Source organism: Schistocerca americana, chromosome 10 (genome assembly GCF_021461395.2).
Source record: "Schistocerca americana isolate TAMUIC-IGC-003095 chromosome 10, iqSchAmer2.1, whole genome shotgun sequence".
In the NCBI taxonomy this organism is placed as follows: domain Eukaryota; kingdom Metazoa; phylum Arthropoda; class Insecta; order Orthoptera; family Acrididae; genus Schistocerca; species Schistocerca americana.
In genome coordinates this window covers 6192963-6265051 of record NC_060128.1, presented here as the reverse complement: position 1 = coordinate 6265051, position 72089 = coordinate 6192963, and positions in this window count along the sequence as shown.

The following is a 72089-nucleotide window of genomic DNA, read 5'->3' as shown; positions in this document are numbered from 1 at the left end:
GGTCCAGGGGATACAGTAAACCTGACGTGAAGCATCGGAATCTAAAACTGGACTCACAGGAGAGGTTCAAATCGTTGAAAATTTGAGTGTCAGTCCTCTTGTACTTAAGTCAGCATTGTGCCTTTTGTATTAAATTCGGATGCAATATCTGTGTTTCATCGTCAATAAGAAGGTCCAAGGGATACATTAAACCTGAAGTGAAGCATCGGAATCTAAAACTGGACTCACAGGAGAGGTTCAAATCATCGAAAGTTAGGGTGTCAGTCCTCTTGTACTTAATACGGCATTGTGCCTTCTGTTTTAAATTCGGATGCAATTTCTGTCTTTCATCGTCAATAGGAAGGTCCAAGGGATACAGTAAACCTGAAGTGAAGCATCGGAATCAAAAATTGGACTCACAGGAGAGGTTCAAATCATCGAAAGTTAGTGTCAGTCCTCTTGTACTTAAGGCGGCATTGTGCCTTTTGTATTAATTTCGGATGCAATTTCTGTGTTTCATCGTCAATAAGAAGGTCCTAGGGATACAGTAAACCTGAATTGAAGCATCGGAATCTAACACTGGACTCACAGGAGAGGTTCAAATCAAAGAGAGTTAGAGTGTCAGTCCGCTAGTACCTAAGTCGGAATTGTGCCTTTTGTATTATATTCGGATGCAATTGCTGAGTTTCATCATCAATAAGAAGGTACAAGGTATACAGTAAACCTTAAGTGAAGCATCGGAATCAAAAACTGGACTCACAGGACAGGTTCAAATCATAGAGAGTTAGAGTGTCAGTCCTCTTGTACTTAAGTCGGTATTCTGCCTTTTGTATTAAATTCGGATGCAATTTCTGTGTTTCATCGTCAATAAGAAGGTCAAAGGGATACAGTGAACCTGAAGTGAAGCATCGGAAGATAAAACTGGACTCACAGGAGAGGATCAAATCATAGAGTGTTAGAGTGTCAGTCTTCTTGTGCTTAAGTCAGCATTGTGCCTTTTGTATTAAATTCAAATGCAATTTCTCTGTTTCATCGTCAATAAGAATGTCCAAGGGATACAGTAAACCTTAAGTGAAGCACCGGAATCTAAAACTGGACTCACAGGAGACGTTCAAATCATAGAAAGTTAGAGTGTCAGTCCTCTTGTACTTAAGTCGGCATTGTGCCTTTTGTATTAAATTCGGATGCAATTTCTGTGTTTCATCGTCAATAAGAAGGTCCAAGGGATACAGTAAACCTGAAGTGAAGCATCGGAATCTAAAACTGGACTCACAGGAGCGGTTCAAATCATAGAAAGTTAGAGTGTCAGTTCTCTTGTACTTAAGTCGGCATTGTGCCTTTTGTATTAAATTCGGATGCAATTTCTGTGTTTCATCGTCAATTAGAAGGTCCAAGGGATACAGTAAACATGAAGTGAAGCATCGGAATCTAAAACTGGACTCACAGGAGTGGTTCAAATCATAGAAAATTAGAGTGTCAGTCCGCTTGTACTTAAGTCGGCATTGTGCCTATTGTATTAAATTCGGATACAATTTCTGTGTTTCATCGTCAATAAGAAGGTCCAAGGGATACAGTAAACATGTAGTGAAGCATCGGAATCTAAAACTGCGCTCACAGTAGAGGTTCAAATCATAGAGAGTTAGAGTGTCAGTCCTCTTGTACTTAAGTCGGCATTGTGCTTTTTGTATTAAATTCGGATGCAATTTCTGTTTTTCATCGTCAATAAGAACGTCCAAGGGATGCAGTAAACCTGAAGTGAAGCATCGGAATCTAAAACTGGACTCACGGGAGAGTTTCAAATCATAGAAAGTTAGAGTGTCATTCCTCATGTACTTAAGTAGGCATTGTGCCTTTCGTATTAAATTCGGATGCAATTTCTGTGTTTCATCGTCAATAAGAAGGTCCAAGGGATACAGTAAACCTGAAGTGAAGCATCAGAATCTAAAACTGGACTCACAGAAGAGGTTCCAATCATCGAAAGTTAGAGTGTCAGTCCTATTGTACCTAAGTCAGCATTGTGCTTTTTGTATTAAATTCGGATGCAATATCTGTGTTTCATCGTCAATAAGAAGGTCCAAGGGATACAGTAAACCTGACGTGAAGCATCGGAATCTCAAACTGGACTCACAGGGGAGGTTCAAATCATATGAAGTTAGAGTGTCAGTCCTCTTGTAGTTAAGTCGGCTTTGTGCCTTTTGTATTAAATTCGGATGCAATTTCTGTGTTTCATCGTCAATAAGAGGGTCCAAGGGTTACAGTAAACCTGAAGTCAAGCATCGAAATCTAAAACTGCACTCACAGGAGAGGTTCAAATCGTAGAAATTTAGAGTGTCAGTCCTCTTGTACTTAAGTCGGCATTGTGCCTTTTGTATAAAATTCGGATGCAATTTCTGTGTTTCATCGTCAATAAGAAGGTAAAGGGATACAGTAAACCTGAAGTGAAGCCTCAGAATCTAAAACTGGACTCACAGAAGAGGTTCAAACCATAGAAAGTTAGAGTGTCAGTCCTCTTGTACTTAAGTCAGCATTGTGCCTTTTGTATTAAATTCGGATGCAATTTCTGTGTTTCATCGTCAATAAGAAGGTCCAAGGGATACATTAAACCTGAAGTGAAGCATCGGAATCTAAAACTGGACTCACAGGAGAGGTTCAAATCATCGAAAGTTAGGGTGTCAGTCCTCTTGTACTTAATACGGCATTGTGCCTTCTGTTTTAAATTCGGATGCAATTTCTGTCTTTCATCGTCAATAGGAAGGTCCAAGGGATACAGTAAACCTGAAGTGAAGCATCGGAATCAAAAATTGGACTCACAGGAGAGGTTCAAATCATCGAAAGTTAGTGTCAGTCCTCTTGTACTTAAGGCGGCATTGTGCCTTTTGTATTAATTTCGGATGCAATTTCTGTGTTCCATCGTCAATAAGAAGGTCCTAGGGATACAGTAAACCTGAATTGAAGCATCGGAATCTAACACTGGACTCACAGGAGAGGTTCAAATCAAAGAGAGTTAGAGTGTCAGTCCGCTTGTACCTAAGTCGGAATTGTGCCTTTTGTATTATATTCGGATGCAATTGCTGAGTTTCATCATCAATAAGAAGGTACAAGGTATACAGTAAACCTTAAGTGAAGCATCGGAATCAAAAACTGGACTCACAGGACAGGTTCAAATCATAGAGAGTTAGAGTGTCAGTCCTCTTGTACTTAAGTCGGTATTCTGCCTTTTGTATTAAATTCGGATGCAATTTCTGTGTTTCATCGTCAATAAGAAGGTCCAAGGAATACAGTGAACCTGAAGTGAAGCATCGGAAGATAAAACCGGACTCACAGGAGAGGTTCAAATCATAGAGTGTTAGAGTGTCAGTCTTCTTGTGCTTAAGTCAGCATTGTGCCTTTTGTATTAAATTCAAATGCAATTTCTCTGTTTCATCGTCAATAAGAATGTCCAAGGGATACAGTAAACCTTAAGTGAAGCATCGGAATCTAAAACTGGACTCACAGGAGACGTTCAAATCATAGAAAGTTAGAGTGTCAGTCCTCTTGTACTTAAGTCGGCATTGTGCCTTTTGTATTAAATTCGGATGCAATTTCTGTGTTTCATCGTCAATAAGAAGGTCCAAGGGATACAGTAAACCTGAAGTGAAGCATCGGAATCTAAAACTGGACTCACAGGAGCGGTTCAAATCATAGAAAGTTAGAGTGTCAGTTCTCTTGTACTTAAGTCGGCATTGTGCCTTTTGTATTAAATTCGGATGCAATTTCTGTGTTTCATCGTCAATTAGAAGGTCCAAGGGATACAGTAAACATGAAGTGAAGCATCGGAATCTAAAACTGGACTCACAGGAGTGGTTCAAATCATAGAAAATTAGAGTGTCAGTCCGCTTGTACTTAAGTCGGCATTGTGCCTATTGTATTAAATTCGGATACAATTTCTGTGTTTCATCGTCAATAAGAAGGTCCAAGGGATACAGTAAACATGTAGTGAAGCATCGGAATCTAAAACTGCGCTCACAGTAGAGGTTCAAATCATAGAGAGTTAGAGTGTCAGTCCTCTTGTACTTAAGTCGGCATTGTGCTTTTTGTATTAAATTCGGATGCAATTTCTGTTTTTCATCGTCAATAAGAACGTCCAAGGGATACAGTAAACCTGAAGTGAAGCATCGGAATCTAAAACTGGACTCACGGGAGAGTTTCAAATCATAGAAAGTTAGAGTGTCATTCCTCATGTACTTACGTAGGCATTGTGCCTTTCGTATTAAATTCGGATGCAATTTCTGTGTTTCATCGTCAATAAGAAGGTCCAAGGGATACAGTAAACCTGAAGTGAAGCACCAGAATCTAAAACTGGACTCACAGAAGAGGTTCCAATCATCGAAAGTTAGAGTGTCAGTCCTATTGTACCTAAGTCGGCATTGTGCTTTTTGTATTAAATTCGGATGCAATATCTGTGTTTCATCGTCAATAAGAAGGTCCAAGGGATACAGTAAACCTGACGTGAAGCATCGGAATCTCAAACTGTACTCACAGGGGAGGTTCAAATCATATAAAGTTAGAGTGTCAGTCCTCTTGTAGTTAAGTCGGCATTGTGCCTTTTGTATTAAATTCGGATGCAATTTCTGTGTTTCATCGTCAATAAGAGGGTCCAAGGGTTACAGTAAACCTGAAGTCAAGCATCGAAATCTAAAACTGCACTCACAGGAGAGGTTCAAATCGTAGAAATTTAGAGTGTCAGTCCTCTTGTACTTAAGTCGGCATTGTGCCTTTTGTATTAAATTCGGATGCAATTTCTGTGTTTCATCGTCAATAAGAAGGTAAAGGGATACAGTTAACCTGAAGTGAAGCCTCAGAATCTAAAACTGGACTCACAGAAGAGGTTCAAATCATAGAAAGTTAGAGTGTCAGTCCTCTTGTACTTAAGTCAGCATTGTGCCTTTTGTATTAAATTCGGATGCAATTTCTGTGTTTGATCGTCAATAAGAAGGTCCTAGGGATACATTAAACCTGAAGTGAAGCATCGGAATCTAAAACTGGACTCACAGGAGAGGTTCAAATCATCGAAAGTTAGGGTGTCAGTAGTCTTGTACTTAATACGGCATTGTGCCTTCTGTTTTAAATTCCGATGAAATTTCTGTCTTTCATCGTCAATAGGAAGGTCCAAGGGATACAGTAAACCTGAAGTAAAGCATCGGAATCAAAAATTGGACTCACAGGAGAGGTTCAAATCATCGAAAGTTAGTGTCAGTCCTCTTGTACTTAAGGCATCATTGTGCCTTTTGTATTAATTTCGGATGCAATTTCTGTGTTTCATCGTCAATAAGAAGGTCCTAGGGATACAGTAAACCTGAATTAAAGCATCGGAATCTAACACTGGACTCACAGGAGAGGTTCAAATCAAAGAGAGTTAGAGTGTCAGTCCGCTTGTACTTAAGTCGGCATTGTGCCTTTTGTATTAAATTCGGATGCAATTGCTGAGTTTCATCATCAATAAGAAGGTCCAAGGTATACAGTAAACCTTAAGTGAAGCATCGGAATCAAAAACTGGACTCACAGGACAGGTTCAAATCATAGAGAGTTAGAGTGTCAGTCCTCTTGTACTTAAGTCGGTATTCTGCCTTTTGTATTAAATTCGGATGCAATTTCTGTGTTCCATCGTCAATAAGAAGGTCCAAGGGATACAGTGAACCTGAAGTGAAGCATCGGAAGATAAAACTGGACTCACAGGAGAGGTTCAAATCATAGAAAGTTAGGGTGTCATTCCTCATGTACTTAAGTAGGCATTGTGCCTTTCGTATTAAATTCGGATGCAATTTATGTGTTTCATCGTCAATAAGAAGGTCCAAGGGATACAGTAAACCTGAAGTGAAGCATCAGAATCTAAAACTGGACTCACAGAAGTGGTTCCAATCATAGAAAGTTAGAGTGTCAGTCCTATTTTACCTAAGTCGGCATTGTGCTTTTTGTATTAAATTCGGATGCATTTTCTGTGTTTCATCGTCAATAAGAAGGTCCAAGGGATACAGTAAACCTGACGTGAAGCATCGGAATCTCAAACTGGACTCACAGGGGAGTTTCAAATCATATAAAGTTAGAGTGTCAGTCCTCTTGTAGTTAAGTCGGCATTGTGCCTTTTGTATTAAATTCGGATGCAATTTCTGTGTTTCATCGTCAATAAGAAGGTCCAAGGGTTACAGTAAACCTGAAGTCAAGCATCGAAATCTAAAACTGCCCTCACAGGAGAGGTTCAAATCGTAGAAAGTTAGAGTGTCAGTCCTCTTGTACTTAAGTCGGCATTGTGCCTTTTGTATTAAATTCGGATGCAATTTCTGTGTTTCATCGTCAATAAGAAGGTAAAGGGATACAGTAAACCTTAAGTGAAGCCTCAGAATCTAAAACTGGACTCACAGAAGAGGTTCAAATCATAGAAAGTTAGAGTGTCAGTCCTCTTGTACTTAAGTCGGCATTGTGCCTTTTGTATTAAATTCGGATGCAATTTCTGTGTTTCATCGTCAACAAGAAGGTCCAAGGGATACAGAAAACCTGAAGTGAAGCATCGGAATCTCAAACTGGACTCACAGGGGAGGTTCAAATCATATAAAGTTAGAGTGTCAGTCCTCTTGTACTTAAGTCGGCATTGTGCCTTTTGTATTAAATTCGGATGCAATTTCTGTGTTTCATCGTCAATAAGAAGGTCCAAGGGATACAGTAAACCGGAAGTGAAGCATCGGAATCTAAAACTGGACTCACAGGAGAGGTTCTAATAATCGAAATTTAGAGTGTCAGTCCTCTCGTACATAAGTCGGCATTGTGCCTTTTGTATTGAATTTGGATGCAATTTCTGTGTTTCATTGTCAATATGAACGTCCAAGGGATACAGTAAACCTAAAGTGAAGCATCGGAATCTAAAACTGGACTCACAGGAGAGGTTCAAATCATAGAAAGTGAGAGTGTCAGTCCTCTTGTACTTAAGTCGGCATTTTGCCTTTTGTATTAAATTCGGATGCAATTTCTGTGTTTCATCGTCATTAAGAAGGTCCAAGGGATACAGTAAACCTGAAGTGAAGCATCGGAATCTAAAACTGGACTCACAGGAGAGGTTCAAATCATAGAAAGTTAGAGTGTCAGTTCTCTTGTATTTAAGTCGGCATTGTGCCTTTTGTATTAAATTCGGATGCAATTTCTGTGTTTCATCGTCAATTAGAAGGTCCAAGGGATACAGTAAACATGAAGTGAAGCATCGGAATCTAAAACTGGACTCACAGGAGTGGTTCAAATCATAGAAAATTAGAGTGTCAGTCCGCTTGTACTTAAGTCGGCATTGTGCCTTTTGTATTAAATTCGGATGCAATTTCTGTTTTTCATCGTCAATAAGAACGTCCAAGGGATACAGTAAACCTGAAGTGAAGCATCGGAATCTAAAACTGGACTCACGGGAGAGTTTCAAATCATAGAAAGTTAGAGTGTCATTCCTCATGTACTTAAGTAGGCATTGTGCCTTTCGTATTAAATTCGGATGCAATTTCTGTGTTTCATCGTCAATAAGAAGGTCCAAGGGATACAGTAAACCTGAAGTGAAGCATCAGAATCTAAAACTGGACTCACAGAAGAGGTTCAAATCATATAAAGTTAGAGTGTCTGTCCTCTTGTACTTAAGTCGGCATTGTGCCTTCTGTATTAAATTCGGATACAATTTCTGTGTTTCATCGTCAATAAGATGGTCCATGGGATACAGTAAACCTGAAGTGAAGCATCGGAATCTAAAACTGGACTCACAGGAGAGGTTTAAATCATTGAAAGTTAGAGTGTCAGTCCTCTTGTACTTAAGTCGGCATTGTGCCATTTTCATTAAATTCGGATGCAATTTCTGTGTTTCATCGTCAATAAGATGGTCCATGGGATACAGTAAACCTGAAGTGAAGCATCGGAATCTAAAACTGGACTCACAGGAGAGGTTTAAATCATTGAAAGTTAGAGTGTCAGTCCTCTTGTACTTAAGTCGGCATTGTGCCATTTTCATTAAATTCGGATGCAATTTCTGTGTTTCATCGTCAATAAGAAGGTCTAAGGAATACAGTAAACCTGAAGTGAGGCATCGGAATCTAACACTGGACTCACAGGAGAGGTTCAAATCAAAGAGAGTTAGAGTGTCAGTCCGCTTGAACTTAAGTCGGCATTGTGCCTTTTGTATTAAATTCGGATGCAATTGCTGAGTTTCATCATCAATAAGAAGGTACAAGGGATACAGTAAACCTTAAGTGAAGCATCGGAATCAAAAACTGGACTCACAAGACAGGTTCAAATCATAGAGAGTTAGAGTGAAGTCCTCTTGTACTTAAGTCGGAATTCTGCCTTTTGTATTAAATTCGGGTGCAATTTCTGTGTTTCATCGTCAATAAGAAGGTCAAAGGGATACAGTGAACCTGAAGTGAAGCATCGGAAGATAAAACTGGACTCACAGGAGAGGTTCAAATCATAGAGTTTTAGAGTGTCAGTCCTCTTGTACTTAAGTCGGCATTGTGCCTTTTGTATTAAATTCAAATGCAATTTCTGTGCTTCATCGTCAATAAGAAGGTCGAAGGGATACAGTAAACGTAAAGTGAAGCATCGGAATCTAAAAGTGGACTCACAGGAGAGGTTCAAATCATAAAAAGTTAGAGTGTCAGACTTCTGGTACTTAAGTCGGCATTGTGCCTTTTATATTAAATTAGGATGCAATTTCTGTGTTTCATTGTCAATAAGAAGGTCCAAGGGATACAGTAAACCTGAAGTGAAGCATCGGAATCTAAAACTGATCTCACAGGAGAGGTTCAAATCATAGAAAGTTAGAGTGTCAGTTCTCTTGTACTTAAGTCGGCATTGTGCGTTTTGTATTTTATTCGGATGCAATTTCTGTGTTTTATCGTCAATAAGAAAGTCTAAGGGATACAGTAAACCTGAAGTGAAGTATCGGAAACTAAAACTGGGCTCACGGGAGAGTTTCAAATCATATAAAGTTAGAGTGTCAGTCCTCTTGTACTTAAGGCGGCATTGTGCCTTTTGAATTAAATTCGAATGCAATTTCAGTGTTTCATCGTCAATAAGCACGTCCAAGGGATACAGTAAACCTGAAGTGAAGCATCGGAATCTAAAACTGGATTCACAGGAGAGAATCAAATCATAGAAAGTTAGAGTGTCATTCCTCTTGTACTTAAGTCGGCGTTGTGCCTTTCGTATTAAATTCGGATGCAATTTCTGTGTTTCATCGTCAATAAGAAGGTCCAAGGGATACAGTAAACCTGAAGTGAAGACTCAGAATCTAAAACTGGACTCACAGAAGAAGTCCAAATCATAGAAAGTTAGAGTGTCAGTCCTCTTGTACTTAAGTCGGCATTGTGCCTTTTGTATTAAATTCGGATGCAATTTCTGTGTTTCATCGTCAATAAGAAGGTCCAAGGGATACAGTAAACCTGAAGTGAAGCATCAGAGTCTAAAACTGGACTCACAGGAGAGGTTCAAATCATCGAAAGGTAGGGTGTCAGTCCTCTTGTACTTAAGTCGGCATTGTGCCTTTTGTATTATATTCGAATGCAATTTCTGTGTTTCATCGTCAATAAGAAGGTCCAAGGGATACAGTAAACCTGAAGTGAAGCATCGGAATCTAAAACTGGCCACACAGGAGAGGTTCAAATCATAGAGAGTTAGAGTGTCAGTCCACTTGTACGTAAGTCAGCATTCTGCCTTTTGTATTAAATTCGGATGCAATTGCTGTGTTTCATCACCAATAAGAAGGTCCAAGGGATACAGTAAACCTGAAGTGAAGCATCGGAATCTAAAACTGGACTCACAGGAGAGGTTCAAATCATAGAGAATTAGAGTGTCAGTCCACTTGTACGTAAGTCAGCATTCTGCCTTTTGTATTAAATTCGGATGCAATTGCTGTGTTTCATCACCAATAAGAAGGTCCAAGGGATACAGTTAACCTGAAGTGAAGCATCGGAATCTCAAACTGGACTCACAGGGGAGGTTCAAATCATATATAGTAAGGGTGTCTGTCCTCTTGTACTTAAGTAGGCATTGTGCCTTTTATATTAAATTCGGATGCAATTTCTGTGTTTCATCGTCAATAAGAAGGTCCAAGGGTTACAGTAAACCTGAAGTCAAGCATCGAAATCTAAAGCTGCACTCAAAGGAGAGGTTCAAATCGTAGAAAGTTAGAGTGTCAGTCCTCTTGTACTTAAGTCGGCATTGTGCCTTTTGTATTAAATTCGGATGCAATTTCTTTGTTTCACCGTCAATAAGAAGGTCCAAGGGTTACAGTAAACCTGACGTGAAGCATCGGAATCTAAAACTGGACTCACAGGAGAGGTTCAAATCATACAAAGTTAGAGTGTCAGACCTCTTGTACTCAAGTCGGCATTGTGCCTTTTATATTAAATTAGGATGCAATTTCTGTGTTTCATCGTCAATAAGAAGGTCCAAGGGATACAGTAAACCTGAAGTGAAGCATCGGAATCTAAAACTGAACTCACAGGAGAGGTTCAAATCATAGAAAGTTAGAGTGTTAGTTCTCTTGTACTTAAGTCTGCATTGTGCGTTTTGTGTTTTATTCGGATGCAATTTCTGTGTTTTATCGTCAATAAGAACGTCTAAGGGATACAGTAAACTTGAAGTGAAGCATCGGAATCTGAAACTGGACTCACGGGAGAGTTTCAAATCATAGAAAGTTAGAGTGTCATTCCACATGTACTTAAGTAGGCATTGTGCCTTTCGTATTACATTCGGATGCAATTTCTGTGTTTCATCGTCAATAAGAAGCTCCAAGGCATACAGTAAACCTGAGATGAAGCATCAGAATCTAAAACTGGACTCACAGAAGAAGTTCAAATCATAGAAAGTTAGAGTGTCAGTCCTCTTGTACTTAAGTCAGCATTGTGCTTTTTGTATTAAATTCGGATGCAATTTCTGTGTTTCATCGTCAATAAGAAGGTCCAAGGGATACAGTAAACCTGAAGTGAAGCATCGGAATCTCAAACTGGACTCACAGGGGAGGTTCAAATCACATAAAGTTAGAGTGTCAGTCCTCTTGTACTTAAGTCGGCATTGTGCCTTTTGTATTAAATTGGGATGCAATTTCTGTGTTTCATCGTCAATAAGAAGGTCCAAGGGTTACAGTAAACCTGAAGTCAAGCATCGAAACCTAAAGCTGCACTCAAAGGAGAGGTTCAAATCGTAGAAAGTTAGAGTGTCAGTCCTCTTGTACTTAAGTCGGCATTGTGCCTTTTGTATTAAATTCGGATGCAATTTCTTTGTTTCACCGTCAATAAGAAGGTCCAAAGGTTACAGTAAACCTGAAGTGAAGCATCGGAATCTAAAACTGGACTCACAGGAGAGGTTCAAATCATAGAAAGTTAGAGTGTCAGTCCTCTTGTACTTAAGTCGGCATTGTGCCTTTTGTATTAAATTTGGATGCAATTTCTGTGTTTCATCGTCAATAAGAAGGTCCAAGTTTACAGTAAACCTGAAGTGAAGCATCGGAATCTAAAACTGAACTCACAGGAGAGGTTCAAATCATAGAAAGTTAGAGTGTCAGTCCTCTTGTACTTAAGTCGGCATTGTACCTTTTGTATTTTATTCGGATGCAATTTCTGTGTTTCATCGTCAATAAGGACGTCCAAGGGATACAGTAAACCTGAAGTGAAGCATCGGAATCTAAAACTGGACTCACAGGAGAGGTTCAAATCATAGAGAGTTAGAGTGTCAGTCCACTTGTACGTAAGTCAGCATTCTGCCTTTTGTATTAAATTCGTATGCAATTGCTGTGTTTCATCACCAATAAGAAGGTCCAAGGGATACAGTAAATCTGAAGTGAAGCATTGGAATCTAAAACTGGACTCACAGGAGTGGTTCAAATCATCGATAGTTAGAGTGTCAGTCCTCTCTCACTTAAGTCGGTATTGTGCCTTTTGTATTAAATTCGGATGCAGTTTCTGTGTTTCATCGTCAATAAGAAGGACCAAGGGATACAGTAAACCTGAAGTGAAGCATCGGAATCTAAAACTGGACTCACAGGAGAGGTTCAAATAATCGAAATTTAGAGGGTCAGTCCTCTCGTACTTTAGTCGGCATTGTGCCTTTTGTATTGAATTTGGATGCAATTTCTGTGTTTCATCGTCAATAAGAAGGTCCAAGGGATACTGTAAACCTGACGTGAAGCATCGGAATCTAAAACTGGACTCACAGGAGAGGTTCAAATCATAGAAAATTTGAATGTCAGTCCTCTTGTACTTAAGTCAGCATTGTGCCTTTTGTATTGAATTTGGATGCAATTTCTGTGTTTCATCGTCAATAAGAAGGTCCAAGGGATACAGTAAACCTGAAGTGAAGCATCAGAACCTAAAACTGAACTCACAGGAGAGGTTCAAATCATAGAAAGTTAAAGTGTCAGTTCTCTTGTACTTAAGTCGGCATTGTGCCTTTTGTATTTTATTCGGATGCAATTTCTGTGTTTTATCGTCAATAAGAACGTCTAAGGGATACAGTAAACCTGAAGTGAAGCATCGGAATCTAAAACTGGACTCACGGGAGAGTTTCAAATCATAGAAGGTTAGAGTGTCATTCCTCATGTACTTAAGTAGGCATTGTCCTTTCGTAATAAATTCGGATGCAATTTCTGTGTTTCATCGTCAATAAGAAGGTCCAAGGGATACAGTAAACCTGAAGTGAAGCATCAGAATCTAAAACTGGACTCACAGAAGAGGTTCAAATCATAGAAAGTTAGAGTGTAAGTCCTCTTGTACTTAAGTCGGCATTGTGCTTTTTGTATTAAATTCGGATGCAATTTCTGTGTTTCATCGTCAATAAGAAGGTCCAAGGGATACAGTTAACCTGAAGTGAAGCATCGGAATCTCAAACTGGACTCACAGGGGAGGTTCAAATCATATAAAGTAAGGGAGTCTGTCCTCTTGTACTTAAGTCGGCATTGTGCCTTTTATATTAAATTCGGATGCAATTTCTGTGTTTCATCGTCAATAAGAAGGTCCAAGGGTTACAGTAAACCTGAAGTCAAGCATCGAAATCTAAAGCTGCACTCAAAGGAGAGGTTCAAATCGTAGAGAGTGTCAGTCCTCTTGTACTTAAGTCGGCATTGTGCCTTTTGTATTAAATTCGGATGCAATTTCTTTGTTTCACCGTCAATAAGAATGTCCAAGGGTTACAGTAAACCTGAAGTGAAGCATCGGAATCTAAAACTGGACTCACAGGAGTGGTTCAAATCATAGAAAGTTAGAGTGTCAGACCTCTTGTACTTATGTCGGCATTGTGCCTTTTATATTAAATTAGGATGCAATTTCTGTGTTTCATCGTCAATAAGAAGGTCCAAGGGATACAGTAAACCTGAAGTGAAGCATCGGAATCTAAAACTGAACTCACAGGAGACGTTCAAATCATAGAAAGTTAGAGTGTTAGTTCTCTTGTACTTAAGTCTGCATTGTGCCTTTTATGTTTTATTCGGATGAAATTTCTGTGTTTTATCGTCAATAAGAACGTCTAAGGGATACAGTAAACTTGAAGTGAAGCATCGGAATCTAAAACTGGACTCACGGGAGAGTTTCAAATGATAGAAAGTTAGAGTGTCATTCCACATGTACTTAAGTAGGCATTGTGCCTTTCGTATTAAATTCGGATGCAATTTCTGTGTTTCATCGTCAATAAGAAGGTCCAAGGGATACAGTAAACCTGAGATGAAGCATCAGAATCTAAAACTGGACTCACAGAAGAAGTTCAAATCATAGAAAGGTAGAGTGTCAGTCCTCTTGTACGTAAGTCAGCATTGTGCTTTTTGTATTAAATTCGGATGCAATTTCTGTGTTTCATCGTCAATAAGAAGGTCCAAGGGATACAGTAAACCTGAAGTGAAGCATCGGAATCTCAAACTGGACTCACAGGGGAGGTTCAAATGACATAAAGTTAGAGTGTCAGTCCTCTTGTACTTAAGTCGGCATTGTGCCTTTTGTATTAAATTCGGATGCAATTTCTGTGTTTCATCGTCAATAAGAAGGTCCAAGGGTTACAGTAAACCTGAAGTCAAGCATCGAAATCTAAAGCTGCACTCAAAGGAGAGGTTCAAATCGTAGAAAGTTAGAGTGTCAGTCCTCTTGTACTTAAGTCGGCATTGTGCCTTTTGTATTAAATTCGGATGCAATTTCTTTGTTTCACCGTCAATAAGAAGGTCCAAAGGTTACAGTAAACCTGAAGTGAAGCATCGGAATCTAAAACTAGACTCACAGGAGAGGTTCAAATCATAGAAAGTTAGAGTGTCAGTCCTCTTGTACTTAAGGCGGCATTGTGCCTTTTGTATTAAATTCGGATGCAATTTCTGTGTTTCATCGTCAATAAGAAGGTCCAAGGGATACAGTAAACCTGAAGTGAAGCATCGGAATCTAAAACTGAACTCACAGGAGAGGTTCAAATCATAGAAAGTTAGAGTGTCAGTCCTCTTGTACTTAAGTCGGCATTGTGCCTTTTGTATTAAATTCGAATGCAATTTCTGTGTTTCATCGTCAATAAGAACGTCCAAGGGATACAGTAAACCTGAAGTGAAGCATCGGAATCTAAAACTAGAATCACAGGAGAGGTTCAAATCATAGAAAGTTAGAGTGTCATTCCACTTGTACTTAAGTCGGCATTGTGCCTTTCGTATTAAATTCGGATGCAATTTCTGTGTTTCATCGTCAATAAGAAAGGCCAAGGGATACAGTAAACCTGAAGTGAAGCCTCAGAATCTAAAACTGGACTCACAGAAGAGGTTCAAATCATAGAAAGTTAGAGTGTCAGTCCTCTTGTACTTAAGTCGGCTTGGTGCCTTTTGTATTAAATTTGGATGCAATATCTGTGTTTCATCGTTAATAACAAGGTCCAAGGGATACAGTAAACCTGAAGTGAAGCATCGGAATCTCAAACTGGACTCACAGGGGAGGTTCAAATCATATAAAGTTAGAGTGTCATTCCTCTTGTACTTAAGTCGGAATTGTGCCTTTTGTATTAAATTCAGATGCAATTTCTGTGTTTCATCGTCAATAAGAAGGACCAAGCGATACAGTAAACCTGAAGTGAAGCATCGGAATCTAAAACTGGACTTACAGGAGAGGTTCAAATCACAGAAAGTTAGAGTGTCAGTCCACTTGTACTTAAGTTGCCATTGTGCCTTTTGTATTAAATTTGTATGCAATTTCTGTGTTTCATCGTCAATAAGAAGGTCCAAGTGATACAGTAAACCTGAAGTGAAGCATCGGAATCTAAAACTGGACTTACAGGAGAGGTTCAAATCATCGAGAGTTACGGTGTCAGTCCTCTTGTACTTAAGTCGGCATTGTGCCATTTGTATTAAATTCGGATGCAATTTCTGTGTTTCATCGTCAATAAGAAGGTCCAAGGGATACAGTAAACCTGAAGCGAAGCATCGGAATCTAAAACTGGACTCACAGGAGAGGTTCAAATCATATAAAGTTAGTGTGTCAGTCCTCTTGTACTTAAGTCGGCATTGTGCCTTTTGTATTAAATTTGGATGCAATTTCTGTGTTTCATCGCCAATAAGATGGTCCAAGCGATACAGTAAACCTGAAGTGAAGCATCGGAATCTAAAACTGGACTTACAGGAGAGGTTGAGATCTTAGAAAGTTAGAGTGTCAGTCCACTTGTACTTAAGTCGGCATTGTGCCTTTTGTATTAAATTTGGATGCAATTTCTGTGTTTCATCGTCAATAAGAAGGTCCAAGGCATACAGTAAACCTGAAGTGAAGCATCGGAATCTAAAACTGGACTCACAGCAGAGGTTCAAATCATCGAAAGTTAGGGTGTCAGTCCTCTTGTACTTAAGTCGGCATTGTACCTTTTGTATTAAATTCGGGAGCAATATCTGTGTTTCATCGTCAATAAGAATGTCCAAGGGTTACAGTAAACCTGAAGTGAAGCATCGGAATCTAAAACTGGACTCACAGGAGTGGTTCAAATCATAGAAAGTTAGAGTGTCAGACCTCTTGTACTTATGTCGGCATTGTGCCTTTTATATTAAATTAGGATGCAATTTCTGTGTTTCATCGTCAATAAGAAGGTCCAAGGGATACAGTAAACCTGAAGTGAAGCATCGGAATCTAAAACTGAACTCACAGGAGAGGTTCAAATCATAGAAAGTTAGAGTGTTAGTTCTCTTGTACTTAAGTCTGCATTGTGCCTTTTATGTTTTATTCGGATGAAATTTCTGTGTTTTATCGTCAATAAGAACGTCTAAGGGATACAGTAAACTTGAAGTGAAGCATCGGAATCTAAAACTGGACTCACGGGAGAGTTTCAAATCATAGAAAGTTAGAGTGTCATTCCACATGTACTTAAGTAGGCATTGTGCCTTTCGTATTAAATTCGGATGCAATTTCTGTGTTTCATCGTCAATAAGAAGGTCCAAGGGATACAGTAAACCTGAGATGAAGCATCAGAATCTAAAACTGGACTCACAGAAGAAGTTCAAATCATAGAAAGTTAGAGTGTCAGTCCTCTTGTACTTAAGTCAGCATTGTGCTTTTTGTATTAAATTCGGATGCAATTTCTGTGTTTCATCGTCAATAAGAAGGTCCAAGGGATACAGTAAACCTGAAGTGAAGCATCGGAATCTCAAACTGGACTCACAGGGGAGGTTCAAATGACATAAAGTTAGAGTGTCAGTCCTCTTGTACTTAAGTCGGCATTGTGCCTTTTGTATTAAATTCGGATGCAATTTCTGTGTTTCATCGTCAATAAGAAGGTCCAAGGGTTACAGTAAACCTGAAGTCAAGCATCGAAATCTAAAGCTGCACTCAAAGGAGAGGTTCAAATCGTAGAAAGTTAGAGTGTCAGTCCTCTTGTACTTAAGTCGGCATTGTGCCTTTTGTATTAAATTCGGATGCAATTTCTTTGTTTCACCGTCAATAAGAAGGTCCAAAGGTTACAGTAAACCTGAAGTGAAGCATCGGAATCTAAAACTAGACTCACAGGAGAGGTTCAAATCATAGAAAGTTAGAGTGTCAGTCCTCTTGTACTTAAGGCGGCATTGTGCCTTTTGTATTAAATTCGGATGCAATTTCTGTGTTTCATCGTCAATAAGAAGGTCCAAGGGATACAGTAAACCTGAAGTGAAGCATCGGAATCTAAAACTGAACTCACAGGAGAGGTTCAAATCATAGAAAGTTAGAGTGTCAGTCCTCTTGTACTTAAGTCGGCATTGTGCCTTTTGTATTAAATTCGGATGCAATTTCTGTGTTTCATCGTCAATAAGAACGTCCAAGGGATACAGTAAACCTGAAGTGAAGCATCGGAATCTAAAACTAGAATCACAGGAGAGGTTCAAATCATAGAAAGTTAGAGTGACATTCCACTTGTACTTAAGTCGGCATTGTGCCTTTCGTATTAAATTCGGATGCAATTTCTGTGTTTCATCGTCAATAAGAAAGGCCAAGGGATACAGTAAACCTGAAGTGAAGCATCAGAATCTAAAACTGGACTCACAGAAGAGGTTCAAATCATAGAAAGTTAGAGTGTCAGTCCTCTTGTACTTAAGTCGGCTTGGTGCCTTTTGTATTAAATTTGGATGCAATATCTGTGTTTCATCGTTAATAACAAGGTCCAAGGGATACAGTAAACCTGAAGTGAAGCATCGGAATCTCAAACTGGACTCACAGGGGAGGTTCAAATCATATAAAGTTAGAGTGTCATTCCTCTTGTACTTAAGTCGGAATTGTGCCTTTTGTATTAAATTCAGATGCAATTTCTGTGTTTCATCGTCAATAAGAAGGACCAAGCGATACAGTAAACCTGAAGTGAAGCATCGGAATCTAAAACTGGACTTACAGGAGAGGTTCAAATCACAGAAAGTTAGAGTGTCAGTCCACTTGTACTTAAGTTGCCATTGTGCCTTTTGTATTAAATTTGTATGCAATTTCTGTGTTTCATCGTCAATAAGAAGGTCCAAGTGATACAGTAAACCTGAAGTGAAGCATCGGAATCTAAAACTGGACTTACAGGAGAGGTTCAAATCATCGAGAGTTACGGTGTCAGTCCTCTTGTACTTAAGTCGGCATTGTGCCATTTGTATTAAATTCGGATGCAATTTCTGTGTTTCATCGTCAATAAGAAGGTCCAAGGGATACAGTAAACCTGAAGCGAAGCATCGGAATCTAAAACTGGACTCACAGGAGAGGTTCAAATCATATAAAGTTAGTGTGTCAGTCCTCTTGTACTTAAGTCGGCATTGTGCCTTTTGTATTAAATTTGGATGCAATTTCTGTGTTTCATCGCCAATAAGAAGGTCCAAGCGATACAGTAAACCTGAAGTGAAGCATCGGAATCTAAAACTGGACTTACAGGAGAGGTTGAGATCTTAGAAAGTTAGAGTGTCAGTCCACTTGTACTTAAGTCGGCATTGTGCCTTTTGTATTAAATTTGGATGCAATTTCTGTGTTTCATCGTCAATAAGAAGGTCCAAGGCATACAGTAAACCTGAAGTGAAGCATCGGAATCTAAAACTGGACTCACAGCAGAGGTTCAAATCATCGAAAGTTAGGGTGTCAGTCCTCTTGTACTTAAGTCGGCATTGTACCTTTTGTATTAAATTCGGGAGCAATATCTGTGTTTCATCGTCAATAAGAAGGTCCAAGGGATACAGTAAACCTGAAGTGAAGCATCGGAATCTAAAACTGGACTCACAGGAGAGGTTTAAATCATCGAAAGTTGGAGTGTCAGTCCTCTTGTACTTAAGTCGGCATTGTGCCATTTTCATTAAATTCGGATGCAATTTCTGTGTTTCATCGTCAATAAGAAGGTCTAAGGGATACAGTAAACCTGAAGTGAAGCATCGGAATCTAAAACTGGACTCACAGGAGAGGTTCAAATCATAGAGAGTTAGAGTGTCAGTCCACTTGTACGTAAGTCACCATTCTGCCTTTTGTATTAAATTCGGATGCAATTGCTGTGTTTCATCATCAATAAGAATGTCCAAGGGATACAGTAAATCTGAAGTGAAGCATCGGAATCTAAAACTGGACTCACAGGAGTGGTTCAAATCATCGAAAGTTAGAGTGTCAGTCCTCTCTTACTTAAGTCGGTATTGTGCCTTTTGTATTAAATTTGGATGCAATTTCTGTGTTTCATCGTCAATAAGAAGATCCAAGGGATGCAGTAAACCTGCAGTGAAACATCGGAATTTAAAACTGGACTCACAGGAGAGGTTCAAATAATCGAAATTTAGAGTGTCAGTCCTCTCGTACTTAAGTCTTCATTGTGCCTTTTGTATTGAATTTGGATGCAATTTCTGTGTTTCATCGTCAATAAGAAGGTCCAGGGGATACAGTAAACCTGACGTGAACCATCGGAATCAAAAACTGGACTCACAGGAGAGGTTCAAATCATAGAAAATTTGAGTGTCAGTCCTCTTGTACTTAAGTCAGCATTGTGCCTTTTGTATTAAATTCGGATGCAATTTCTGTGTTTCATCGTCAATAAGAAGGTCCATGGGATACATTAAACCTGAAGTGAAGCATCGGAATCTAAAACTGGACTCACAGGAGAGGTTCAAATCATCGAAAGTTAGTGTCAGTCCTCTTGTACTTAAGGCGGCATTGTGCCTTTTGTATTAATTTCGGATGCAATTGCTGAGTTTCATCGCCAATAAGAAGGTCCTAGGGATACAGTAAACCTGAATTGAAGCATCGGAATCTAACACTGGACTCACAGGAGAGGTTCAAATCATAGAGTGTTAGAGTGTCAGTCCTCTTGTACTTAAGTCGGTATTCTGCCTTTTGTATTAAATTCGGATGCAATTTCTTTGTTTCATCGTCAATAAGAAGGTTCAAGGGATACAGTGAACCTGAAGTGAAGCATCGGAAGATAAAACTGGACTCACAGGAGAGGTTCAAATCATAGAGTGTTAAAGTGTCAGTCCTCTTGTACTTAAGTCAGCATTTCGCCTTTTGTATTAAATTCAAATACAATTTCTCTGTTTCATCGTCAATAAGAATGTCCAAGGGATACAGTAAACCTGAAGTGAAGCATCGGAATCCAAAACTGGACTCACAGGAGAGGTTCAAATCATAGAAAGTTAGAGTGTCAGTCCTCTTGTACTTAAGTCGGCATTGTGCCTTTTATATTAAATTCGGATGCAATTTCTGTGTTTCATCGTCAATAAGAAGGTCCAAGGGATACAGTAAACCTGAAGTGAAGCATCGGAATCTAAAACTGGACTCACAGGAGTGGTTCAAATCATAGAAAGTTAGAGTGTCAGTTCTCTTGTACTTAAGTCGGCATTGTGCCTTTTGTATTAAATTCGGATGCAATTTCTGTGTTTCATCGTCAATTAGAATGTCCAAGGGATACAGTAAACATGAAGTGATGCATCGGAATATAAAACTGGACTCACAGGAGTGGTTCAAATCATAGAAATTTAGAGTGTCAGTCCGCTTGTACTTAAGTCAGCATTGTGCCTATTGTATTAAATTCGGATACAATTTCTGTGTTTCATCGTCAATAAGAAGGTCCAAGGAATACAGTAAACATGAAGTGAAGCATCGGAATCTAAAATTGGACTCACACTAGAGGTTCAAATCATAGAGAGTTAGAGTGTCAGTCCTCTTGTACTTAAGTCGGCATTGTGCTCTTTGTATTATATTCGGATGCAATTTCTGTTTTTCATCGTCAAATAAGAACGTCCAAGGGATACAGTAAACCTGAAGTGAAGCATCGGAATCTAAAACTGGACTCACGGGAGAGTTTCAAATCATAGAAAGTTAGAGTGTCATTCCTCATGTACTTAAGTAGGCATTGTGCCTTTCGTATTAAATTCGGATGCAATTTCTGTGTTTCATCGTCAATAAGAAGGTCCAAGGGGTACAGTAAACCTGAAGTGAAGCATCAGAATCTAAAACTAGACTCACAGAAGAGGTTCCAATCATAGAAAGTTAGAGTGTCAGTCCTATTGTACCTAAGTCGGCATTGTGCTTTTTGTATTAAATTCGGATGCAATTTCTGTGTTTCATCGTCAATAAGAAGGTCCAAGGGATACAGTAAACCTGAAGTGAAGCATCGGAATCTCAAACTGGACTCACACGGGAGGTTCAAATCATATAAAGTTAGAGTGTCAGTCCTCTTGTAGTTAAGTCGGCATTGTGCCTTTTGTATTAAATTCGGATGCAATTTCTGTGTTTCATCGTCAATAAGAAGGTCCAAGGGTTACAGTAAACCTGAAGTCAAGCATCGAAATCTAAATCTGCACTCACAGGAGAGGTTCAAATCGTAGAAAGTTAGAGTGTCAGTCCGCTTGTACTTAAGTCGGCACTGTGCCTTTTGTATTAAATTCGGATGCAATTTCTGTGTTTCATCGTCAATAAGAAGGTAAAGGGATACAGTAAACCTGAAGTGAAGCCTCAGAATCTAAAACTGGACTCACAGAAGTGGTTCAAATCATAGAAAGATAGAGTGTCAGTCCTCTTGTACTTAAGTCGGCATTGTGCATTTTGTATTAAATTCGGATGCAATTTCTGTGTTTCATCGTCAATAAGAAGGTCCAAGGGATACAGAAAACCTGAAGTGAAGCATCGGAATCTCAAACTGGACTCACAGGGGAGGTTCAAATCATATAAAGTTAGAGTGTCAGTCCTCTTGTACTTAAGGCGGCATTGTGCCTTTTGTATTAAATTCGGATGCAATTTCTGTGTTTCATCGTCAATAAGAAGGTCCAAGGGATACAGTAAACCTGAAGTGAAGCATCGGATCTAAAACTGGACTCACAGGAGAGGTTCAAATAATCGAAATTTAGAGTGTCAGTCCTCTCGTAATTAAGTCGGCATTGTGCCTTTTGTATTAAATTCGGATGCAATTTCTGTGTTTCATCGTCAATTAGAAGGTCCAAGGGATACAGTAAACATGAAGTGAAGCATCGGAATCTAAAACTGGACTCACAGGAGTGGTTCAAATCATAGAAAATTAGAGTGTCAGTCCGCTTGTACTTAAGTCGGCATTGTGCCATTTGTATTAAATTCGGATACAATTTCTGTGTTTCATCGTCAATAAGAAGGTCCAAGGGATACAGTAAACATGAAGTGATGCATCCGAATGTAAAACTGGACTCACAGCAGAGGTTCAAATCATAGAGAGTTAGAGTGTCAGTCCTCTTGTCCTTAAGTCGGCATTGTGCCTTTTGTATTAAATTCGGATGCAATTTCTGTTTTTCATCGTCAATAAGAACGTCCAAGCGATACAGTAAACCTGAAGTGAAGCATCGGAATCTAAAACTGGACTCACGGGAGAGTTTCAAATCATAGAAAGTTAGAGTGTCATTCCTCATGTACTTAAGTAGGCATTGTGCCTTTCGTATTAAATTCGGATGCAATTTCTGTGTTTCATCGTCAATAAGAAGGTCCAAGGGATACAGTAAACCTGAAGTGAAGCATCAGAATCTAAAACTGGACTCACAGAAGAGGTTCAAATCATATAAAGTTAGAGTGTCTGTCCTCTTGTACTTAAGTCGGCATTGTGCCTTCTGTATTAAATTCGGATACAATTTCTGTGTTTCATCGTCAATAAGAAGGTCCAAGCGATGCAGTAAACCTGAAGTGAAGCATCGGAATCTAAAACTGGACTTACAGGAGAGGTTGAAATCATAGAAAGTTAGAGTGTCAGTCCACTTGTACTTAAGTCGGCATTGTGCCTTTTGTATTAAATTTGGATGCAATTTCTGTGTTTCATCGTCAATAACAAGGTCCAAGGGATACAGTAAACCTGAAGTGAAGCATCGGAATCTAAAACTGGACTCACAGGAGAGGTTCAAATCATCGAAAGTTAGGGTGTCAGTCCTCTTGTACTTAAGTCGGCATTGTGCCTTTTGTATTAAATTCGGATGAAATTTCTGTGTTTCATCGTCAATAAGATGGTCCATGGGATACAGTAAACCTGAAGTGAAGCATCGGAATCTCAAACTGGACTCACAGGGGAGGTTCAAATCATATAAAGTTAGAGTGTCAGTCCTCTTGTACTTAAGTCGGCATTGTGCCTTTTGTATTAAATTCGGATGCAATTTCTGTGTTTCATCGTCAATAAGAAGGTCCAAGGGATACAGTAAACCTGAAGTGAAGCATCGGAATCTAAAACTGGACTCACAGGAGAGGTTCAAATAATCGAAATTTAGAGTGTCAATCCTCTCGTACTTAAGTCGGCATTGTGCCTTTTGTATTAAATTCGGATGCAATTTATGTGTTTCATCGTCAATTAGAAGGTCCAAGGGATACAGTGAACATGAAGTGAAGCATCGGAATCTAAAACTGGACTCACTGGAGTGGTTCAAATCATAGAAAATTAGAGTGTCAGTCCGCTTGTACTTAAGTCGGCATTGTGCCATTTGTATTAAATTCGGATACAATTTCTGTGTTTCATCGTCAATAAGAAGGTCCAAGGGATACAGTAAACATGAAGTGACGCATCGGAATGTAAAACTGGACTCACAGCAGAGGTTCAAATCATAGAGAGTTAGAGTGTCAGTCCTATTGTACTTAAGTCGGCATTGTGCCTTTTGTATTAAATTCGGATGCAATTTCTGTTTTTCATCGTCAATAAGAACGTCCAAGGGATACAGTAAACCTGAAGTGAAGCATCGGAATCTAAAACTGTACTCACAGGAGAGATTCAAATAATGGGAAATTTAGAGTGTCATTCCTCTCGTACTTAAGTCGGCATTGTGCCTTTTGTATTGAATTTGGATGCAATTTCTGTGTTTCATCGTCAATAAGAAGGTCCAAGGGATACAGTAAACCTGAAGTGAAGCATCGGAATCAAAAACTGGACTCACAGGAGAGGTTCAAATCATAGAAAATTTGAGTTTCAGTCCTCTTGTACTTAAGTCAGCATTGTGCCTTTTGTATTAAATTCGGATGCAATTTCTGTGTTTCATCGTCAATAAGAAAGTCCAAGGGATACATTAAACCTGAAGTGAAGCATCGGAATCTAAAGCTGGACTCACATTAGAGGTTCAAATCATCGAAGGTTAGGGTGTCCCTCCTCTTGTACTTAAGTCGGCTTTGTGCCTTTTGTTTTAAATTCGGATGCAATTTCTGTGTTTCATCGTCAATGAGAAGGTCCAAGGGAAACAGTAAACCTGAAGTGAAGCATCGGAATCTAAAATTGGACTCACAGGAGAGGTTCAAATCATCGAAAGTTAGAGTGTCAGTTCTCTTGTACTTAAGTCGGCATTGTGCGTTTTGTATTTTATTCGGATGCAATTTATGTGTTTTATCGTCAATAAGAACGTCTAAGGGATACAGTAAACCTGAAGTGAAGTATCGGAATCTAAAACTGGACTCACGGGAGAGTTTCAAATCATAGAAAGTTAGAGTGTCATTCCTCATGTACTTAAGTAGGCATTGTGCCTATCGTATTAAATTCGGATGCAATTTCTGTGTTTCATCGTCAATAAGAAGGTATAAGGGATACAGTAAACCAGAAGTGAAGCATCAGAGTCTAAAACTGGACTCACAGAAGAGGTTCAAATCATAGAAAGTTAGAGTGTCAGTCCTCTTGTACTTAAGTCGCCATTGTTCCTTTTGTATTAAATTCGGATGCAATTTCTGTGTTTCATCGTCAATAAGAAGGTCCAAGGGATACAGTAAACCTGAAGTGAAGCATCGGAATGTCAAACTGGACTCACAGGTGAGGTTCCAATCATATAAAGTTAGAGTGTCAGTCCTCTTGTACTTAAGTCGGCATTGTGCCTTTTGAATTAAATTCGAATGCAATTTCAGTGTTTCATCGTCAATAAGCACGTCCAAGGGATACAGTAAACCTGAAGTGAAGCATCGGAATCTAAAACTGGATTCACAGGAGAGGTTCAAATCATAGAAAGTTAGTGTGTCATTCCTCTTGTACTTAAGTCGGCGTTGTCCCTTTCGTATTAAATTCGGATGCAAATTCTGTGTTTCATCGTCAATAAGAAGGTCCAAGGGATACAGTAAACCTGAAGTGAAGCCTCAGAATCTAAAACTGATCTCACAGAAGAGGTTCAAATCATAGAAAGTTAGAGTGTCAGTCCTCTTGTACTTAAGTCGGCACTGTGCCTTTTGTATTAAATTTGGATGCAATTTCTGTGTTTCATCGTTAATAAGAATGTCCAAGGGATACAATAAACCTGAAGTGACGCATCGGAATCTCAAACTGGACTCACAGGGGAGGTTCAAATCATATTAAGTTAGAGTGTCAGTCCGCTTGTACTTAAGTCGCCATTGTGCCTTTTGTATTAAATTCGGATGCAATTTCTGTGTTTCATCGTCAATAAGAAGGTCCAAGGGATACAGTAAACCTGAAGTGAAGCATCGGAATCTAAAACTGGACTCACAGTAGAGGTTCAAATCATAGAGAGTTAGAGTGTCAGTCCTCTCGTACTTAAGTCGGCATTGTGCCTTTTGTATTAAATTCGGATGCAATTTCTGTGTTTCATCGTCAATAAGAAGGTCCAAGGGATACAGTAAACCTGAAGTGAAGCATCGGAACCTAAAACTGGACTCACAGTAGAGGTTCAAATCATAGAGAGTTAGAGTGTCTGTCCTCTTGTACTTAAGTCGGCATTGTGCCTTTTGTATTAAATTCGGATGCAATTTCTGTTTTTCATCGTCAATAAGAACGTCCAAGGGATACAGTAAACCTGAAGTGAAGCATCGGAATATAAAACTGGACTCACGGGAGAGTTTCAAATCATAGAAAGTTAGAGTGTCATTCCTCATGTACTTAAGTAGGCATTGTGCCTTTCGTTTTAAATTCGGATGCAATTTCTGTGTTTCATCGTCAATAAGAAGGTCCAAGGGATACAGTAAACCTGAAGTGAAGCATCAGAATTTAAAACTGGACTCAGAGAAGAGGTTCAAATCATATAAAGTTAGAGTGTCAGTCCTCTTGTACTTAAGTCGGCATTGTGCCTTTTGTATTAAATTCGGATGCAATTTCTGTGTTTCATCGTCAATAAGAAGGTCCAAGGGATACAGTAAACCTGAAGTGAAGCATCGGAATCTAACACTGGACTCACAGGAGAGGTTCAAACCAAAGTGAGTTAGAGTGTCAGTCCGCTTGTACTTATGTCGGCATTGTGCCTTTTGTATTAAATTCGGATGCAATTTCTGTGTTTCATCGTCAATAAGAACGTCCAAGGGATACAGTAAACCTGAAGTGAAGCATCGGAATCTAAACTGGATTCACAGGAGAGGTTCAAATCATAGAAAGATAGAGTGTCATTCCTCTTAAACTTAAGTCGGCATTGTGCCTTTCCTATTAAATTCGGATGCAATTTCTGTATTCATAGTCAATAAGAAGGTCCAAGGGATACAGTAAACCTGAAGTGAAGCCTCAGAATCTAAAACTGGACTCACAGAAGAGGTACAAATCATAGAAAGTTAGAGTGTCAGTCCTCTTGTACTTAAGTCGGCATTGTGCCTTTTGTATTAAATTCGGATGCAATTTCTGTGTTTCATCGTCAATAACAACGTCCAAGGGATACAGTAAACCTGAAGTGAAGCATCGGAATCTAAACTGGATTCACAGGAGAGGTTCAAATCATAGAAAGATAGAGTGTCATTCCTCTTGTACTTAAGTCGGCATTGTGCCTTTCCTATTAAATTCGGATGCAATTTCTGTATTCATAGTCAATAAGAAGGTCCAAGGGATACAGTAAACCTGAAGTGAAGCCTCAGAATCTAAAACTGGACTCACAGAAGAGGTTCAAATCATAGAAAGTTAGAGTGTCAGTCCTCTTGTACTTAAGTCGGCACTGTGCCTTTTGTATTAAATTCGGATGCAATTTCAGTGTTTCATCGTCAATAAGAATGTCCAAGGGATACAATAAACCTGAAGTGAAGCATCGGAATCTCAAACTGGACTCACAGGGGAGGTTCAAATCATATAAAAATAGAGAGTCAGTCCTTCTGTACTTAAGTCGGATTTGTGCCTTTTGTACTAAATTCGGATGCAATTTCTGTTTCACCGTCAATAAGAAGGTCCAAGCGATACAGTAAACCTGAAGTGAAGCATCTGAATCTGAAACTGGACATACAGGAGAGGTTCAAATCGTAGAAATTTAGAGTGTCAGTCCACTTGTACTTAAGTTGGCATTGGGCCTTTTGTATTAAATTTGGATGCAATTTCTGTGTTTCATCGTCAATAAGAAGGTCCAAGGGATACAGTAAACCTGAAGTGAAGCATCGGAATCTAAAACTGGACTAACAGGAGAGGTTCAAATCATCGAAAGTTACGGTGTCAGTTCTCTTGTACTTATGTCGGCATTGTGCCTTTTGTATTAAATTCGTATGCAATTTCTGTGTTTCATCGTCAATAAGAAGGTCCAAGGGATACAGTAAACCAGAAGTGAAGCATCGGAATCTAAAACTGGACTCACAGGAGAGGTTCAAATCATAGAAAGTTAGAGTGTCGGTCCTCTTGTACTTAAGTCGGCATTGTGCCTTTTGCATTAAATTCGGATGCAATTTCTGTGTTTCATCGTCAATAAGCAGGTCCAAGGGATACAGTAAACCTGAAGCGAAGCATCGGAATCTAAAACTGGACTCACAGGAGAGGTTCAAATCATAGAGAGTTAGAGTGTCAGTCCACTTGTACATAAGCCAGAATTGTGCCTTTTGTATTAAATTCGGATGCAATTGCTGTGTTTCATCATCAATAAGAAGGTCCAAGGGATACCGTAAACCTGAAGTGAAGCATCGGAATCTAAAATTTGACTCACAGGAGAGGTTCAAATCATCGAAAGTTAGAGTGTCTGTCCTCTTGTACTTAAGTCGGCATTGTGCCTGTTGTATTAAATTCGAATGCAATTTCTGTGTTTCATCGTCAATAAGAAGGTCCTAGGGATACAGTAAACCTGATGTGAAGCATCGGAATCTAAAACTGGACTCACAGGAGAGGTTCAAATAATCGAAATTTAGAGTGTCAGTCCTCTCGTTCTTAAGTCGGCATTGTGCCTTTTGTATTGAATTTGGATGCAATTTCTGTGTTTCATCGTCAATAAGAAGGTCCAAGGGATACAGTAAACCTGAAGTGAAGCATCGGAATCTAAAACTGGACTCACAGGAGAGGTTCAAATCGTAGAAAGTTAGAGTGTCAGTCCTCTTGTACTTAAGTCGGCATTGTGCCTTTTGTATTAAATTCGGATGCAATTTCTGTGTTTCATCGTCAATAAGAAGGTCCAAGGGATACAGTAAACCTGAAGTGAAGCATCGGAATCTAAAATTGGACTCACAGGAGAGGTTTAAATCATAAAAATTTAGAGTGTCAGTTCTCTTGTACTTAAGTCGGCATTGTGCCTTTTGTATTAAATTCGGATGCAATTTCTGTGTTTCATCGTCAATTAGAAGGTCCAAGGGATACAGTGAACATGAAGTGAAGCATCGGAATGTAAAACTGGACTCACAGGAGAGGTTCAAATCATAGAAAGTTAGAGTGTCAGTCCGCTTGTACTTAAGTCGGCATTGTGCCTTTTGTATTAAATTCGGATGCAATTTCTGTGTTTCATCGTCAATAAGAACGTCCAAGGGATACAGTAAACCTGAAGTGAAGCATCGGAATCTAAACTGGATTCACAGGAGAGGTTCAAATCATAGAAAGATAGAGTGTCATTCCTCTTGTACTTAAGTCGGCATTGTGACTTTCCTATTAAATTCGGATGCAATTTCTGTATTCATAGTCAATAAGAAGGTCCAAGGGATACAGTAAACCTGAAGTGAAGCCTCAGAATCTAAAACTGGACTCACAGAAGAGGTTCAAATCATAGAAAGATAGAGTGTCATTCCTCTTGTACTTAAGTCGGCATTGTGCCTTTCCTATTAAATTCGGATGCAATTTCTGTATTCATAGTCAATAAGAAGGTCCAAGGGATACAGTAAACCTGAAGTGAAGCCTCAGAATCTAAAACTGGACTCACAGAAGAGGTTCAAATCATAGAAAGTTAGAGTGTCAGTCCTCTTGTACTTAAGTCGGCACTGTGCCTTTTGTATTAAATTCGGATGCAATTTCTGTGTTTCATCGTCAATAAGAATGTCCAAGGGATACAATAAACCTGAAGTGAAGCATCGGAATCTCAAACTGGACTCACAGGGGAGGTTCAAATCATATAAAAATAGAGTGTCAGTCCTTCTGTACTTAAGTCGGCTTTGTGCCTTTTGTATTAAATTCGGATGCAATTTCTGTTTCATCGTCAATAAGAAGGTCCAAGCGATACAGTAAACCTGAAGTGAAGCATCTGAATCTGAAACTGGACATACAGGAGAGGTTCAAATCGTAGAAATTTAGAGTGTCAGTCCACTTGTACTTAAGTTGGCATTGGGCCTTTTGTATTAAATTTGGATGCAATTTCTGTGTTTCATCGTCAATAAGAAGGTCCAAGGGATACAGTAAACCTGAAGTGAAGCATCGGAATCTAAAACTGGACTTACAGGAGAGGTTCAAATCATCGAAAGTTACGGTGTCAGTTCTCTTGTACTTATGTCGGCATTGTGCCTTTTGTATTAAATTCGTATGCAATTTCTGTGTTTCATCGTCAATAAGAAGGTCCAAGGGATACAGTAAACCAGAAGTGAAGCATCGGAATCTAAAACTGGACTCACAGGAGAGGTTCAAATCATAGAAAGTTAGAGTGTCGGTCCTCTTGTACTTAAGTCGGCATTGTGCCTTTTGCATTAAATTCGGATGCAATTTCTGTGTTTCATCGTCAATAAGCAGGTCCAAGGGATACAGTAAACCTGAAGCGAAGCATCGGAATCTAAAACTGGACTCACAGGAGAGGTTCAAATCATAGAGAGTTAGAGTGTCAGTCCACTTGTACATAAGCCAGAATTGTGCCTTTTGTATTAAATTCGGATGCAATTGCTGTGTTTCATCATCAATAAGAAGGTCCAAGGGATACCGTAAACCTGAAGTGAAGCATCGGAATCTAAAATTTGACTCACAGGAGAGGTTCAAATCATCGAAAGTTAGAGTGTCAGTCCTCTTGTACTTAAGTCGGCATTGTGCATTTTGTATTAAATTCGGATGCAATTTCTGTGTTTCATCGTCAATAAGAAGGTCCAAGGGATACAGTAAACCTGAAGTGAAGCATCGGAATCTAGAACTGGACTCACACGAGAGTTTCAAGTAATAGAAAGTTAGAGTGTCAGTCCTCTTGTACTTAAGTCGGCATTGTGCCTTTTGTATTAAATTCGTATGCAATTTCATCGTAAAGAAGGTGGTCCAAGGGATACAGTAAACCTGGTGTGAAGCCTCGGCAACAAAAACTGGACTCACAGGATAGGTTCAAACCATAGTAAGTTAGAGTCTCAGTCCTCTTGTACTTAGGTCGGCATTGTACCTTTTGTATTAAATTCGGATGTAATTTCTGTGTTTCATCGTTTATAAGAAGGTCCAAGGATACAGTAAACCTGAAGTGAATCATCGGAATCTAACACGGGACTCACAGGAGTGGTTCAAATCAAAGAAACTTAGAGTGTCAGTCCTCTTGTACTTAAGTCAGCATTGTGCCTTTTGTATTAAATTCGGATGCAATATCTGTGTTTCATCGTCAATAAGAAGGTCCAAGGGATTCAGTAAACCTGAAGTGAAGCATCGGAAACTAAAACCTGACTCACAGGAGAGGTTCAAATCGTAGAAACATAGAGTGTCAGTCCCCTTGTGCTTAAGTCGGCATTGTGCCTTTTCTATTAATTTCGGATGCAATTTCTGTGTTTCATCGTAAATAAGAAGGTCCAAGGGATACAATAAACCTGAAGTGAAGCCTCCGCAACAAAAACTGGACTCACAGGATAGGTTCAAACCATAGAAAGTTAGAGTGTCAGTCCTCTTGTACTTAAGTCGGCATTGTTCCTTTTTTATTAAAATCGGATGCAATTTCTGTGCTTCATCGTCAATAAGAAGGTCCAAGGGGTGCAGTAAACCTGAAGTGAAACATCGGATTCTAAAACTGGGCTCACAGGAGAGGTTCAAATCATAGAAAATTAGAGTGTCAGTCCTCTTGTAGTTAAGTCGGCATTGTGCCTTATGTATTAAAATCGGATGCAATTTCTGTGATTCATCGTCAATAAGAAGGCCCAAGGGATACAGTAAACCTGAAGTGAAGCATTGGAATCTAAAACTGGACTCACAGGACAGGTTCAAATCAGAGAAAGTTAGAGTGTCAGTCCTCTTGTACTTAAGTCGGCATTGTTCTTTTTTTATTAACATCGGATGCAATTTCTGTGCTTCATCGTCAATAAGAAGGTCCAAGGGATACAGTAAACCTGAAGTGAAGCATCGGAATCTAAAACTGGACTCACACGAGAGTTTCAAGTAATAGAAAGTTAGAGTGTCAGTCCTCTTGTACTTAAGTCGGCATTGTGCCTTTTGTATTAAATTCGGATGCAATTTCTGTGTTTCATCGTCAATAAGAAGGTCCAAGGGATTCAGTACACTTGAAGTGAAGCATCGGAATCTAAAACTGGAATCACAGGAGAGGTTCAAATGAAAGAAAGTTAGCGTGTCAGTCCACTTGTACTTAAGTCGGCATTGTGCCTTTAGAATTAAATTCGGATGCAATTTCTGTGTTTCATCGTCAATAAGAAGGTCCAAGGGATACAGTAAACCTGAAGTGAAGCATCGGAATCTAAAACTGGACTCACAGGAGTGGTTAAAATCAAAGAAAGTTAGAGTGTCAGTCCCCTTGTACTTAAGTCGGCACTGTGCCTTTTGTATTAAATTCGTATGCAATTTCATCGTAAAGAAGGAGGTCCAACGGATACAGTAAACCTGGTGTGAAGCCTCGGCAACAAAAACTGGACTCACAGGATAGGTTCAAACCATAGAAAGTTAGAGTCTCAGTCCTCTTGTACTTAGGTCGGCATTGTACCTTTTGTATTAAATTCGGATGTAATTTCTGTGTTTCATCGTTTATAAGAAGGTCAAAGGATACAGTAAACCTGAAGTGAAGCATCGGAATCTAACACGGGACTCACAGGAGTGGTTCAAATCAAAGAAACTTAGAGTGTCAGTCCTCTTGTACTAAAGTCAGCATTGTGCCTTTTGTATTAAATTCGGATGCAATTTCTGTGTTTCATCGTCAATAAGAAGGTCAAAGGGATTCAGTAAATCTGAAGTGAAGCATCGGAATCTAAAACTGGACTCACAGGGGAGGTTCAAATCATAGAAAATTAAGGTGTCAGACTACTTGTACTTAAGTCGGCATTGTGCCTTTTGTATTAAATTCGGACGCAATTTCTGTGTTTCATCGTCAATAAGAAGGCCCAAGGGATACAGTAAATCTGAAGTGAAGCATCGGAATCTAAAACTGGACTCACAGGGGAGGTTCAAATCATAGAAAGTTAGAGTGTCAGTCCTCTTGTACTTAAGTCGGCATTGTGCCTTTTGTATTAAATTCGGATGCAATTTCTGTGTTTCATCGTCAATAAGAAGGTCCAAGGGATACAGAAAACCTGAAGTGAAGCATCGGAATCTAAAACTGGACTCACAGGAGTGGTTCATATCATAGAAAGTTAGAGTGTCAGTCCTCTTGTACTTAAGTCGGCACTGTGCCTTTTGTATTACATTCGTATGCTATTTTTCTGTGTTTCATTGTCAATAAGAAGGTCCAAGGGATTCAGTAAACCTGAAGTGAAGCATCGGAAACTAAAACCTGACTCACAGGAGAGGTTCAAATCATTGAAACATAGAGTGTCAGTCCCCTTGTACTTAATTCGGCATTGTGCCTTTTCTATTAATTTCGGTTGCAATTTCTGTGTTTCATGGTAAATAAGAAGGTCCAAGGGATACAGTAAACCTGAAGTGAAGCCTCGGCAACAAAAACAGGACTCACAGGATAGGTTCAAACCATAGAAACTTATATTGTCAGTCCTCTTGTACTTAAGTCGGTATTGTGCATTTTGTATTAAATTCGGATGCAATTTCTGTGTTTCATCGTCAATAAGAAGGTCCAAGGGATACAGTAAACCTGAAGTGAAGCATCGGAATCTAAAACTGGACTCACAGGAGAGGTTCAAATCATAGAAAGTTAGAGTGTCAGTCCTCTTGTACTTAGGTCGGCATTGTACCTTTTGTATTAAATTCGGATGTAATTTCTGTGTTTCATCGTTTATAAGAAGGTCCAAGGATACAGTAAACCTGAAGTGAAGCATCGGAATCTAACACGGGACTCACAGGAGTGGTTCAAATTTTAGAAAGTTAGAGTGTCAGTCCTCTTGTACTTAAGTCAGCATTTTGCCTTTTGTTTTAAATTTGGATGCAATTTCTGTGTTTCATCGTAATAAAAAGGTCCAAGGGATACAGTAAATCTGAAGTGAAGCATCGGAATCTAAAACTGGACTCACAGGAGAGGTTCAAATCATAGAGAGTTAGAGTGTCAGTCCTCTTGTACTTAAGTCGGCATTGTGCCTTTTGTATTAAATTCGGATGCAATTTCTGTGTTTCATCGTCAATAAGAAGGTCCAAGGGATACAGAAAACCTGAAGTGAAGCATCGGAATCTAAAACTGGACTCACAGGAGTGGTTCAAATCATAGAAAGTTAGAGTGTCAGTCCTCTTGTACTTAAGTCGGCACTGTGCCTTTTGTATTACATTCGTATGCTATTTTTCTGTGTTTCATTGTCAGTAAGAAGGTCCAAGGGATTCAGTAAACCTGAAGTGAAGCATCGGAATGTAAAACTGGCCTCACAGGAGTGGTTCAAATCATAGAAAGTTGGAGTGTCTGTCCTCTTGTACTTAAGTCGGCATTGTGCCGTTTGTATTAATTTCGGATGCAATTTCTGTGTTTCATCGTCTATAAGAAAGTCCAAGGTATACAGTAAACTTGAAGTGAAGCATCGGAATCTAAAACAGGACTCACAGGAGAGGTTCAAATCATAGAAAGTTAGAGTGTCGGTCCTCTTGTACTTAAGTCGGCATTGTGCATTTTGTATTATATTCGAATGCAATTTCTGTGTTTCATCGTTTATAAGCGTGTCCAAGGGATACAGTAAACCAGAAGTGAAGCATCGGAATCTAAAACGGGACTCACAGGAGTGGTTCAAACCATAGAAAGTTAGAGTGTCATTCCTCTTGTACTTAAGTCGGCATTGTGCCTTTTGTATTAATTTTGGATGCAATTTCTGTGTTTCATCGTTAATAAGCAGGTCCAAGGGATACAGTAAACCTGAAGTGAAGCCTCAGCAACAAAAACTGGACTCACAGGAGAGGTTCAAATCATAGAAATTTAGAGGGTCAGTCCTCTTGTACTTAAGTCGGCATTGTGCTATTTGTATTAAAATCGGATGCAATTTCTGTGCTTCATCGTCAATAAGAAGGTCCAAGGGATACAATAAACCTGAAGTGAAGCATCGGAATCTAAAACTGGACTCACAGGAGAGGTTCAAATCAGAGAAAGTTAGAGTGTCAGTCCTCTTGTTCTTAAGCCGGCATTGTGCCTTTTGTATTAAAATCGGATGCAATTTCTGTGGTTCATCGTCAATAAGGAGGTCCAGGGGATACAGTAAACCTGAAGCAAAGCATCGGAATCTAAAACTGGACTCACAGGAGAGGTTCAAATCATAGAAAATTAGAGTGTCAGTCCTCTTGTACTTAAGTCGGCATTGTGCCTTTTGTATTAAATTAGGATGCAATTTCTGTGTTTCATCGTCAATAAGAAGGTCCAAGGGATACAGTAAACCTGAAGTGAGGCATCGGAATCTACAACTGGACCCACAGGAAGGTTCAAATCATAGAAAGTTGGAGTGTCAGTCCCCTTGTACTTAAGTCGGCATTGTGCTTTTTGTATTCAATTCTGATGTAATTTCTGTGTTTCATCGTCAATAAGAAGGTCCAAGGGATACAGTAAGCCTGAAGTGAAGCATCGGAATCTAAAACGGGACTCACAGGAGTGGTTGAAATCATAGAAACTTAGAGTGTCAGTGTTCTTGTACTTAAGTCGGCAATGTGCCTTTTGCATTAAATTCGGATGCAATTTCTGTGTTTCATCGTCAATAAGAAGGTCCAAGGGATACAGTAAACCTGAAGTGATGCCTCGGAATCTAACACTGGACTCACAGGAGAGGTTCAAATCATAGAAAGTTAGTGTGTCTGTCCTCTTGTACTAAAGTCGGCAATGTGCCTTTTGCATTAAATTCGGATGCAATTTCTGCGTTTCATCGTCAATAAGAAGGTCCAAGGGATACTGTAAACCTGAAGTGAAGCATCGGAATGTAAAACTGGCCTCACAGGAGTGGTTCAAATCATAGAAAGTTGGAGTGTCTGTCCTCTTGTACTTAAGTCGGCATTGTGCCGTTTGTATTAATTTCGGAAGCAATTTCTGTGTTTCATCGTCTATAAGAAGGTCCAAGGTATACAGCAAACTTGAAGTGAAGCATCGGAATCTGAAACTGGACTCACAGGAGAGGTTCAAATCATAGAAAGTTAGAGTGTCGGTCCTCTTGTACTTAAGTCGGCATTGTGCATTTTGTATTAAATTCGTATGCAATTTCTGTGTTCCATCGTCAATAAGAAGGTCTAAGGGATACAGTAAACCTGAAGTGAAGCATCGGAATCTAAAACTGGACTCACAGCACTGGTTCAAATCATAGAAAGTTAGAGTGTCAGTCATTTTGTACTTAAGTCGGCATTGTGAAATTTGTATTAAATTCGGATGTAATTTCTGTGTTTTATCGTTTATAAGAATGTCCAAGGGATACAGTAAACCTGAAGTGAAGCATCGGAATCTACAACTGGACCCACAGGAGAGGTTCAAATCATAGAACGTTAGAGTGTCAGTCCTCTTGTACTGATGTTGGCATTGTGCCTTTTGTATTAAATTCGGATGGAATTTCTGTGTTTCATCGTTTGTAAGAAGGTCCAAGGGATACAGTAAAACTGAAGTGAAGCATCGGAATCTAAAACTGGACTCACAGGAGTGGTTCAAATCATAGAAAGTTAGAGTGTCAGTCCTCTTGTACTTAAGTCGGCATTGTGCCTTTTGTATTAAATTCGGATGCAATTTCTGTGTTTCATCGTCAATAAGAAGGTCCAAGGGATACAGAAAACCTGAAGTGAAGCATCGGAATCAAAAACCGGACTCACAGGAGTGGTTCAAATCATAGAAAGTTAGAGTGTCAGTCCTCTTGTACTTAAGTGGGCATTGTGCCTTTTGTATTAAATTCGGATGCAATTTCTGTGTTTCATCGTCAATAAGAAGGTTCAAGGGATACAGTAAACCTGAAGTGAAGCCTCGGAATCTAACACTGGACCCACAGGAGAGGTTCACATCATAGTAAGTTAGAGTGTCAGTCCTCTTGTACTTAAGTCGGCACTGTGCCTTTTGTATTTAATTCGGATGCAAATTCTGTGTTTCATCGTCAATAAGAAGGGCCAAGGGATACAGTAAACCTGAAGTGAAGCAGCGGAATCTACAACTGGACCCACAGGAGAGGCTCAAATCATAGAACGTTAGTGTGTCAGTCCTCTTGTACTGATGTTGGCATTGTGCCTTTTGTATTAAATTCGGATGTAATTTCTGTGTTTCATCGTTTGTAAGAAGGTCCTACGGATACAGTAAACCTGAAGTGAAGCATCGGAATCTAAAACGGGACTCACAGGTGTGGTTCAAATCATAGAAAGTTAGAGTGTCAGTCCTCTTGTACTTAAGTCGGCATTGTGCCTTTTGTATTAAATTCGGATGCAATTTCTGTGTTTCATCGTCAATAAGAAGGTCCAAGGTATACAGTAAACCTGAAGTGAAGCATCGGAATCTAAAACGGGACTCACAGGAGTGGTTCAAATCATAGAAAGTTAGAGTGTCAGTCCTCTTGTACTTAAGTGGGCATTGTGCCTTTTGTATTAAATTCGGATGCAATTTCTGTGTTTCATCGTTTATAAGAAGGGTCAAGGGATACAGTAAACCTGAAGTGAAGCCTCGGAATCTAACACTGGACTCACAGGAGAGGTTCACATCATAGTAAGTTAGAGTGTCAGTCCTCTTGTACTTAAGTCGGCAATGTGCCTTTTGTATTAAATTCGGATGCAATTTCTGTGTTCCATCATCAATAAGAAGGTCCAAGGAATACAGTAAACCTGAAGTGAAGCCTCAGAATCTAACACTGGACTCACAGGAGAGGTTCAAATCATAGATAGTTAGAGTGTCAGTCCTCTTGTACTTAAGTCAGCATTGTGCCTTTGGTATTAAAATCGGATGCAATTTCTGTGTTTCATCGTCAATAAGAAAGTCCAAGGGATACAGTAAACCTGAAGTGAAGCATCGGAATCTAAAACTGGACTCACAGGAGAGGTTCAAATCAGAGAAAGTTAGAGTGTCAGTTCTCTTGTAGTTAAGTCGGCATTGTGCTTTTGTATTAAATTCAGATTCAAATTTCTGTGTTTCATCGTTAATAAGAAGGTCCAAGGGATACAGTAAACCTGAAGTGAAGCATCGGAATCTAAAACTGGACTCACGGGAGAGGTTCAAATCACAGAAAGTTAGTGTGTTTGTCCTCTTGTATTTAAGTCGGCATTGTGCATTTTGTATTAAATTCGGATGCAATTTCTGTGTTTCATCGTCAGTAAGATGGTCCAAGGGATAGAGTAAACCTGAAGTGAAGCCTCGGCAACAAAAACTGGACTCACAGGATAGGTTCAAATCAGAGAAAGTTAGAGTGTCAGAGCTTTTGTACTTAAGTCGGCATTGTGCCTTGTGTATTAAAATCGGATGCAATTTCTGTGCTTCATCGTCAATAAGAAGGTCCAAGGGATACAGTAATCCTGAAGTGAACCATTGGAATCTAAAACGGGACTCACAGGAGTGGTTCAAGTCATAGAATGTTAGAGTGTCAGTCCTCTTGTACTTAAGTCGGCATTGTGCCTTTTGTATTAAATTCGGATGCAATTTCTGTGTTTCATCGTCAATAAGGAGGTCCAGCGGATACAGTAAACCTGAAGTGAAGCCTCGGAATCTAACACTGGACTCACATGAGAGGTTCACATCATAGAAAGTTAGAGTGTCAGTCCTCTTGTACTTAAGTCGGCATTGTGCCTTTTGTGTTAAATTCGGATGCAATTTCTGTGTTTCATCGTCAATAAGAAGGTCCAAGGGATACAGTAAACCTGAAGTGATGCCTCGGAATCTAACACTGGACTCACAGGAGAGGTTCAAATCATAGAAAGTTAGAGTGTCAGTCCTCTTGTACTTAAGTCGGCATTGTGCCTTTTGTGTTAAATTCGGATGCAATTTCTGTGTTTCATCGTCAATAAGAAGGTCCAACGGGTACAGTAAACCTGAAGTGAAGCATCGGAATCTAAAACTGAACTCACAGCAGAGGTTCAAATCATAGAAAGTAAGAGTGTCAGTCCTCTTGTCCTTAAGTCGGCAATGTGCTTTTTGCATTAAATTCGGATGCAATTTCTGTGTTTCATCGTCAATAAGAAGGTCCAAGGGATACTGTAAACCTGATGTGAAGCATCGGAATCTAAAAGTGGACTCACAGGAGTTGTTCAAATCATAGAAAGTTAGAGTGTCGGTCCTATTGTACTTAAGTCGGCATTGTGCATTTTGTATTAAATTCGGATGCAATTTCTGTGTTTCATCGTCAATAAGAAGGTCCAAGGGATACAGTAAACCTGAAGTGAAGCATCGGAATCTAAAACTGGACTCACAGAAGAGGTTCAAATCAGAGAAAGTTAGAGTGTCAGTCCTCTTGTCCTTAAGTCGGCAATGTGCTTTTTGCATTAAATTCGGATGCAATTTCTGTGTTTCATCGTCAATAAGAAGGTCAAAGGGATACTGTAAACCTGAAGTGAAGCATCGGAATGTAAAACTGGCCTCACAGGAGTGGTTCAAATCATAGAAAGTTGGAGTGTCTGTCCTCTTGTACTTAAGTCGCCATTGTGCCGTTTGTATTAATTTCGGATGCAATTTCTGTGTTTCATCGTCTATAAGAAGGTCCAAGGTATACAGTAAACCTGTAGTGAAGCATCGGAATCTAAAACTGGACTCACAATAGAGGTTCAAATCATAGAAAGTTAGAGTGTCGGTCCTCTTGTACTTAAGTCGGCATTGTGCATTTTGCATTAAATTCGAATGCAATTTCTGTGTTTCATCGTCAATAAGAAGATCCAAGGGACACAGTAAACCTGAAGTGAAGCATCGGAATCTGAAACTGGACTCACAGGAGTGGTTCAAATCATAGAAAGTTAGAGTGTCAGTCATTTTGTACTTAAGTCGGCATTGTGCCTTTTGTATTAAATTCGGATGTAATTTCTGTGTTTTATCGTTTATAAGATTGTCCAAGGGAGACAGTAAACCTGAAGTGAAGCATCGGAATCTACAACTGGACCCACAGGAGAGGTTCAAATCATAGAACGTTAGTGTGTCAGTCCTCTTGTACTGATGTTGGCATTGTGCCTTTTGTATTAAATTCGGATGCAATTTCTGTGTTTCATCGTCAATAAGAGAGTCCAAGGGATACAGTAAACCTGAAGTGAAGCATCGGACTCTAAAACTGGACTCACAGGAGAGGTTCAAATCAGAGAAAGTTAGAGTGTCAGTTCTCTTGTAGTTAAGTCGGCATTGTGCCTTTGTATTAAATTCGGATGCAATTTCTGTGTTTCATCGTCAATAAGAAGGTCCAAGGGATACAGTAAACCTGAAGTGAAGCATCGGAATCTAAAACTGGACTCACAGGACAGGTTCAAATCATAGAAAGTTAGAGTGTCGGTCCCCTTGTACTTCAGTCGGCATTGTGCATTTTGGATTAAATTCGTATGCAATTTCTGTGTCTCATTGTCAATAAGAAGGTCCAAGGGATTCAGTAAACCTGAAGTGAAGCATCGGAAACTAAAACTTGACTCACAGGAGAGGTTCAAATCTTAGAAACTTAGAGTGTCAGTCCTCTTGTACTTAAGTCGGCATTGTGCCTTTTGTATTAATTTCGGATGCAATTTCTATGATTCATCGTCAATAAGAAGGTCCAAGGGATACAGTAAACCTGAAGTGAAGCCTCGGCAACAAAAACTGGACTCACAGGATAGGTTCAAATCAGAGAAAGTTAGAGTGTCAGAGCTCTTGTACTTAAGTCGGCATTGTGCCTTGTGTATTAAAATCGGATGCAATTTCTGTGCTTCATCGTCAATATGAAGGTCCAAGGGATACAGTAAACCTGAAGTGAGGCATCGTAATCTAAAACGGGACTCACAGGAGTGGTTCAAATCATAGAAAGTTAGAGTGTCAGTCCTCTTGTACTTAAGTCGGCATTGTGCCTTTTGTATTAAATTCGGATGCAATTTGTGTGTATCATCGTCAATAAGAAGGTCCAAAGGGTACAGTAAACCTGAAGTGAAGCATCGGAATCTAAAACTGAACTCACAGGAGAGGTTCAAATCATAGAAAGTAAGAGTGTCAGTCCTCTTGTCCTTAAGTCGGCAATGTGCTTTTTGCATTAAATTCGGATGCAATTTCTGTGTTTCATCGTCAATAAGAAGGTCCAAGGGATACTGTAAACCTGATGTGAAGCATCGGAATCTAAAAGTGGACTCACAGGAGTTGTTCAAATCATAGAAAGTTAGAGTGTCGGTCCTATTGTACTTAAGTCGGCATTGTGCATTTTGTATTAAATTCGGATGCAATTTCTGTGTTTCATCGTCAATAAGAAGGTCCAAGGGATACAGTAAACCTGAAGTGAAGCATCGGAATCTAAAACTGGACTCACAGGAGAGGTTCAAATCTTAGAAACTTAGAGTGTCAGTCCTCTTGTACTTAAGTCGGCATTGTGCCTTTTGTATTAATTTTGGATGCAATTTCTGTGTTTCATCGTTAATAAGCAGGTCCAAGGGATACAGTAAACCTTAAGTGAAGCCTCAGCAACAAAAACTGGACTCACAGGAGAGGTTCAAATCATAGAAATTTAGAGGGTCAGTCCTCTTGTACTTAAGTCGGCATTGTGCTTTTTGTATTAAAATCGGATGCAATTTCTGTGCTTCATCGTCAATAAGAAGGTCCAAGGGATACAATAAACCTGAAGTGAAGCATCGGAATCTAAAACTGGACTCACAGGAGAGGTTCAAATCAGAGAAAGTTAGAGTGTCAGTCCTCTTGTTCTTAAGCCGGCATTGTGCCTTTTGTATTAAAATCGGATGCAATTTCTGTGGTTCATCGTCAATAAGAAGGTCCAGGGGATACAGTAAACCTGAAGCAAAGCATCGGAATCTAAAACTGGACTCACAGGAGAGGTTCAAATCATAGAAAATTAGAGTGTCAGTCCTCTTGTACTTAAGTCGGCATTGTGCCTTTTGTATTAAATTAGGATGCAATTTCTGTGTTTCATCGTCAATAAGAAGGTCCAAGGGATACTGTAAACCTGAAGTGAAGCCTCAGCAACAAAAACTGGACTCACAGGAGAGGTTCAAATCATAGAAATTTAGAGTGTCGGTCCTCTTGTACCTAAGTCGGCATTGTGCATTATGTATTAAAATCGGATGCAATTTCTGTGTTTCATCGTCAATAAGATGGTCCAAGGGATACAGTAAACCTGAAGTGAAGCATCGGAATCTAAAACTGGACCCATAGGAGAGGTTCAAATGAGAGAAAGTTAGTGTATCAGTCCTCTTGTACTTAAGTCGGCATTGTGCCTTTTGTATTAAATTCGGATGCAATTTCTGTGATTCATCGTCAATCAGAAGGTCCAAGTGATACAGTAAACCGGAAGTGAAGCATCGGAATCTAAAACTGGACTCACGGGAAAGGTTCAAATCAGAAAAAATTAGTGTGTTTGTCCTCTTGTACTTAAGTCGGCATTGTGCATTTTGTATTAAACTCTGATGCAATTTCTGTGTTTCATCGTCAGTAAGAAGGTCCAAGGGATACTGTAAACCTGAAGTGAAGCATCGGAATCTAAAACTGGACTCACTGGAGAGGCTCCAATCATAGAAAGTTAGAGTGTCTGTCCTCTTGTACTGATGTTGGCATTGTGCCTTTTGTATTAAATTCGGATGCAATTTCTGTGTTTCATTGTCAATAAGAAGGTCCAAGGGATTCAGTAAACCTGAAGTGATGCATCTGAAACTAAAACTTGACTCACAGGAGAGGTTCAAATCATGGAAACTTAGAGTGTCAGTCCTCTTGTACTGAAGTCGGCATTGTGCCCTTTGTATTAAATTCGGATGTAATTTCTGTGTTTCATCGTTTATAAGAAGGTCCAAGGGATACAGTAATCCTGAAGTGAACCATTGGAATCTAAAACGGGACTCACAGGAGTGGTTCAAGTCATAGAATGTTAGAGTGTCAGTCCTCTTGTACTTAAGTCGGCATTGTGCCTTTTGTATTAAATTCGGATGCAATTTCTGTGTTTCATCGTCAATAAGAAGGTCCAACGGATACAGTAAACCTGAAGTGAAGCATCGGAATCTAACACTGGACTCACATGAGAGGTTCACATCATAGAAAGTTAGAGTGTCAGTCCTCTTGTACTTAAGTCGGCATTGTGCCTTTTGTGTCAAATTCGGATGCAATTTCTGTGTTTCATCGTCAAAAAGAAGGTCCAAGGGATACAGTAAACCTGATGTGATGCCTCGGAATCTAACACTGGACTCACAGGAGAGGTTCAAATCATAGAAAGTTAGAGTGTCAGTCCTCTTGTACTTACGCCGGCATTGTGCCTTTGTATTAAATTCGGATGCAGTTTCTGTGTTTCATCGTCAATAAGAACGTCCAAGGGATACAGTAAACCTGAAGTGAAGCATCGGAATCTGAAACTGGACTCACTGGAGAGGTTCAAACCATAGAAAGTTAGAGTGTCAGTCCTCTTGTACTTAAGTCGGCATTGTGCCTTTTGTATTAAATTCGGATGCAATTTCTGTGTTTCATCGTCAATAAGAAGGTCCAACGGATACAGTAAACCTGAAGTGAAGCATCGGAATCTAAAACTGGACTCACGGGAGAGGTTCAAATCAGAGATAGTTAGTGTGTTTGTCCTCTTGTACTTAAGTCGGCATTGTGCATTTTGTATTAAATTCGGATGCAATTTCTGTGTTTCATCGTCAGTAAGAAGGTCCAAGGGATACTGTAAACCTGAAGTGAAGCATCGGAATGTAAAACTGGACTCACAGGAGAGGTTCAAATCATAGAAAGTTTGAGTGTCTGTCCTCTTGTACTGATGTTGGCATTGTGCCTTCTGTATTAAATTCGGATGTAATTTCTGTGTTTCATCGCTTATAAGAAAGTCCAAGGGATACAGTAAACCTGAAGTGAAGCATCGAACCTAAAACTGGACTCACAGGAGAGGATCAAATCTTAGAAACTTAGAGTGTCAGGCCTCTTGTACTTAAGTCGGCATTGTGCCTTTTGTATTAATTTCGGATGCAATTTCTGTGTTTCATCGTCAATAAGAAGGTCCAAGGGATACAGTAAACCTGAAGTGAAGCCTCAGCAACAAAAACTGGACTCACAGGAGAGGTTCAAATCATAGAAATTTAGAGTGTCGGTCCTCTTGTACCTAAGTCGGCATTGTGCATTTTGTATTAAATTCGGATGCAATTTCTGTGATTCATCGTCAATCAGAAGGTCCAAGTGATACAGTAAACCGGAAGTGAAGCCTCGGAATCTAACACTGGACTCACAGGAGAGGTTCAAATCATAGAATGTTAGAGTGTCAGTCCTCTTGTACTTAAGTCGGCATTGTGCCTTTTGTATTAATTTCGGATTCAATTTCTGTGTTTCATCGTCAATAAGAAGGTCCAAGGGATACAGTAAACCTGAAGTGAAGCCTCAGCAACAAAAACTGGACTCACAGGAGAGGTTCAAATCATAGAAATTTAGAGTGTCGGTCCTCTTGTACCTTAGTCGGCATTGTGCATTTTGTATTAAAATCGGATGCAATTTCTGTGCTTCATCGTCAATAAGATGGTCCAAGGGATACAGTAAACCTGAAGTGAAGCATCGGAATCTAAAACTGGACCCATGGGAGAGGTTCAAATCAGAGAAAGTTAGTGTATCAGTCCTCTTGTACTTAAGTCGGCATTGTGCCTTTTGTATTAAATTCGGATGCAATTTCTGTGATTCATCGTCAATCAGAAGGTCCAAGTGATACAGTAAACCGGAAGTGAAGCCTCGGAATCTAACACTGGACTCACAGGAGAGGTTCAAATCATAGAATGTTAGAGTGTCAGTCCTCTTGTACTAAAGTCGGCATTGTGCCTTTTGTATTAAAATCGGATGCAATTTCTGTGTTTAATCGCCAATAAGAAAGTCGAAGGGATACAGTAAACCTGAAGTGAAGCATCGGAATCTAAAACTGGACCCACAGGAGAGGTTCAAATCAGAGAAAGTTAGAGTGTCAGTCCTCTTGTACTTAAACCGGCATTGTGCCTTTTGTATTAAATTCGGATGCAATTTCTGTGTTTCATCGTCAATAAGAAGGTCCAAGGGATACAGTAAACCTGAAGCGAAGCATCGAACCAAAAACTGGACTCACAGGAGAGGATCAAATCATAGAAAGTTAGAGTGTCAGTCCTCTTGTACTTAAGTCGGCATTGTGCCTTTTGTTTTAAATTCGGATGCAATTTCTGTGTTTTATCGTTAATAACAAGGTCCAAGGGATACAGTAAACCTGAAGTGAAGCATCGGAATCTAAAACTGGGCTCACAGGGGAGGGTCAAATCATAGAAAGTTTGAGTGTCAGTCCTCTTGAACTTAAGCTGGCATTGTGCCTTTTGTATTAATTTCGGATGCAATTTCTGTGTTCATCGTCAACAAGAAGGTCCAATGGATACAGTAAACCTGAAGTGAAACCTCGGCAACAAAAACTGGACTCACAGGAGAGGTTCAAATCAGAGAAAGTAATGTGTCAGTCCTCTTGTACTTAAGTCGGCATTGTGCCTTTTGTATTAAATTCGGATGCAATTTCTGTGTATCATCGTCAATAAGAAGGTCCAAGTGATACAGTAAACCGGAAGTGAAGCCTCGGAATCTAACACTGGACTCACAGGAGAGGTTCAAATCATAGAATGTTAGAGTGCAGTCCTCTTGTACTAAAGTCGGCATTGTGCCTTTTGTATTAAAATCGGATGCAATTTCTGTGTTTAATCGCCAATAAGAAAGTCGAAGGGATACAGTAAACCTGAAGTGAAGCATCGGATTCTAAAACTGGACCCACAGGAGAGGTTCAAATCAGAGAAAGTTAGAGTGTCAGTCCTCTTGTACTTAAACCGGCATTGTGCCTTTTGTATTAAATTCTAATGCAATTTCTGTGTTTCATCGTCAATAAGAAGGTCCAAGGGATACAGTAAACCTGAAGCGAAGCATCGAACCTAAAACTGGACTCACAGGAGAGGATCAAATCATAGAAAGTTAGAGTGTCAGTCCTCTTGTACTTAAGTCGGCATTGTGCCTTTTGTTTTAAATTCGGATGCAATTTCTGTGTTTTATCGTTAATAAGAAGGTCCAAGGGATACAGTAATCCTGAAGTGAACCATTTTAATCTAAAACGGGACTCACAGGAGTGGTTCAAGTCATAGAAAGTTAGAGTGTCAGTCCTCTTGTACTTAAGTCGGCATTGTGCATTTTGTATTAAATTCGGATGCAATTTCTGTGTTTCATCGTCAACAAGAAGGTCCAACGGATACAGTAAACCTGAAGTGAAGCCTCGGAATCTAACACTGGACTCACATGAGAGGTTCACATCATAGAAAGTTAGAGTGTCAGTCCTCTTGTACTTAAGTCGGCATTGTGCCTTTTGTGTTAAATTCGGATGCAATTTCTGTGTTTCATCGTCAATAAGAAGGTCCAAGGGATACAGTAAACCTGAAGTAAAGCCTCGGAATCTAACACTGGACTCACAGGAGAGGTTCAAATCATAGAAAGTTAGAGTGTCAGTCCTCTTGTACTTACGCCAGCATTGTGCCTTTGTATTAAATTCGGATGCAGTTTCTGTGTTTCATCGTCAACAAGAACGTCCAAGGGATACAGTAAACCTGCAGTGAAGCATCGGAATCTAAAACTGGACTCACAGGAGAGGTTTAAATTATAGAAAGCTAGAGTGTCAGTTTTCTTGTACTTAAGTCGGCATTGTGCCTTTTGTTTTAAATTCGGATGCAATTTCTGTGTTTTATCGTTAATAAGAAGGTCCAAGGGATACAGTAAACCTGAAGTGAAGCATCAGAATCTAAAACTGGGCTCACAGGGGAGGGTCAAATCATAGAAAGTTAGAGTGTCAGTCCTCTTGAACTTAAGCTGGCATTGTGCCTTTTGTATTATTTTCGGATGCAATTTCTGTGTTCATCGTCAATAAGAAGGTCCAATGGATACAGTAAACCTGAAGTGAAACCTCGGCAACAAAAACTGGACTCACAGGAGAGGTTCAAATCAGAGAAAGTAATGTGTCAGTCCTCTTGTACTTAAGTCGGCATTGTGCCTTTTGTATTAAATTCGGATGCAATTTCTGTGTATCATCGTCAATAAGATGGTCCAAGGGATACAGTAAACCTGAAGTGAAGCATCGGAATCTAAAACTGGCCTCACAGGAGTGGTTCAAATCATAGAAAATTAGAGTGTCAGTCCTCTTGTACTTAAGTCGGCATTGTGCCTTTTGTATTATTTTCGGATGCCATATTTGTGCTTCATCGTCAATAAGAAGGTCCAATGGATACAGTAAACCTGAATTGAAGCCTCGGCAACAAAAACTGGACTCACAGGAGAGGTTCAAATCAGAGAAAGTTAGAGTGTTAGTCCTCTTGTACTTAAGTCGGCATTGTGCCTTTTGTATTAAAATCGGATGCAATTTCTCTGCTTCATCGTCAATAAGAAGGTCCAAGGGATACAGTAAACCTGAAGTGAAGCATCGGAATCTAAAACTGGACTCACAGGAGAGGTTCAAATCATAGAAAGTTAGAGTGTCTGTCCTCTTGTACTTAAGCCGGCATTGTCCCTTTTGTATTAAATTCGGATGCAATTTCTGTGTTTCATCGTCAATAAGAAGGTATAAGGGATACAGTAAACCTGAAGTGAAGCATCGGAATCTAAAACTGGAATCACAGGAGAGGTTCAAATCATAGAAAGTTAGTTTGTCAGTCCTCTTGTACTTAAGCCGGCATTGTGGCTTTTGTATTAAATTCGGATGCAATTTCTGTGTTTCATCGTCAATAAGAAGGTCCAAGGGATACAGTAAACCTGAAGTGAAACATCGGAATCTAAAACTGAACTCACAGTACAGGTTCAAATCATAGAAAGTTAGAGTGTCAGTCTTCTTGTACTTAAGTCGGCAATGTGCCTTTTGCATTAAATTCGGATGCAATTTCTGTGTTTCATCGTCAATAAGAAGGTCCAAGGGATACTGTAAACCTGAAGTGAAGCATCAGAATCTAAAACTGGCTTCACAGGAGTGGTTCAAATCATAGAAAGTTAGAGTGTCAGTTTTCTTGTACATAAGTCGGCATTGTGCCTTTTGTATTAAATTCGTATGCAGTTTCTGTGTTTCATTGTCAATAAGAAGGTCCAAGTGATTCAGTAAACCTGAAGTGAGGCATCGGAAACTAAAACTTGACTCACAGGAGAGGTTCAAATCTTAGAAACTTAGAGTGTCAGTCCTCTTGTACTTAAGTCGGCATTGTGCCTTTTGTATTAATTTCGGATGCAATTTCTGTGTTTCATCGTCAATAAGAAGGTCCAAGGGATACAGTAAACCTGAAGTGAAGCCTCAGCAACAAAAACTGGACTCACAGGAGAGGTTCAAATCATAGAAATTTAGAGTGTCGGTCCTCTTGTACCTAAGTCGGCATTGTGCATTTTGTATTAAAATCGGATGCAATTTCTGTGCTTCATCGTCAATAAGATGGTCCAAGGGATACAGTAAACCTGAAGTGAAGCATCGGAATCTAAAACTGGACCCATAGGAGAGGTTCAAATCAGAGAAAGTTAGTGTATCAGTCCTCTTGTACTTAAGTCGGCATTGTGCCTTTTGTATTAAATTCGGATGCAATTTCTGTGATTCATCGTCAATCAGAAGGTCCAAGTGATACAGTAAACCGGAAGTGAAGCCTCGGAATCTAACACTGGACTCACAGGAGAGGTTCAAATCATAGAATGTTAGAGTGTCAGTCCTCTTGTACTAAAGTCGGCATTGTGCCTTTTGTATTAAAATCGGATGCAATTTCTGTGTTTAATCGCCAATAAGAAAGTCGAAGGGATACAGTAAACCTGAAGTGAAGCATCGGAATCTAAAACTGGACCCACAGGAGAGGTTCAAATCAGAGAAAGGTAGAGTGTCAGTCCTCTTGTACTTAAACCGGCATTGTGCCTTTTGTATTAAATTCGGATGCAATTTCTGTGTTTCATCGTCAATAAGAAGGTCCAAGGGATACAGTAAACCTGAAGCGAAGCATCGAACCTAAAACTGGACTCACAGGAGAGGATCAAATCATAGAAAGTTAGAGTGTCAGTCCTCTTGTACTTAAGTCGGCATTGTGCCTTTTGTTTTAATTTCGGATGCAATTTCTGTGTTTTATCGTTAATAAGAAGGTCCAAGGGATACAGTAAACCTGAAGTGAAGCATCGGAATCTAAAACTGGGCTCACAGGGGAGGGTCAAATCATAGAAAGTTAGAGTGTCAGTCCTCTTGAACTTAAGCTGGCATTGTGCCTTTTGTATTAATTTCGGATGCAATTTCTGTGTTCATCGTCAATAAGAAGGTCCAATGGATACAGTAAACCTGAAGTGAAACCTCGGCAACAAAAACTGGACTCACAGGAGAGGTTCAAATCAGAGAAAGTAATGTGTCAGTCCTCTTGTACTTAAGTCGGCATTGTGCCTTTTGTATTAAATTCGGATGCAATTTCTGTGTATCATCGTCAATAAGAAGGTCCAAGGGATACAGTAAACCTGAAGTGAAGCATCGGAATCTAAAAGTGGCCTCACAGGAGTGGTTCAAATCATAGAAAATTAGAGTGTCAGTCCTCTTGTACTTAAGTCGGCATTGTGCCTTTTGTATTATTTTCGGATGCCATATTTGTGCTTCATCGTCAATATAAAGGTCCAATGGATACAGTAAACCTGAATTGAAGCCTCGGCAACAAAAACTGGACTCACAGGAGAGGTTCAAATCATAGAATGTTAGAGTGTCAGTCCTCTTGTACTAAAGTCGGCATTGTGCCTTTTGTATTAAAATCGGATGCAATTTCTGTGTTTAATCGCCAATAAGAAAGTCGAAGGGATACAGTAAACCTGAAGTGAAGCATCGGAATCTAAAACTGGACCCACAGGAGAGGTTCAAATCAGAGAAAGTTAGAGTGTCAGTCCTCTTGTACTTAAACCGGCATTGTGCCTTTTGTATTAAATTCGGATGCAATTTCTGTGTTTCATCGTCAATAAGAAGGTCCAAGGGATACAGTAAACCTGAAGCGAAGCATCGAACCTAAAACTGGACTCACAGGAGAGGATCAAATCTTAGAAACTTAGAATGTCAGTCCTCTTGTACTTAAGTCGGCATTGTGCCTTTTGTATTAATTTCGGATGCAATTTCTGTGTTTCATCGGCAATAAGAAGGTCCAAGGGATACAGTAAACCTGAAGTGAAGCCTCAGCAACAAAAACTGGACTCACAGGAGAGGTTCAAATCATAGAAATTTAGAGTGTCGGTCCTCTTGTACCTAAGTCGGCATTGTGCATTTTGTATTAAATTCGGATGCAATTTCTGTGATTCATCGTCAATCAGAAGGTCCAAGTGATACAGTAAACCGGAAGTGAAGCCTCGGAATCTAACACTGGACTCACAGGAGAGGTTCAAATCATAGAATGTTAGAGTGTCAGTCCTCTTGTACTTAAGTCGGCATTGTGCCTTTTGTATTAATTTCGGATTCAATTTCTGTGTTTCATCGTCAATAAGAAGGTCCAAGGGATGCAGTAAACCTGAAGTGAAGCCTCAGCAACAAAAACTGGACTCACAGGAGAGGTTCAAATCATAGAAATTTAGAGTGTCGGTCCTCTTGTACCTAAGTCGGCATTGTGCATTTTGTATTAAAATCGGATGCAATTTCTGTGCTTCATCGTCAATAAGATGGTCCAAGGGATACAGTAAACCTGAAGTGAAGCATCGGAATCTAAAACTGGACCCATAGGAGAGGTTCAAATCAGAGAAAGTTAGTGTATCAGTCCTCTTGTACTTAAGTCGGCATTGTGCCTTTTGTATTAAATTCGGATGCAATTTCTGTGATTCATCGTCAATCAGAAGGTCCAAGTGATACAGTAAACCGGAAGTGAAGCCTCGGAATCTAACACTGGACTCACAGGAGAGGTTCAAATCATAGAATGTTAGAGTGTCAGTCCTCTTGTACTAAAGTCGGCATTGTGCCTTTTGTATTAAAATCGGATGCAATTTCTGTGTTTAATCGCCAATAAGAAAGTCGAAGGGATACAGTAAACCTGAAGTGAAGCATCGGAATCTAAAACTGGACCCACAGGAGAGGTTCAAATCAGAGAAAGGTAGAGTGTCAGTCCTCTTGTACTTAAACCGGCATTGTGCCTTTTGTATTAAATTCGGATGCAATTTCTGTGTTTCATCGTCAATAAGAAGGTCCAAGGGATACAGTAAACCTGAAGCGAAGCATCGAACCTAAAACTGGACTCACAGGAGAGGATCAAATCATAGAAAGTTAGAGTGTCAGTCCTCTTGTACTTAAGTCGGCATTGTGCCTTTTGTTTTAATTTCGGATGCAATTTCTGTGTTTTATCGTTAATAAGAAGGTCCAAGGGATACAGTAAACCTGAAGTGAAGCATCGGAATCTAAAACTGGGCTCACAGGGGAGGGTCAAATCATAGAAAGTTAGAGTGTCAGTCCTCTTGAACTTAAGCTGGCATTGTGCCTTTTGTATTAATTTCGGATGCAATTTCTGTGTTCATCGTCAATAAGAAGGTCCAATGGATACAGTAAACCTGAAGTGAAACCTCGGCAACAAAAACTGGACTCACAGGAGAGGTTCAAATCAGAGAAAGTAATGTGTCAGTCCTCTTGTACTTAAGTCGGCATTGTGCCTTTTGTATTAAATTCGGATGCAATTTCTGTGTATCATCGTCAATAAGAAGGTCCAAGGGATACAGTAAACCTGAAGTGAAGCATCGGAATCTAAAAGTGGCCTCACAGGAGTGGTTCAAATCATAGAAAATTAGAGTGTCAGTCCTCTTGTACTTAAGTCGGCATTGTGCCTTTTGTATTATTTTCGGATGCCATATTTGTGCTTCATCGTCAATATAAAGGTCCAATGGATACAGTAAACCTGAATTGAAGCCTCGGCAACAAAAACTGGACTCACAGGAGAGGTTCAAATCATAGAATGTTAGAGTGTCAGTCCTCTTGTACTAAAGTCGGCATTATGCCTTTTGTATTAAAATCGGATGCAATTTCTGTGTTTAATCGCCAATAAGAAAGTCGAAGGGATACAGTAAACCTGAAGTGAAGCATCGGAATCTAAAACTGGACCCACAGGAGAGGTTCAAATCAGAGAAAGTTAGAGTGTCAGTCCTCTTGTACTTAAACCGGCATTGTGCCTTTTGTATTAAATTCGGATGCAATTTCTGTGTTTCATCGTCAATAAGAAGGTCCAAGGGATACAGTAAACCTGAAGCGAAGCATCGAACCTAAAACTGGACTCACAGGAGAGGATCAAATCTTAGAAACTTAGAATGTCAGTCCTCTTGTACTTAAGTCGGCATTGTGCCTTTTGTATTAATTTCGGATGCAATTTCTGTGTTTCATCGGCAATAAGAAGGTCCAAGGGATACAGTAAACCTGAAGTGAAGCCTCAGCAACAAAAACTGGACTCACAGGAGAGGTTCAAATCATAGAAATTTAGAGTGTCGGTCCTCTTGTACCTAAGTCGGCATTGTGCATTTTGTATTAAATTCGGATGCAATTTCTGTGATTCATCGTCAATCAGAAGGTCCAAGTGATACAGTAAACCGGAAGTGAAGCCTCGGAATCTAACACTGGACTCACAGGAGAGGTTCAAATCATAGAATGTTAGAGTGTCAGTCCTCTTGTACTTAAGTCGGCATTGTGCCTTTTGTATTAATTTCGGATTCAATTTCTGTGTTTCATCGTCAATAAGAAGGTCCAAGGGATACAGTAAACCTGAAGTGAAGCCTCAGTAACAAAAACTGGACTCACAGGAGAGGTTCAAATCATAGAAATTTAGAGTGTCGGTCCTCTTGTACCTTAGTCGGCATTGTGCATTTTGTATTAAAATCGGATGCAATTTCTGTGCTTCATCGTCAATAAGATGGTCCAAGGGATACAGTAAACCTGAAGTGAAGCATCGGAATCTAAAACTGGACCCATGGGAGAGGTTCAAATCAGAGAAAGTTAGTGTATCAGTCCTCTTGTACTTAAGTCGGCATTGTGCCTTTTGTATTAAATTCGGATGCAATTTCTGTGATTCATCGTCATTCAGAAGGTCCAAGTGATACAGTAAACCGGAAGTGAAGCCTCGGAATCTAACACTGGACTCACAGGAGAGGTTCAAATCATAGAATGTTAGAGTGTCAGTCCTCTTGTACTTAAGTCGGCATTGTGCCTTTTGTATTAATTTCGGATTCAATTTCTGTGTTTCATCGTCAATAAGAAGGTCCAAGGGATACAGTAAACCTGAAGTGAAGCCTCAGCAACAAAAACTGGACTCACAGGAGAGGTTCATATCATAGAAATTTAGAGTGTCGGTCCTCTTGTACCTTAGTCGGCATTGTGCATTTTGTATTAAAATCGGATGCAATTTCTGTGCTTCATCGTCAATAAGATGGTCCAAGGGATACAGTAAACCTGAAGTGAAGCATCGGAATCTAAAACTGGACCCACAGGAGAGGTTCAAATCAGAGAAAGTTAGAGTGTCAGTCCTCTTGTACTTAAACCGGCATTGTGCCTTTTGTATTAAATTCGGATGCAATTTCTGTGTTTCATCGTCAATAAGAAGGTCCAAGGGATACAGTAAACCTGAAGCGAAGCATCGAACCAAAAACTGGACTCACAGGAGAGGATCAAATCATAGAAAGTTAGAGTGTCAGTCCTCTTGTACTTAAGTCGGCATTGTGCCTTTTGTTTTAAATTCGGATGCAATTTCTGTGTTTTATCGTTAATAAGAAGGTCCAAGGGATACAGTAAACCTGAAGTGAAGCATCGGAATCTAAAACTGGGCTCACAGGGGAGGGTCAAATCATAGAAAGTTTGAGTGTCAGTCCTCTTGAACTTAAGCTGGCATTGTGCCTTTTGTATTAATTTCGGATGCAATTTCTGTGTTCATCGTCAATAAGAAGGTCCAATGGATACAGTAAACCTGAAGTGAAACCTCGGCAACAAAAACTGGACTCACAGGAGAGGTTCAAATCAGAGAAAGTAATGTGTCAGTCCTCTTGTACTTAAGTCGGCATTGTGCCTTTTGTATTAAATTCGGATGCAATTTCTGTGTATCATCGTCAATAAGAAGGTCCAAGTGATACAGTAAACCGGAAGTGAAGCCTCGGAATCTAACACTGGACTCACAGGAGAGGTTCAAATCATAGAATGTTAGAGTGTCAGTCCTCTTGTACTAAAGTCGGCATTGTGCCTTTTGTATTAAAATCGGATGCAATTTCTGTGTTTAATCGCCAATAAGAAAGTCGAAGGGATACAGTAAACCTGAAGTGAAGCATCGGATTCTAAAACTGGACCCACAGGAGAGGTTCAAATCAGAGAAAGTTAGAGTGTCAGTCCTCTTGTACTTAAACCGGCATTGTGCCTTTTGTATTAAATTCGGATGCAATTTCTGTGTTTCATCGTCAATAAGAAGCTCCAAGGGATACAGTAAACCTGAAGCGAAGCATCGAACCTAAAACTGGACTCACAGGAGAGGATCAAATCATAGAAAGTTAGAGTGTCAGTCCTCTTGTACTTAAGTCGGCATTGTGCCTTTTGTTTTAAATTCGGATGCAATTTCTGTGTTTTATCGTTAATAAGAAGGTCCAAGGGATACAGTAATCCTGAAGTGAACCATTTTAATCTAAAACGGGACTCACAGGAGTGGTTCAAGTCATAGAAAGTTAGAGTGTCAGTCCTCTTGTACTTAAGTCGGCATTGTGCATTTTGTATTAAATTCGGATGCAATTTCTGTGTTTCATCGTCAGCAAGAAGGTCCAACGGATACAGTAAACCTGAAGTGAAGCCTCGGAATCTAACACTGGACTCACATGAGAGGTTCACATCATAGAAAGTTAGAGTGTCAGTCCTCTTGTACTTAAGTCGGCATTGTGCCTTTTGTGTTAAATTCGGATGCAATTTCTGTGTTTCATCGTCAATAAGAAGGTCCAAGGGATACAGTAAACCTGAAGTAAAGCCTCGGAATCTAACACTGGACTCACAGGAGAGGTTCAAATCATAGAAAGTTAGAGTGTCAGTCCTCTTGTACTTACGCCAGCATTGTGCCTTTGTATTAAATTCGGATGCAGTTTCTGTGTTTCATCGTCAACAAGAACGTCCAAGGGATACAGTAAACCTGAAGTGAAGCATCGGAATCTAAAACTGGACTCACAGGAGAGGTTTAAATTATAGAAAGTTAGAGTGTCAGTTTTCTTGTACTTAAGTCGGCATTGTGCCTTTTGTTTTAAATTCGGATGCAATTTCTGTGTTTTATCGTTAATAAGAAGGTCCAAGGGATACAGTAAACCTGAAGTGAAGCATCAGAATCTAAAACTGGGCTCACAGGGGAGGGTCAAATCATAGAAAGTTAGAGTGTCAGTCCTCTTGAACTTAAGCTGGCATTGTGCCTTTTGTATTATTTTCGGATGCAATTTCTGTGTTCATCGTCAATAAGAAGGTCCAATGGATACAGTAAACCTGAAGTGAAACCTCGGCAACAAAAACTGGACTCACAGGAGAGGTTCAAATCAGAGAAAGTAATGTGTCAGTCCTCTTGTACTTAAGTCGGCATTGTGCATTTTGTATTAAATTCGGATGCAATTTCTATGTATCATCGTCAATAAGATGGTCCAAGGGATACAGTAAACCTGAAGTGAAGCATCGGAATCTAAAACTGGCCTCACAGGAGTGGTTCAAATCATAGAAAATTAGAGTGTCAGTCCTCTCGTACTTAAGTCGGCATTGTGCCTTTTGTATTATTTTCGGATGCCATATTTGTGCTTCATCGTCAATAAGAAGGTCCAATGGATACAGTAAACCTGAATTGAAGCCTCGGCAACAAAAACTGGACTCACAGGAGAGGTTCAAATCAGAGAAAGTTAGAGTGTTAGTCCTCTTGTACTTAAGTCGGCATTGTGCCTTTTGTATTAAAATCGGATGCAATTTCTCTGCTTCATCGTCAATAAGAAGGTCCAAGGGATACAGTAAACCTGATGTGAAGCATCGGAATCTAAAACTGGACTCACAGGAGAGGTTCAAATCATAGAAAGTTAGAGTGTCTGTCCTCGTGTACTTAAGCCGGCATTGTCCCTTTTGTATTAAATTCGGATGCAATTTCTGTGTTTCATCGTCAATAAGAAGGTATAAGGGATACAGTAACCCTGAAGTGAAGCATCGGAATCTAAAACTGGAATCACAGGAGAGGTTCAAATCATAGAAAGTTAGTTTGTCAGTCCTCTTGTACTTAAGCCGGCATTGTGGCTTTTGTATTAAATTCGGATGCAATTTCTGTGTTTCATCGTCAATAAGAAGGTCCAAGGGATACAGTAAACCTGAAGTGAAACATCGGAATCTAAAACTGAACTCACAGTACAGGTTCAAATCATAGAAAGTTAGAGTGTCAGTCTTCTTGTTCTTAAGTCGGCAATGTGCCTTTTGCATTAAATTCGGATGCAATTTCTGTGTTTCATCGTCAATAAGAAGGTCCAAGGGATACTGTAAACCTGAAGTGAAGCATCAGAATCTAAAACTGGCTTCACAGGAGTGGTTCAAATCATAGAAAGTTAGAGTGTCAGTTTTCTTGTACATAAGTCGGCATTGTGCCTTTTGTATTAAATTCGTATGCAGTTTCTGTGTTTCATTGTCAATAAGAAGGTCCAAGTGATTCAGTAAACCTGAAGTGAGGCATCGGAAACTAAAACTTGACTCACAGGAGAGGTTCAAATCTTAGAAACTTAGAGTGTCAGTCCTCTTGTACTTAAGTCGGCATTGTGCCTTTTGTATTAATTTCGGATGCAATTTCTGTGTTTCATCGTCAATAAGAAGGTCCAAGGGATACAGTAAACCTGAAGTGAAGCCTCAGCAACAAAAACTGGACTCACAGGAGAGGTTCAAATCATAGAAATTTAGAGTGTCGGTCCTCTTGTACCTAAGTCGGCATTGTGCATTTTGTATTAAAATCGGATGCAATTTCTGTGCTTCATCGTCAATAAGATGGTCCAAGGGATACAGTAAACCTGAAGTGAAGCATCGGAATCTAAAGCTGGACCCATGGGAGAGGTTCAAATCAGAGAAAGTTAGTGTATCAGTCCTCTTGTACTTAAGTCGGCATTGTGCCTTTTGTATTAAATTCGGATGCAATTTCTGTGATTCATCGTCAATCAGAAGGTCCAAGTGATACAGTAAACCGGAAGTGAAGCCTCGGAATCTAACACTGGACTCACAGGAGAGGTTCAAATCATAGAATGTTAGAGTGTCAGTCCTCTTGTACTAAAGTCGGCATTGTGCCTTTTGTATTAAAATCGGATGCAATTTCTGTGTTTAATCGCCAATAAGAAAGTCGAAGGGATACAGTAAACCTGAAGTGAAGCATCGGAATCTAAAACTGGACCCACAGGAGAGGTTCAAATCAGAGAAAGTTAGAGTGTCAGTCCTCTTGTACTTAAACCGGCATTGTGCCTTTTGTATTAAATTCGGATGCAATTTCTGTGTTTCATCGTCAATAAGAAGGTCCAAGGGATACAGTAAACCTGAAGCGAAGCATCGAACCTAAAACTGGACTCACAGGAGAGGATCAAATCATAGAAAGTTAGAGTGTCAGTCCTCTTGTACTTAAGTCGGCATTGTGCCTTTTGTTTTAAATTCGGATGCAATTTCTGTGTTTTATCGTTAATAAGAAGGTCCAAGGGATACAGTAAACCTGAAGTGAAGCATCGGAATCTAAAACTGGGCTCACAGGGGAGGGTCAAATCATAGAAAGTTAGAGTGTCAGTCCTCTTGAACTTAAGCTGGCATTGTGCCTTTTGTATTAATTTCGGATGCAATTTCTGTGTTCATCGTCAATAAGAAGGTCCAATGGATACAGTAAACCTGAAGTGAAACCTCGGCAACAAAAACTGGACTCACAGGAGAGGTTCAAATCAGAGAAAGTAATGTGTCAGTCCTCTTGTACTTAAGTCGGCATTGTGCCTTTTGTATTAAATTCGGATGCAATTTCTGTGTATCATCGTCAATAAGAAGGTCCAAGGGATACAGTAAACCTGAAGTGAAGCATCGGAATCTAAAAGTGGCCTCACAGGAGTGGTTCAAATCATAGAAAATTAGAGTGTCAGTCCTCTTGTACTTAAGTCGGCATTGTGCCTTTTGTATTATTTTCGGATGCCATATTTGTGCTTCATCGTCAATAAGAAGGTCCAATGGATACAGTAAACCTGAATTGAAGCCTCGGCAACAAAAACTGGACTCACAGGAGAGGTTCAAATCAGAGAAAGTTAGAGTGTCAGTCCTCTTGTACTTAAGTCGGCATTGTGCCTTTTGTACTAAAATCGGATGCAATTTCTCTGCTTCATCGTCAATAAGAAGGTCCAAGGGATACAGTAAACCTGAAGTGAAGCATCGGAATCTAAAACTGGACTCACAGGAGAGGTTCAAATCATAGAAAGTTAGAGTGTCAGTCCTCTTGTACTTAAGCCGGCATTGTGCCTTTTGTATTAAATTCGGATGCAATTTCTGTGTTTCATCGTCAATAAGAAGGTTTAAGGGATACAGTAAACCTGAAGTAAAGCATCGGAATCTAAAACTGGGGTCACAGGAGAGGTTCATATCATAGAAAATTAGAGTGTCAGTCCTCTTGTACTTAAGTCGGCATTGTGCCTTTTGTATTAAATTCGGATGTAATTTCTGTGTTTCATCGTTTATAAGCAGGTCCAAGGGATACAGTAAACCTGAAGTGAAGCATCGGAATCTAAAACGGGACCCACAGGAGTGGTTCAAATCATAGAAAGTTAGAGTGTCATTCCTCTTGTACTTAAGTCGGCATTGTGCCTTTTGTATTAAATTCGGATGCAAATTCTGTGTTTCATCGTCAATAAGAAGGTCCAAGGGATACAGTAAACCTGAAGTGAAGCATCAGAATCTAAAACTGGACTCACAGGACAGGTTCAAATCATAGAAAGTTAGAGTGTCGGTCCTCTTGTACTTCAGTTGGCATTATGCATTTTGTATTAAATTCGTATGCAATTTCCGTGTTTCATTGTCAATAAGAAGGTCCAAGGGATTGAGTAAACCTGAAGTGAAGCATCGGAAACTAAAACTTGACTCACAGGAGAGGTTCAAATCTTAGAAACTTAGATTGTCAGTCCTCTTGTACTTAGGTCGGCATTGTGCCTTTTGTATTAATTTCGGATGCAATTTCTGTGATTCATCGTCAATATGACGGTCCAAGGGATACAGTAAACCTGAAGTGAAGCCTGGGCAACAAAAACTGGACTCACAGGATAGGTTCAAATCAGAGAAAGTTAGAGTGTCAGAGCTTTTGTACTTAAGTCGGTATTGTGCCTTGTGTATTAAAATCGGATGCAATTTCTGTGCTTCATCGTCAATAAGAAGTTCCAAGGGATACAGTAAACCTGAAGTGAAGCATCGGAATCTAAAACTGGACTCACGGGAGAGGTTCAAATCAGAGAAAGTTAGTGTGTTTGTCCGCTTGTACTTAAGTCGGAATTGTGCATTTTGTATTAAATTCGGATGCAATTTCTGTGTTTCATCGTCAGTAAGAAGGTCCAAGGGATACTGTAAACCTGAAGTGAAGCGTCGGAATCTAAAACTTGACTCACAGGAGAGGTTCAAATCATAGAAAGTTAGAGTGTCTGTCCTCTTGTACTGATGTTTGCATTGTGCCTTTTGTATTAAATTCGGATGCAATTTCTGTGTTTCATTGTCAATAAGAAGGTCCAAGGGATTCAGTCAACCTGAAGTGAAGCATCGGAAACTAAAACTTGACTCACAGGAGAGGTTCAAATCATGGAAACTTAGAGTGTCAGTCCTCTTGTACTGAAGTCGGCATTGTGCCTTTTGTATTAAATTCGGATGTAATTTCAGTGTTTCATCGTTTATAAGAAGGTCCAAGGGTACAGTAATCCTGAAGTGAACCATTTTAATCTAAAACGGGACTCACAGGAGTGGTTCAAGTCATAGAAAGTTAGAGTGTCAGTCCTCTTGTACTTAAGTCGGCATTGTGACTTTTGTATTAAATTCGGATGCAATTTCTGTGTTTCATCGACAACAAGAAGGTCCAACGGATACAGTAAACCTGAAGTGAAGCCTCGGAATCTAACACTGGACTCACATGAGAGGTTCACATCATAGAAAGTTAGAGTGTCAGTCCTCTTGTACTTAAGTCGGCATTGTGCCTTTTGTTTTAAATTCGGATGCAATTTCTGTGTTTTATCGTTAATAAGAAGGTCCAAGGGATACAGTAAACCTGAAGTGAAGCATCGGAATCTAAAACTGGGCTCACAGGGGAGGGTCAAATCATAGAAAGTTAGAGTGTCAGTCCTCTTGAACTTAAGCTGGCATTGTGCCTTTTGTATTAATTTCGGATGCAATTTCTGTGTTCATCGTCAATAAGAAGGTCCAATGGATACAGTAAACCTGAAGTGAAACCTCGGCAACAAAAACTGGACTCACAGGAGAGGTTCAAATCAGAGAAAGTAATGTGTCAGTCCTCTTGTACTTAAGTCGGCATTGTGCCTTTTGTATTAAATTCGGATGCAATTTCTGTGTATCATCGTCAATAAGAAGGTCCAAGGGATACAGTAAACCTGAAGTGAAGCATCGGAATCTAAAAGTGGCCTCACAGGAGTAGTTCAAATCATAGAAAATTAGAGTGTCAGTCCTCTTGTACTTAAGTCGGCATTGTGCCTTTTGTGTTAAATTCGGATGCAATTTCTGTGTTTCATCGTCAATAAGAAGGTCCAAGGGATACAGTAAACCTGAAGTGATGCCTCGGAATCTAACACTGGACTCACAGGAGAGGTTCAAATCATAGAAAGTTAGAGTGTCAGTCCTCTTGTACTTACTCCAGCATTGAGCCTTTGTATTAAATTCGGATGCAGTTTCTGTGTTTCATCGTCAACAAGAACGTCCAAGGGATACAGTAAACCTGAAGTGAAGCATCGGAATCTAAAACTAGACTCACAGGAGAGGTTTAAATTATAGAAAGTTAGAGTGTCAGTCCTCTTGTACTAAAGTCGGCAATGTGCCTTTTGCATTAAATTCGGATGCAATTTCTGTGTTTCATCGTCAATAAGAAGGTCAAAGGGATACTGTAATCCTGAAGTGAAGCATCGGAATGTAAAACTGAAATCACAGGAGTGGTTCAAATCATAGAAAGTTGGAGTGTCTGTCTTCTTGTACTTAAGTCGGCATTGTGCCGTTTGTATTAATTTCGGATGTAATTTCTGTGTTTCATCGTCTATAAGAAGGTCCAAGGTATACAGTAAACCTGAAGTGAAGCATCGGAATCTAAAACTGGACTCACAGGAGAGGTTCAAATCACAGAATGTTAGAGTGTCGGTCCTCTTGTACTTAAGTCGGCATTGTGCATTTTGTATTAAATTCGAATGCAATTTCTGTGTTTCATCGTCAATAAGAAGGTCCAAGGGATACAGTAAACCTGAAGTGAAGCATCGGAATCTAAAACTGGACTCACAGGAGTGGTTCAAATCATAGAAAGTTAGAGTGTCAGTCATTTTGTACTTAAGGCGGCATTGTGCCTTTTGTATTAAATTCGGATGTAATTTCTTTGTTTTATCGTTTATAAGAATGTCCAAGGGATACAGTAAACCTGAAGTGAAGCATCGGAATCTACAACTGGACCCACAGGAGAGGTTCAAATCATAGAACGTTAGTGTGTCAGTCCTCTTGTACTGATGTTGGCATTGTGGCTTTTGTATTATATTCGGATGGAATTTCTGTGTTTCATCGTCAATAAGAAAGTCCAAGGGATACAGTAAACCTGAAGTGAAGCATCGGAATCTAAAACTGGACTCACAGGATAGGTTCAAATCAGAGAAAGTTAGAGTGTCAGAGCTCTTGTACTTAAGTCGGCATTGTGCCTTGTGTATTAAAATCGGATGCAATTTCTGTGCTTCTTCGTCAATAAGAAGGTCCAAGGGATACAGTAAACCTGAAGTGAAGCATCGGAATCTAAAACTGGACTCACGGGAGAAGTTGAAATCAGAGAAAGTTAGTGTGTTTGTCCTCTTGTACTTAAGTCGGCATTGTGCATTTTGTATTAAATTCGGATGCAATTTCTGTGTTTCATCGTCAGTAAGAAGGTCCAAGGGATTCAGTAAACCTGAAGTGACGCATCGGAAACTAAAACTTGACTCACAGGAGAGGTTCAAATCTTAGAAACTTAGAGTGTCAGTCCTCTTGTACTTAAGTCGGCATTGTGAATTTTGTATTAATTTCGGATGCAATTTCTGTGATTCATCGTCAATAAGAAGGTCCAAGGGATACAGTAAACCTGAAGTGAAGCCTCGGCAACAAAAACTGGACTCACAGCATAGGTTCAAATCAGAGAAAGTTAGAGTGTCAGAGCTCTTGTACTTAAGTCGGCATTGTGCCTTGTGTATTAAAATCGGATGCAATTTCTGTGCTTCATCGTCAATAAGAAGGTCCTAGGGATACAGTAAACCTGAAGTGAAGCATCGGAATCTAAAACTGTACTCACGGGAGAGGTTCAAATCAGAGAAAGTTAGTGTGTTTGTCCTCTTGTACTTAAGTCGGCATTGTGCTTTTTGTATTAAATTCGGATGCAATTTCTGTGTTTCATCGTCAGTAAGAAGGTCCAAGGGATACTGTAAACCTGAAGTGAAGCATCGGAATCTAAAACTGGACTCACAGGAGAGGTTCAAATCATAGAAAGTTAGAGTGTCTGTCCTCTTGTACTGATGTTGGCATTGTGCCTTTTGTATTAAATTCGGATGTAATTTCTGTGTTTCATCGTTTATAAGAAAGTCCAAGGTATACAGTAAACCTGAAGTGAAGCATCGGAATCTAAAACTGGACTCACAGGATAGGTTCAAATCAGAGAAAGTTAAGAGTGTCAGAGCTCTTGTACTTAAGTCGGCATTGTGCCTTGTCTATTAAAATCGGATGCAATTTCTGTGCTTCATCGTCAATAAGAAGGTCCAAGGGATACAGTAAACCTGAAGTGAAGCATCGGAATCTAAAACTGGACTCACGGGAGAAGTTCAAATCAGAGAAAGTTAGTGTGTTTGTCCTCTTATACTTAAGTCGGCATTGTGCATTTTGTATTAAATTCGGATGCAATTTCTGTGTTTCATCGTCAGTAAGAAGGTCCAAGGGATTCACTAAACCTGAAGTGAAGCATCGGAAACTAAAACTTGACTCACAGGAGAGGTTCAAATCTTAGAAACTTAGAGTGTCAGTCCTCTTGTACTTAAGTCGGCATTGTGAATTTTGTATTAATTTCGGATGCAATTTCTGTGATTCATCGTCAATAAGAAGGCCCAAGGGATACAGTAAACCTGAAGTGAAGCCTCGGCAACAAAAACTGGACTCACAGGATAGGTTCAAATCAGAGAAAGTTAGAGTGACAGAGCTCTTGTACTTAAGTCGGCATTGTGCCTTGTGTATTAAAATCGGATGCAATTTCTGTGCTTCATCGTCAATAAGAAGGTCCTAGGGATACAGTAAACCTGAAGTGAAGCATCGGAATCTAAAACTGGACTCGCGGGAGAGGTTCAAATCAGAGAAAGTTAGTGTGTTTGTCCTCTTGTACGTAAGTCGGCATTGTGCCTTTTGTATTAAATTCGGATGCAATTTCTGTGTTTCATCGTCAGTAAGAAGGTCCAAGGGATACTGTAAACCTGAAGTGAAGCATCGGAATCTAAAACTGGACTCACAGGAGAGGTTCAAATCATAGAAAGCTAGAGTGTCTGTCCTCTTGTACTGATGTTGGCATTGTGCCTTTTGTATTAAATTCCGATGTAATTTCTGTGTTTCATCGTTTATAAGAAAGTCCAAGGGATACAGTAAACCTGAAGTGAAGCATCGGAATCTAAAACGGGACTCACAGCAGTGGTTCAAATCATAGAAAGTTAGAGTGTCAGTTCTCTTGTACTTAAGTCGGCATTGTGCCTTTTGTATTATTTTCGGATGCCATATTTGTGCTTCATCGTCAATAAGAAGGTCCAATGGATACAGTAAACCTGAATTGAAGCCTCGGCAACAAAAACTGGACTCACAGGAGAGGTTCAAATCAGAGAAAGTTAGAGTGTCAGTCCTCTTGTACTTAAGTCGGCATTGTGCCTTTTGTATTAAAATCGGGTGCAATTTCTCTGCTTCATCGTCAATAAGAAGGTCCAAGGGATACAGTAAACCTGAAGTGAAGCATCGGAATCTAAAACTGGACTCACAGGAGAGGTTCAAATCATAGAAAGTTAGAGTGTCAGTCCTCTTGTACTTAAGCCGGCACTGTGCCTTTTGTATTAAATTCGGATGCAATTTCTGTGTTTCATCGTCAATAAGAAGGTTTAAGGGATACAGAAAACCTGAAGTGAAGCATCGGAATCTAAAACTGGATTCACAGGAGAGGTTCATATCATAGAAAATTAGAGTGTCAGTCCTCTTGTACTTAAGTCGGCATTGTGCCTTTTGTATTAAATTCGGATGTATTTTCTGTGTTTCATCGTTTATAAACAGGTCCAAGGGATACAGTAAACCTGAAGTGAAGCGTCGGAATGTAAGACTGGACTCACAGGAGAGGTTCAAATCTTAGAAACTTAGAGTGTCAGTCCTCTTGTACTTAAGTCGGCATTGTGCCTTCTGTATTAAAATCGTATGCAATTTGTGTGTTTCATTGTCAATAAAAAAGTCAAAGGGATACAGTAAACCTGAAGTGAAGCATCGGAATCTAAAACTGGACTCACAGGAGAGGTTCAAATCAGAGAAAGTTAGAGTGTCAGTCCTCTTGTTCTTAAGCCGGCATTGTGCCTTTTGTATTAAATTCGGATGCAATTTCTGTGGTTCATCGTCAATAAGAAGGTCCAGGGGATACAGTAAACCTGAAGCAAAGCATCGGAATCTAAAACTGGTCTCACAGGAGAGGTTCAAATCATAGAAAATTAGAGTGTCAGTCATCTTGTACTTAAGTCGGCATTGTGCCTTTTGTATTAAATTAGGATGCAATTTCTGTGTTTCATCGTCAATAAGAAGGTCCAAGGGATACAGTAAACCTGAAGTGAGGCATCGGAATCTACAACTGGACCCACAGGAAGGTTCAAATCATAGAAAGTTAGAGTGTCAGTCCCCTTGTACTTAAGTCAGCATTGTGCCTTTTGTATTAAATTCTGATGTAATTTCTGTGTTTCATCATTTATATGCAGGTCCAAGGGATACAGTAAACCTGAAGTGAAGCATCGGAATCTAAAACGGTACTCACAGGAGTGGTTCAAATCATAGAAAGTTAGAGTGTCAGTCTTCTTGTACATAAGTCGGCAATGTGCCTTTTGCATTAATTCCGGATGCAATTTCTGTGTTTCATCGTCAATCAGAAGGTCCAAGGGATACTGTAAACCTGAAGTGAAGCATCAGAATCTAAAACTGGCTTCACAGGAGTGGTTCAAATCATAGAAGGTTAGAGTGTCTGTCCTCTTGTACTTAAGTCGGCATTGTGCCTTTTGTATAAATTTGGGATGCCATTTCTGTGTTTCATCGTCAATAAGAAGGTCCAAGGTATACAGTAAACCTGAAGTGAAGCATCGGAATCTAAAACTGGACTCACAGGAGTTGTTCAAATCATAGGAAGTTAGAGTGTCGGTCCTCTTGTACTTAAGTCGGCATTGTGCATTTTGTATTAAATTCGGATGCAATTTCTGTGTTTCATCGTCAATAAGAGGGTCCAAGGGATACAGTAAACCTGAAGTGAAGCATCGGAATCTAAAACTGGCCTCACAGGAGTGGTTCAAATCATAGAAAGTTAGAGTGTCAGTCCTCTTGTACATAAGTCGGCATTGTGCCTTTTGTATTAATTTCGGATGCAATTTCTGTGTTTCATCGTCAATAAGAAGGTCCAAGGGATACAGTAAACCTGAAGTGAAGCCTCAGCAACAAAAACTGGACTCACAGGAGAGGTTAAATCATAGAAAGTTAGAGTGTCGGTCCTCTTGTACTAAAGTCGGCATTGTGCCTTTTGTATTAAAATCGGATGCAATTTCTGTGTATCATCGCCAATAAGAAAGTCGAAGGGATACAGTAAACCTGAAGTGAAGCATCGGAATCTAAAACTGGACCCACAGGAGAGGTTCAAATCAGAGAAAGTTAGAGTGTCAGTCCTCTTGTACTTAAACCGGCATTGTGCTTTTGTATTAAATTCGGATGCAATTTCTGTGTTTCATCGTCAATAAGAAGGTCCAAGGGATACAGTATACCTGAAGCGAAGCATCGAACCTAAAACTGGACTCATAGGAGAGGATCAAATCATAGAAAGTTAGAGTGTCAGTCCCCTTGTACTTAAGTCGGCATTGTGCATTTTGTATTAAATTCGGATGCAATTTCTGTGTTTCATCGTCAATAAGAAGGTCCAAGGGATACAGTAACCCTGAAGTGCAGCATCGGAATCTCAAACTGGCCTCACAGGAGTGGTTCAAATCATAGAAAGTTTGAGTGTCAGTCCTCTTGTACATAAGTCGGCATTGTGCCTTTTGTATTAAATTCGTATGCAGTTTCTGTGTTTCATTGTCAATAAGAAGGTCCAAGTGATTCAGTAAACCTGAAGTGAGGCATCGGAAACTAAAACTTGACTCACAGGAGAGGTTCAAATCTTAGAAACTTAGAGTGTCAGTCCTCTTGTACTTATGTCGGCATTGTGCCTTTTGTATTAATTTCGGATGCAATTTCTGTGTTCATCGTCAATAAGAAGGTCCAATTGATACAGTAAACCTGAAGTGAAGCCTCGGCAACAAATACTGGACTCACAGGAGAGGTTCAAATCAGAGAAAGTAATGTGTCAGTCCTCTTGTACTTAAGTCGGCATTGTGCCTTTTGTATTTAATTCGGATGCAATTTCTGTGTATCATCGTCAATAAGAAGGTCCAAGGGATACAGTAAACCTGAAGTGAAGCACCGGAATCTAAAACTGGCCTCACAGGAGTGGTTCAAATCATAGAAAATTAGAGTGTCAGTCCTCTTGTACTTAAGTCGGCATTGTGCCTTTTGTATTATTTTCGGATGCAATATTTGTGTTTCATCGTCAATAAGATGGTCCAATGTATACAGTAAACCTGAATTGAAGCCTCGGCAACAAAAACTGGACTCACAGGAGAGGTTCAAATCAGAGTAAGTTAGAGTGTCAGTCCTCTTGTACTTAAGTCATCATTGTGCCTTTTGTATTAAAATCGGATGCAATTTCTCTGTTTCATCGTCAATAAGAAAGTCCAAGGGATACTGTAAACCTGAAGTGAAGCATCGGAATCTACAACTGCACTCACAATAGAGGTTCAAATCCGAGAAAGTTAGAGTGTCAGTCCTCTTGTACTTAAGTCGGCATTGTGCCTTTTGTATTAAATTCGGATGCAATTTCTGTGTTTCATCGTCATTAAGAAGATCCAAGGGATACAGTAAAGCTGAAGTGAAGCATCAGAATCTAAAACTGGAATCACAGGAGAGGTTCAAATCATAGAGAGTTAGAGTGTCAGTCCTCTTGTACTTAAGCCGGCATTGTGCCTTTTGTATTGAATTCGGATGCAATTTCTGTGTTTTATCGTAAATAAGAAGGTTCAAGGGATACAGTAAACCTGAAGTGAAGCATCCGAATCTATAACTGGGCTCACAGGCGAGGTTCAAATCATAGAAAGTTAGAGTGTCAGTCCTCTTGTACTTAAGTCGGCAATGTGCCTTTTGTATTGAATTCGGATGCAATTTCTGTGTTTCGTCGTCAATAAGAAGGTCCAAGGAATACAGTATACCATAAGTGATTCATCGGAATCTAAAACTGGCCTCACAGGAGTGGTTCAAATCACAGAAAGTTAGAGTGGCTGTCCGCTTGTACTTAAGCCGGCATTGTGCCTTTTGTATTGAATTCGGATGCAATTTCTGTGTTTTATCGTAAATAAGAAGGTCCAAGGGATACAGTAAACCTGAAGTGAAGCATCCGAATCTATAACTGGGCTCACAGGCGAGGTTCAAATCATAGAAAGTTAGAGTGTCAGTCCTCTTGTACTTAAGTCGGCATTGTGCCTTCTGTCTTAATGTGGGATGCAATTTCTGTGTTTCATCGTCAATAAGAAGGTCCAATGGATACAGTAAACCTGAAGTGAAGCCCCGGCAACAAAAACTGGACTCACGGGAGAGGTTCAAATCAGTGAAAGTAATGTGTCAGTCCTCTTGTACTTAAGTCGGCATTGTGCCTTTTGTATTAAATTTGGATGTAATTTTTGTGTTTCATCGCTTATAAGAAGGTCCAAGGGATATAGTAAACCTGAAGTGAAGTATCGGAATCTAAATGGGGACTCACAGGACTGGTTCAAATCATAGAAAGTTAAAGTTTCAGTCCTCTTGTACTTAATTCGGCATTGTGCCTTTCGTATTAAATTCGGATGCATTTTCTGTGTTTCATCGTCAATAAGAAGGTCCAAGGGATACAGTAAACCTGAAGTGAAGCCTCGGAATCTAACACTGGACTCACAGGAGAGGTTCAAATCATAGAAAGTAAGAGTTTCAATCCTCTTGTACTCAAGTCGGCATTGTGCCTTTAGTATTAAAATCGGATGCAATTTCTGTGTTTCACCGTCAATAAGAAAGTCCAAGGGGTACAGTAAACCAAAAGTCAAGCATCGGAATCTAAAACTGGACTCACAGGAGAGGTTCAAATCAGAGAAAGTTAGAGTGTCAGTCCTCTTGCACTTAAGTCGGAGTTGTGCCTTTTGTATTAAATTCGGATGCAATTTCTGTGTTTCATCGTCAATAAGAAGGTCCAAGTGATACAGTAAACTTGAAGTGAAGCATCGGAATATAAAACTGGACTCACAGGAGAGGTTCAGATCATAGATAGTTAGAGTGTCAGTCCTCCTGTACTTATGTCGGCATTGTGCCTTTGTATTAAATTCGGATGCAATTTCTGTGTTTCATCGTCAATAAGAAGGTCCAAGGGATACAGTAAACCTGAAGTGAAGCATCAGATTCTAAACCTGGACACACAGGAGAGGTTAAAATCAGAGAAAGTTAGAGCGTCTGTCCCCTTGTACTTAAGTCGTCATTGTGCCTTTTGTATTAATTTCTGATGCAATTTCTGTGTTTCATCGCCAATAAGAAGGTCCAAGTGATACATTAAACCAGAAGTGAAGCATCGGAATCTAAAACTGGACTCACAGGAGAGGTTCAAATCATAGAAAATTAGAGTGTCGGTCCTCTTGTACTTAAGTCGGCATAGTGCCCTTTGTATTAATTTCGGATGCAATTTCTGTGTTTCATCGTCAATAAGAAGGTCCAAGGGATACAGTAAACCTGAAGAGAAGCCTCGGCAACAAAAATTGGGCTCACAGGAGAGGTTCAAATCAGAGTAAGTTAGAGTGTCAGTCCTCTTGTACTTAAGTCGGCATTGTGCCTTTTGTATTAAAATCGGATGCAATTTCTGTGCTTCATCGTCAATAAGAAGGTCCAAGGGATACAGTAAACCTGAAGTGAAGCATCAGAATCTAAACCTGGACTCACAGGAGAGGTTCAAATCAGAGAACGTTAGGGTGTCAGTCCTCTTGTACTGAAGTCGGCATTGTGCATTTGTTTTAAATTCGGATGCAATTTCTGTGTTTCTTCATCAATAAGAAGGTCCAAGGGATGCAGTAAACCTGAAGTGAAGCAACGGAATCTAAAACTGGACTCACAGGAGAGGTTCAAACCATAGAAAGTTATAGTGTCAGTGCTCTTGTACTTAAGTCGGCATTGTGCCTTTAGTATTAAATTCGGATGCAATTTCTGTGTTTCATCGTCAAAAAGATGGTCCAAGGGATACAGTAAACCTGAAGTGAAGCATCGGAATCTAAATCTGGACTCACAGGAGAGGTTCATATCATAGAAAGTTTGAGTGTCAGTCCTTTTGTACTTAAGTCGGCATTGTGCCTTTTGTATTAAATTCGGATGTAATTTCAGTGTTTCATCGTGAATAAAAAGGTCCAAGGAATACAGTAAACCTGAAGTGAAGCATCTGAATCTAAAACTGGACTCACAGGAGAGGTTCAAATCATAGAAAGTTAGAGTGTCAATCCTCTTGTACTTAAGTCGTCATTGTGCATTTTGTATTAACTTCGGATGCAATTTCTGTGTTTCATCGTCAATAAGAAGGTCCAAGGGATACAGTAAACCTGAAGTGAAGCATTGGAATCTAAAACGGGACTTACAGGAGTTGTTCAAATCATAGAAAGTTAGAGTGTCGGTCCGCTTGTACTTAAGTCGGCATTGTGCATTTTGTATTACATTCGGATGCAATTTCTGTGTTTCATCGTCAATTAGAAGGTCCAAGGGATACAGTAAACCTCAAGTGAAGCATCGGAATCTAAAACTGGACCCACAGGAGTGGTTCAAATCATAGAAAGTTAGAGTGTCAGTCCTCTTGTACATAAGTCGGCATTGTGCCTTTTGTATTAAATTCGTATGCAATATCTGTGTTTCATTGTCGATAAGAAGATCCAAGTGATTCAGTAAACCTGAAGTGAAGCATCGGAAACTAAAACTTGACTCACAGGAGAGGTTCAAATCTTAGAAACTTAGAGTGTCAGTCCTCTTGTACTTAAGTCGGCATTGTGCCTTTTATATTAATTTCGGATGCAATTTCTGTGTTTCATCGTCAATAAGAAGGTCCAAGGGATACAGTAAACCTGAAGTGAAGCCTCAGCAACAAAAACTGGACTCACAGGACAGGTTCAAATCATAGAAAGTTAGAGTGTCAGTCCTCTTGTACTTAAGTCGGCATTGTGCCTTTTGTATTAAATTCGGATGCAATTTCTGTGTTTCATCGTCAATAAGAAGGTCCAAGGGATACAGTAAACCTGAAGTGAAGCATCGGAATCTAAAACTGGACTCACAGGAGAGGTTCAAATCATAGAAAGTTAGAGTGTCGGTCCTCTTGTACTTAAGTCGGCATAGTGCCTTTTGTATTAATTTCGGATGCAATTTCTGTGTTTCATCGTCAATAAGACGGTCCAAGGGAAACAGTAAACCTGAAGTGAAGCCTCGGCAACAAAAACTGGACTCACAGGAGAGGTTCAAATCAGAGATAGTTAAAGTGTCAGTCCTCTTGTACTTAAGTCGGCATTGTGCCTTTTGTATTAAAATCGGATGCAATTTCTGTGATTCATCGTCAATAAGAAGGTCCAAGGGATACAGTAAACCTGAAGTGAAGCATCAGAATCTAAACGTGGACTCACAGGAGAGGTTCAAATCAGAGAAAGTTAGAGTGTCAGTCCTCTTATACTTATGTCGGCATTGTGCCTTTTGTATTAAATTCGGATGTAATTTCTGTGTTTCATCGTTTATAAGAAGGTCCAAGGGATACAGTAAACCTGAAGTGATGCATCGGAATCTAAAACGGGACTCACAGGAGTGGTTCAAATCATAGAAAGTTAGAGTGTCAGACCTCTTGTACTTAAGTCGGCATTGTGCCTTTTGTATTAAATTCGGATGCAATTTCTGTGTTTCATCGTCAATAAGAAGGTCCAAGGGATACAGTAAACCTGAAGTGAAGCCTCAGCAACAAAAACTGGACTCACAGGACAGGTTCGAATCACAGAAAGTTAGAGTGTCAGTCCTCTTGTACTTAAGTCGGCATTGTGCCTTTTGTATTAAAATCGGATGCAATTTCTGTGATTCATCGTCAATAAGAAGGTCCAAGGGATGCAGTAAACCTGAAGTGAAGCATCGGAATCTAAAACTGGACTCACAGGAGAGGTTCAAATCATAGCAAGTTAGAGTGTCGGTCCTCTTGTACTTAAGTCGGCATAGTGGCTTTTGTATTAATTTCGGATGCAATTTCTGTGTTTCATCGTCAATAAGAAGGTCCAAGGGAAACAGTAAACCTGAAGTGAAGCCTCGGCAACAAAAACTGGACTCACAGGAGAGGTTCAAATCAGAGATAGTTAGAGTGTCAGTCCTCTTGTACTTAAGTCGGCATTGTGCCTTTTGTATTAAAATCGGATGCAATTCCTGTGATTCATCGTCAATAAGAAGGTCCAACGGATACAGTAAACCTGAATTGAAGCATCAGAATCTAAACCTGGACTCACAGGAGAGGTTCAAATCAGAGAAAGTTAGAGTGTCAGTCCTCTTGTACTTAAGTCGGCATTGTGCTTTTGCATTAAATTCAGATGCAATTTCTGTGTTTTTTCGTCAATAAGAAGGTCCAAGGGAAGCAGTAAACCTGAAGTGAAGCATTGGAATCTAAAACTGGACTCACAGGAGAGGTTCAAATCATAGAAAGGTATAGTGTCAGTGCTCTTGTACTTAAGTCGGCATTGTGCCTTTAGTATTATATTAAGATGCAATTTCTGTGTTTCGTCGTCAAAATTAAGGTCCAAGGGATACAGTAAACGTGAAGTGAAGCATCGGAATCTAAAACTGTACTCACAGGAGAGGTTCATCTCATAGAAAGTTAGAGTGTCAGTCCTTTTATACTTAAGTCGGCATTGTGCCTTTTGTATTGAATTCGGATGTAATTTCAGTGTTTCATCGTTTATAAGAAGGTGCAAGGGATACAGTAAACCTGAAGTGATGCATCGGAATCTAAAACGGGACTCACAGGAGTGGTTCAAATCATAGAAAGTTAGAGTGTCAGACCTCTTGTAATTAAGTCGGCATTGTGCCTTTTGTATTAAATTCGGATGCAATTTCTGTGTTTCATCGTCAATAAGAAGGTCCAAGGGATACAGT